Source organism: Lagopus muta, chromosome Z (assembly GCF_023343835.1).
Source record: "Lagopus muta isolate bLagMut1 chromosome Z, bLagMut1 primary, whole genome shotgun sequence".
In the NCBI taxonomy this organism is placed as follows: Eukaryota; Metazoa; Chordata; class Aves; order Galliformes; family Phasianidae; genus Lagopus; species Lagopus muta.
In genome coordinates, this window is record NC_064472.1 from 65,054,939 (window position 1) to 65,127,027 (window position 72,089).

Genomic DNA, 72,089 nt, shown 5'->3' on the forward strand with positions numbered 1-72,089 from the left:
CTTCCAGAGAAGGGCAGAGAAACTGGTGAAGGGACTAGAAAATATAATTTATTAGGAGTGGCTGAGGGAACTGAGGCTGTTTAAAGATGAGGAGGCTCAGGAGAGATCCCATTGCTTTCTACAACTACCTAAAAGTAGTTCACGTAGGACAGTGTTGGTCTTCTTCCTCAGGTGACAAGTGGTAGAGCATGAGGAACTGGCCTCAAGTTGTACCAGGACAGGTTTAGCTTGGCTGTGAGGAATAGTTTCTTCATGGAGAAGGTGGTCGAACTCTGGAAGGGGCTGCACAGGGCGTTCCCCATTGAAGAGTAAAAGATGGTTCACAGAAACAAAGGATAAAAGATAGTTTGCAGAAGAAAACATGCAGAGGCTGCTAAAAGAATGGGGATGGCAACAAACTGGGATTAGGATAGTGTGTGAGGGGTGAAGGACATACAGATAAGAGTTTTGAGAACAGCTCGAGGACATTTAGTGAGTAAGTGATAAGATGTCCACAAGGCAAGTTAGAACTGGTGCGGGGGCTGCCCCTCCTGCAGGGTCAAGAGTTAACAGCAAGGAAGACTACGCGCCTTTGCGAGGAAGATGATGAGCCTTCATCCCACGACCACCAGGAGGAGACCCCCACTGCTCATGACGCATGCATGAGGGGAAGGGACCGTATGCTAGGGCTTCTCAGCAATATAATGAGTGTGTATGTGAATTCTGGGAAAATCACTGATTATGTTTAAGTTCGGCATATATCCGTACCAAGCTTTTGCTCTACCGTGCGCAAGTTAGGTGGATCTCTCTCCGTTGCATGCAGTGTTTTCATTCTTATTTACCTTTTCTCTTGCTGGATCTTCTGTGTTCAGTTAAAAAATTAAAAAGGATCTTGTATCCAAATACTCTGTGCGTGATATCTTAGCAGTACGTATAGAATTCAGTCTTTAATCTCTGACTTTTTGGTTTTTTTTTAGACTTTGATGAATTTTCTTGTACATTCAAGGCAGTGGTAGTTTCATGAAGAGGCCCATCTTGGTACGCAGAAGCCAGGAGGTAGCTGTCTTCCTGCAGGTGGTCTCAGATCCGTTCCTCCCTCAACCATAACCACAAAGGGACCATCATATGGCATTAAAAAAAGCACTGCCAGCCCCACAGCCAGCAGCACATGCCTCACCACATTCTTACTTCCCCAGAAGAAGGAGGATGGACCCTCTGGACACACAGGATCAATAGTAGTGCCTTGCTTTCTTCTCCTTTTTCCTCTCTCTCCTTTTCTTCTCTTTTCTTTATCCTCCCTTGCTCACCTGTCTTTTAATAAATAAAGGCACACTCTTGCTTGATCAGAACCTTGATTCCATTCCAAGCCTTAATTTGGAAAGACTGGGATCCAAATAATGAATTGCAAGACATATTTGCTTTGCTTATTTAATATCAAAGATATTATTTAAAACAAACAAACAAAAAAAAGAGTATGTAAATAAATTGACTTCAATATCAATTCTGTGAACATTTTATATTAATTATATTTAAGGTGATGAAAATGTTAACAGTGATAAACTAAAAATTAAATATCCTGTAGGACACTAGGTACTTTTCTGTATAGTTGTTATGTATTACCGCAGTGCAAAGAGAACCACAAAATGAGATGCATAAATGGAATTCCTAGAATTAGCTTAAAGAGATTATTTATTTTAAATATTAAGAAAAAACTCATGACATGCTGGATCTGCTTCTTACAAAAAGGTTGCTGTTAATTCATGAAATAGAAGTGAATACAAAAAGCAAACTGACTAAGAAATGAGGGGGATGATAACTTCTCCTTGGTGTTGCTGCCGAGAGGTTAATTTCACTACTAAAGCCATGGAGGAAAGCTAACGAAATGTGCCAGCATTTCATTAGAAGAAAAGTAGAGGTAGAGGAGGGAATAATCAACTGAGTTTTCAATAGCTGGCTCTGAACAGTCTAGTTTCTTTACTTCTAACCCAAATACAACAGCCTTAGTTTCATTAATTAGACTTCAAGCCCCAAACTGGTTTCATGGATGGAGATACTGTGATGGCCAAAGAGAGATTACAGAAGCAGAAATGCGCCAGAGGACACTGAAGAGAAGCCTGGGAGATGCATTTTCCACTGTCAAGAATTTGAAGTTTTTTAGATGAGCAAATCGCAATTATCACTGACCTGAAAGAGTGTCTGTCCATCTCCAAGCCAGCTGACATCGATTTTTTTTTCTTGCATGTTAGTTGTATCACTTAGAATTATTTTATGGGAAAGCAAATAAGGACTTATCTTCATGCTAGTATCCATAAACCAATATCACAAAGCAATTATTATTCACATGATTAATCTGTGAGAGAGGGTTCATGGTTCACTATGTACATACAGGCTGATTTTTTTCTCACCTTGCTTCTTCACCAGCATGCAGCCACGTGTGTGCATTGCCACACTAGCAAGCTGAAAGCCCTAGGAAGATTCAGAGCTATGTATTGCTCTGCATGGCATGTCCAGCATGTAGGGGAATAACTGAGTTACTTATTAGATTTTCTTCTTGGAAGGACTTCTTCCTTATTTGTGTGAAGATAGTGTGAAGAGTTGGGTTTTAATTTTGTACTTGAGAGCACATATAAGTGATTTTCCTTTAATCTCTTGCTCATTACTGCTAAAATGCCTGCTCAGTGGAAAATTACCTTCACAATATCATTAAGTAAGCAATTAACAGAGGCCTTTCTTGTATGGCGCTGAAAACTAAGAAATCCATGTTATTAAGCTCAATATATCACTCTTTCAGAACAGGATGCTCCTTGTATATCACCATGCATGAGCTTGTTTGTTAAATAATCATGGAAAAATATACCTTTCAACTGTAAGAACATAATATACTTCTAAGCACCAGCCAAATAAAGTCAGTACAGAAACTGGCATGGCAAGCATGTTACACACATAATAAAAGTACACTGGCACATACTCTGTGCTCAAAGGATAAAAGGAAAAAATGTGGGGGGGAAAAAACATGTCTACACTGTGTTCAGAGGCTGGCAGCCAGCAAGCATAACGAACATGATATGTATTTGGAGGGCAATGATTTCTAAGGCATTCTTCAAGGAGGTAATTCTTTCCAACTATATTTTAACTGCAGTGCCTATTCAGTAAGCAGCCAGCCAACCTCTGGTTACTCCTTTGGGAACAGTTACCCTGTTGCAAAAGTTTTTGGCTTCCCTTCCAGGAGAGGGAAGTTTTTTGGCACAAAAATCTGCACATTGTGGCACAAAATTTGAACTGATTTTTGCAAAGCAAATGTCCCCTTAACAGTGGATATCTGAAATGTTATTCTATGATTTGTATCAGACAATTTAGTTTAGGGAAGGCTTTGCTAACATACAGGTGCCTTGAATTCCATCAATCTTAAGGGTCTTTCCAACCTAAACAATTGCACGATTCCATGCTTCTAAATAGAAACTTGAGGGTCAATAGAAGCAGAAAGTCAAAATAGCAACCAAGTACATATCCCTGAAAGTCTATATCTTGGGTGGGAATAGTTACGATAGGCATATTAGCATCATAATACTTTGTGAAGCTTGGGGATTAAAAGCCTGTTAGGTGCTACTGAGTTAGGGCACATACTGTACATTGCTTTATTTTATGCATTTGATTTTTAGTCAAAATCCAACAATGCCACTGATTAATAGAATAATCTAAGAGACATCTAAATGAAATTTACTGGCACATGCCTTGTTGTGGTTGTTCACTTAGCCATAGGCTACTGTGAAACGTCATAATTATAAAAGGGGATCATATCAAATTTATAATTTCAGACAGCAAAACAAACAATCATAAATTGAGATTTGCCAAAAAAGATTAGTCCATTTTTCTCCTTGAGCAAATCTGCATGTCAGGCTCCGACAGCCTCACCAGGCAAACTGAAAAATCCTGCCAAAATCTTCTCAAACAATGTTATTCCTCTACTGCTCACAAAAATCACACACACAGCATGAAAGAAACTATTTGCTCAGTGTTCTGCATGAATAACCAGCTTTTTCATTATATTTACTGCACATCACACCTGCTCTGTAAAGGAAAAACCTCACGTATCCTTGGGCATAGCACCTCACAGGCAGCTGCAGGTGAATCAGCTGAGCCATCACCTTAAAAGGTCTGTAAAGCATCAACCCAGAGGTGTATTTAATGTTGATTAGCTGACTGTCAGCACAAAGTCAGGAAATGACAGAGCAGGTGTAAAAGAAAGCTGGGAGCAATACTATCTAACTGCATAAACAGTCAGGTGAAATCAGTGATGGTATGAACAACAAACACACAGACACACAAAACCATCTGTACTCTTTGCAAATGTTAGTCAAGCTGCTACTGTTGGTGTTCCGCTGAGAAGGGCAACATTTGTTTTCCTTGGAGAGCAAACTTCACATGAGCAGTAGCATACATGTGATATCCCTCAGTCCTAGCAGTTCAGGCAAGTAACGTGGCAGAAAATGAATTCTACAACCCCTCAACCACCCAGCCTCTCCAAACACACACTACTTCACTTTCCCATTCCTATTCCTTTCTGTGAAAATGAACAATAGCTGGGAGTATGGCAGAGGGAATAAAGGAAAGGAAAGACTCTTCCTCTTGGCAGCAGTCTGCAGTTAGATGAATTCAGAAATACCAAAAGACCATGTTGATAACATATTCCATTCCTCAGTTATTTGGTCCAAGTCCATACCCGTAAAGTGGAGAAAACCATGCTGCAAGGGCTTTTATTTGCTGGATATTGCCAGAATGAACCGTGGAAAAGTCAGGTCTTGTCTAGCTCTCCCACCCACAATCACCGAAGTGCTTTGGCGCTTTCTTCAAACACCATTTCTGAGAAAGAAAGCAATGTTTTTTTCCCCCCTTACAGTAAGAACTCACAAGAACTGAAGCAGGTTGGGCTGGGACTAGTATGGAAAAATAATTGGCTCAGCAACTACAAGTAGGAAATACATTACTAATGCACCCTTGTTGCTTTCCACACATCTCCAGTTTCCTAGCAGCTTGACAGAGCCCAGCACTACCTATAACTACACGCCTCACAGCTACTGGGACTTAGTCCTCATTTTTTTCTGCCTCTAAGTTGTGAATTATTTCATAATTCAAATAACAAGAAAAAGGAAAGTAGGAAGGAAGATAAAAAGGATGATTTTTTAAAATCAACCTATTTATTATCGCCATTAACAATCCGTGCTGAATATTTATTGATTTCTGACTTTCCCCAGCGAGCTCATTTCCTGCTTATTTCTGCACAACCAGTACATCCTATTTGCAGACCAGCATGAAATCCTTGAGGCATCCTCATCCTACCTCTGGAAAAATAAGGAGTGAGGTTACAAACCGAAGAGCTGAGGGAAGGCTACCACGTATAAAGACCTGGTGAGCTGAAGTGACCACAGTCAAAAACTAACTGCTGCTTCTTCCCCTATGAGAAACTGCTGCACACCTTTGTCCAGACTCACCTCCCCTGGCATGCAGCCATACAGGCTAAAGGACACCCTCTACCCTTGATTACTCTTTCACCTCTACAGTTATTCCGTTTGCTTATGGCTGGTGATAAGCCTGCCTACAGGTTTAGCCTGTCTGCTTTATGTAATACTCTCTCTTGTTTTTATATAGCAAAGCATATCTTTGCTGATCTAAAGGCGTAATAAACTAATTCAGACCAGCTGATGGATATAATTAAACTACCCAGATGCTCCTTTGACAAAAGTGACTTGTGACCTCAATTTTAAAGCATCACAAATAGAACTACAGCCTTTATACTGAAACAGACAGAAAAGGTAAGTAAATAGAAAAGTGAAAATGTGAGGAAAGAGCACAAAACTGCATAAACAGTGGAACTGTGGAAGAAGAGGAAAGTAGGGAAAAGGAAGGATGGAAGGATAGAAAAAATAGCTTTTTCAACAGTTTTCTTGCAAAAACAGGTTTTCCAATAATCCTGTGCTGGCTGAGAAAGGAAAGATAGGGATTGTAATAGGGAGACAGTCGATCTCACAGATTTCTAACCAAACACACTTAGATGAAAACTTGTGCTAACTTACAAAGCATGAATGTATCTCTCAGCTGCCTCAACATCCCTTATCCCTCAAGGAGGAAACATCTGAGAAAAGATGGCCGAATGGAGGCCAAAAAGATGAAATTTGATCGCATTGTTTTGCCTTTCTCCTCTGAGTATTAATGAGCAAGTGGAAACACACAGGCAGGATGCAGTTCCTTTGCACTGTGTAGAATAAGCCTATTCAAGATCATGAGTATCATGTTTGATTAAAATCGATGGATGGGAGCAGGATGATCCAAATCATAGAATCACAGAATCATGGGATCATAGAATGGCCTGGGTTGAAAAGAACCACAATGATCACCCAGTTTCAACCTCCCTGCTATGTGCAGGGTCACCAACCAGCAGACCAGGCTGCCCAAAGCCACATCCAGCCTGGCCTTGAATGCCTCCAGAGATGGGGCACCCACAGCCTCCTTGGGCAACCTGTTCCAGTGTGTCACCACCCTCCGAGTGAAAAACTTCCTCATAAATCATAGTACTGAGTTGCTTGTTTCAAAAAAGTTTATTTAAACAAAGTAAGGTGCATTTCACAGAAATGGTTATAAAATGCAGAGCATATATAAACAGTAATATTGCATACACAAGTTGTCATTATCCTAAACATTGCTTTTTCAGATGAACCAGTCTGCTCTGTGAATCAGAAAGCTAAAAAAAATCCAAAACAGTTATCCTACTAGGTAAGGTGAAAAAATATTGTGATATAACAAAGCAGATGTCCACCTCTTCTTTCAGTTAAGAACGTGGCAATAAAAATAATTTCAGTAATTTGTCAGTTTCTATTATTTGGAAATATCTGTTCCATATCAGGACTAGACTTATATAAATTGGAATATGAAATGTACTTGCTTGGCTAACCAAGGCTCTATGCAGCTCTAAGGAAAGCTAGCTGAGATCTTCACACTGATGAATTAACTTAAAGGACAGAGACAGAGCAGATAGAAAAAACAGTTGGTTTTCCAGACAGACATGTCATACCCATAATGCTATTCACAAGCAATTTAATGGTGAGTTGGCAAGTTCACACATATTTCAAGCTCGACTTTGACGTAAAATGAATCCCCAGTAGAAATGGACTTCATGCTCAGCAGTGATCCAGTGCCACAGAACATGGAATCGAGACTTTTTACAGCACCTGAGAGCTTAAGCACACATTAAACATTCAGTACTCCACAGAATCAAACACAGAGGTGTTTGGTTTTAATCTTTGGGATGATAGGACAGAAAGTAAAAAGCACAGCCCTGATCCATAGCCACAGCTGTGAGACACACACCAGCTCATTCACACAACATGTCAGCATATGAATCGTGTCTGAAATGCTTACTTACAAGTACATGAAGAGAGGCAGAAAAGGAAGGCTGAGGTAAAAGGAGTTGCTTCAGGTTTGCACTGGTGTAAGGAAAGCTAAAATCAAACAAACTGTAAAATCCATTAATTACTTCACACACCATAAAGAAGGAAAAAAAAAACCCTTATTTTCAAAACATGCAGACAAACACAGTTAAACAATAACATGACTTTCTGAGTTGTGACATGAGCATCACCAGTTTAACCTTGGCTTGGACTGAAAATAAGGAAGCTTGAACTCCGTCCAGCAGAGCTCCTTTGAATCTGTTTGTCAAGCAAGATGAATGAAGTCTGAAGCAGTCCAAGAACATAAACATTTCATTCACCATCTTCAAGCAGTTTCTGTAAGTTATTCTGTATCTTAGAAAAAGAGATAAAAATGATTGGGAAACAGAAAGTGTTGTACTACATTTTTAAGAAAATCAAGACATTCTTCAATATATTCTCTGTGTGCTTCTTAATTCTGTCACAGCTATTTATACCAGTGGTATTCGTACTAAGTGAGAGTATTCATATTAAATGACAAGAGTCAAAGAAGCATCCAGATATGATCAGTCAGCAGAATGCTTAGCTGAGCAACTGAAACCAAGCCGATATCGCTTACAGGTGTCTCCTGCAACCTCCCATGGGTTCTTTTCTTCATCAGATAGGAGACAGGAGAACGAAACTAGAGCTAGAAATAAATTTTCAATAAATCCAAAATTTGTAACTCAATCAAAACAAAATACAAGCTCTGGACGTAAAAGTCACAGCTCCTAGGTTTCAGTAATTCAAATAGTTTTAGAACAGCTTCAACTACAGAGGCTTCTGATGTATGCAGCAAAATAAGCTCATCTAACCAGCAGATATGTGTCCCTATGCCCATGTATTGATTATACTACTGTATACTGTAATTCCTGCTCAGGGACATCACCTCTCAAACCCTCCTCACTGAACTGCTGTCCCAGATGTCTTTCAAGAACAGTGAAAAACAGTTTTGTAAGACCCTTACACATGTGTTTCCATTTAACAAGCTATGTTAGAATAAAGAAATGAGTAAAATCAGGCCACAATTTTTTTCAGCCACTTGTAACACTTTGTCTTAATACACGGTGCGTTCTGATGGCATGTTAAAAATATTTAAAAGCCAAAGCACAATTCTGCTAGGTCATGGGAATTTCTGGACTCTAAGTATGAAGTAGGTCACTTGAAAAATCATGGCAGAATACTTCTGCGCTAAACATTTACTAACTGAAGAGTAATTTTCCATTTTTAACCTAGACAGTTTCTGTGAAGCAGTTTATAGTGCTGCAGCCTCACAAGAAGGGGGGAAGAGATGACAGTTTGCACTGAAACTTCTGCATTAGTTTTGCTGTTGAAGCCAGCTGAAGTCAATTACTAGCACTTTTCACTAAGACATATAAAGCAGTTAAACAACTGCAGTAACTTGAGCGTATAACTCATAGATTTCTGCCAATTTTGCAGCAGTCAAACAACGTTCTAACTACTGGTTGTGGCAGCTACATGCAGTTCTCATTTAACTTGAGAAGCAGCTGACAGAGTTGTGACTGTTTTGCAATGACAAGTGTTCAATTCTGTAGACGCTAAATGAGAGAAGTACATGACTTAAGACTCTAATTCAGAACCAAGGGTCACTTCTTGGGAACAGCTCCAACATCCAGCTGCCTTTTACTGTATTTCTTGGCAGAGACAATGAAAGAGACTGTGCCTGCCTAGTCCTGTTGTTTTGCAGGTTTCCCACTGAAACAAAGCGAGGTCTTCGAATCTGGCCATTTGAAGACTTGTCCCAGACAGCTGGAAGGTAATAACTTCTTAGATGGACTAATTTGGCTAAAGATTGTAACTTAGTAATCATCTGGTAAGATTTCTTCTCTGGTGTTCATATGTTATCATCAAGAGCATGCAGAAGCAAGTATGGAGGGAAATATTTTTGGAAGAGACTCTCTTGATCCGGTGTCACATGGGTTACAGTAATATTACATAACCTTCATGCCAATTGAGAAACCTACTTTGAGGGGAAAAAAAAAAAGTCACTGAATAACCTTGGCAAAAAAGCCAGTTTTAGAAACAGGCAAAAAACCCCATCTGATTTAATCACACAGGAATGTCAGTAACTTCTGTTTTCACTCCACTAATTTATTTATTTATTTGTTTATTTTCCCCATGCTTAGCCAGTTGATTCTGACATCTCCCCAGCACACCCGTTCCATTTGCTTAGTAGCAGGTAGAGGTGTCAAAGATTTGGTGGTGGGGTGGGCTGTGAGCTGATGCTGGGGCTGCCCAGTGCCAAGCACAGCTTGTTCCAGCAGGCTTCAATGGATCCACCTCATACACAGCAGAGCCCAGCAGCCATGGCAGTGGCACATCTGGGAAGGTGCACTGAATACAAAGCAAAAACATCAGATGGAGAGAGAAGAACAGAAACTGCATAGGGAACATCAAGGCCGAGGAGGAGACAGGAGAAGAGGAGGGGTGAAGGTGTCCCATGGAGGCTACGGAGAGGCCATGCATGCCAGAACAGGTGGAAGTTTCCTAAGTACTTCTGCCTTTGCAGGAGCCCACATCAGTGCAGGATAAAATGCAACTGGAGCAGAAGAGAAATGAAAGGAAACAGTGGCAGATTGAAAACTGATATTTAGTGACAATAATCCTTACACTGAACCCCAAGAGAATAGTTTGGTGCCAGGAAAGGAAAAGTCAGGAGAGAAGATGAGCCTGGGAGAAAGGCAAGGAAAGGTGTTGTTCTAACATTTGTCTTTGTTTCTCATCACCAAATGAAAATATACTGATTTTTCCCAAGCTGAGTCTGTTTTGCTTCTAATAGTAACTGATAAGCAATTTCTTTGCATTTATCTTGATCCACAGTCCTTTTCATCCTATTTTCTTCCCCTGTTCTGCTGAGGAGTGAGAGAGCTGCTGAGCTGGTAGGTCTGACTGTAGGTCAAGGCAAACTCACCACAGTTCATAAAGTGGAAATCAGTTCTCCCCATCCGCTCACGTTCTGCACAGATTTCCTATTCCAGCAAGTGCATTTAGGCTTGCAATTATTGGATAGTGAAGAGCAAAGATATAGGCAAAGCTCAGGTACAGTGACTTAGACAGCTGGTGCAGCAGCAGCATTTGTGTTACAGAAGAGAGATGGATTCCAGCCATTCTGTATGAAGAGGATGACTCCATATGAACGCCAGCACAGCTTTTCTTAACCAGAAAACCAAAACCCAAACAAAGGCCCCAGACAAGGAATTCCTGCTAAGGAAATTTCCTGTTAACTTTAGAATCCTTAACTCTGATGGACAGAATTTAAAAAAAAATCAAGATAATTAAATATAATTATCACCCCTGGCCTGATTGGTCTAGTAATATTTTTGGTGTTGAGCCTCAGCTCAAGGCAAAGCAGCTACACAGACCAATGCTTATACACTGTCTAACTTACAGCCCCAGAAAACAGTGCATCCTCTAGTAAAACATGCTAGTTTGTAGCATGAAATCTGTGAGTGTCTTGGTACCTTCAAAAAAACAGACCAAAGAAATTCAAGAAGAACCTAATGAGCATTACTGGCATGTGCATCATATCATACAAAGTTACCTTTTCCAATTTCATAAGATTAGTGGTTAACTCATCGCAGAAGGCATCAGCATTAACTTGCAAGTGAGATTCCAAACGTTGGCGCACTGGATGTCTGTCAAACAGAATGAAGAAATTCGTGTGATGGGAATGAGAAAATGGAAAGCAGAGCTGAAAGCCACATTCAGATATGAATTATTTGAATGGCAGCATTGTGAACTGTACTTGTTTACAGAAACAAAGCCCTAAGTCACTTCTGTACTTCTGACTACATTCCTTACGTTATTTCACTCTCCAGATGTAGAGTAGAAATAGCTGTGAAGTTTTCCATCTAGAAATAAGCTGGAGAGCTGCATAAGTTCTGTGTCTTGTGACTTGGAGAAAACCAAAAAGCACAGCCCCTTGGCACAGTACAAGTGCACATTAGGCCATCCTGTACCCCTGCTTTAGTATCAGAACAACAGAAAATAGGACCTTTCTGTGTAAGAGTGCTTCAGATGATCCTGTTAGTCAAAATATGCAAAAAGTGGGAAAATGGCTTTCCATATTGCCTACTACTATGTAAGTTTACGCTTCTTCCCATACTACTGATAAAACATAAATGCAAGCCTGTTTAAGATAAATGACCATTTCCTTCCTCTTAAGAACCTAGCTTTGTCATATACGCAACTCAGCTTTCAGCTGTGTTCTGTGGATCCTAAGCAGCACAGCCATTGTTCAGAATGACAATATGACTAAGTCTGAAACACTTTGCAGAAAGCTCCATTCCACCTGGGTACAGCTGTCTGGAATTTTGTTTTCTCCTGTTTTTCACGTGGTGCTTCTTTAGCTGCCAGGATTGCTAACTGCACCATGTCACAGCAGACTTTGCAGTGAGGTTTAGAAATGACTGAGTCACGTTTTTCAGAGAAGCTCAGAAAAATTAAGTCGTGAGAGGGAGAGAAGAGTTAATGCAAAATTTGATACTAAATAAAGTCATCGTATTTTCAGTATCCAGCTGAACTCCCTTCTGTCCTAAGTTCACTGAGGATGCCCATATGACATACTGCTGCATCTCCCTTTGAATTTGCAGATTTTCTGTTCATGCAACAGAGGGACTGAAAAAAAGGAGGGGAAGATCATATCCATGACTTAACCTCTTCCACAGTTATAGAATGAAACTACTAAATAATTGCTAGGAGACTTAAAAGATCTGCAGTCCTACACTTCTTCTTCACTGGACTTGACACAAACTAATGGCATGTTTTCTAATTTTATATAGTTTGAATACTCCATAAGTGCAACCAGGAAATATGACTCCATAACTGTATATAACTCCATACTGAGAGCAGTCATAGACACCTTTTCTTATGATGCATTTTTTGCCAGTTCTCTTCAAAGACATGAAGAACTAGTTGTAGTTTCTATTTTGTTGTTGTTGTTATTATTTATTTTTGCAAGACATGATGTCAGTCTCTAAAGATGAGTTGGGCAGCTCAAGGCTCTTAAAAACATCCTTAAAGTAAGTCAGGTGTATTAGCCTAAAGATTACAAAATACTTTCTGTCATGGCAGGTTAATCAAATGACACTAAGACGGAAGGCATGACTTTTTTCACAGAATCATTATCTGGAAAGAAGCTCATTTCAGCAGTTTACACTACCATTATTTACAGTTATCTGAAACATCCTGAAAGCAATACTACATCATGTCATTTGCTTGCATTAAAAGTCTTGAAAGGGAAACCATGAGATGAGGCTTGTGCAGACACAAGAACTACATTAAGTTTCATGAGGGCACAACAGTAACACAGGAGTTTCTGAAAAAACTGGATTAGCATGAGATACTGGAGAAGTATTTTTTATTTTTAATTGAAATAGTTATAGAGTTCATCTTACTCCTTAAAATGTGAATCAAAAGATGCAATGGAGATAAGACGTTCTTCCAGGACATTGATTTTGTATCTCATGTAGAAGGTAGAAAATATTAAAACACAGACACTGTAAGAGAAAAAAGTAAGATATATCAGTTATGTTTATATGGACATGGGAATGTCAGAGACATCTCACAAATGCAACATTAAAAGACACTTAAATCAGTATTTGTACATGCTGTACAGGTACTGGTAGCATTCAGATAGTTTTGAAAGTCTGAACCTTGAGTATGGCTCTGCTAAGTGCAAATAGGTAAACTCTCCAACAATTCCTGAGCCAAAAAATCCTTGGCTTTTAGAAGTAAAAGGCCTGTTAAATAGGTCTATCCTGGCATTTCTAGTTCTGAAAAGATATAAAGGCCAAAGTTTTCATCGATTTCCTCTTTTTCAAGCAAAGCTGAGATAATATTAATCTACATTAAAAAGAACAGAGTTGCTCAACAATCTTGATATCAATTGTTTACTTACAGAACTGCATAAAATATAAGTATGTGGTTCAGAGATAAGAGCTTCTGTAACTTATCCTTGTGAAAGAATCTGAAAGGTTCAGAATGACCTGCTAGGGAAAGAACACGTTTTGATCAGGAAACACCAAAGACACAATGGTGTTTTAAAGCATGCAACAGATAATACAAACAGAGAGATGAACAGGAAGAAATCTTCCATATTACATGAACTGACGTAACTACATGAGTTGGACTCAACTAACTTCAGCTGAGGATCTGCCCTTAATTTCCTACCATTTCGAAGGCAGTTCCTGGCTTTTCCTTCAGGTGCCCATTTACTGCGTGCATCAGAACGGACAGACTTTGTTTCAGTCTTTGAAACTTTCAAGTGAGTCTGTGTCTCAACAACGCGATAATCTGTCAAAAGCAAGATTTTTAATAGAGCTGAAATACGAGGTCAAAGGAAACCATTTGTAGCTTAAGTTAGCCAAGGAATATGGTAACAGAAGGGTTTTAAGAGACGTACTTTGAACATAGATAGAAAGCAGCTGTTATTTTACAGGACTTAAAATAATCCATGTAATAACTGCACATAATGACAAAGGAGAAGAAAAGCATGTGGAATGAAAGGGATTGTGTATGGTACGTTTATACTTCCAGGTTATTCAAGAGAAGGCAACCCATTCAAGTTCCACAGATTATCACTGAATTTCCAGACTGAAGATTAAACAGACAAAAAAGCAATCTCTCAAAAGGACTGAATATGCTACAGAGATGATGGGGCCCTGGGCAGCCTGGTCTAGTACTAAATGGGGAGGCTGGTGGCCCTGCTCACCTCCCTGCTGGTGGCAGGGAGGTTGGAGATTCATGATCCTCGACATCCCTTCCAACCCAGGCCATTCTGTGATTCTGTGACACCTACACACATTCTTGCTAACAAGGTGAAAAACTTGAAGTAAGAATGAACAACGGATGATATCTTTGGGAGCTTCGATGACCACAAAGAACAGAATTAAGGTTCATAAAACAGAAACATAAAATCATACGAAATAGTTTTGATTACTAAAATCTACCACAGTACATAATATTTATTTAGAATCCCACTGATTAGAAGACAGTTTTTTATAACTTGAGCTATTTTATAATAGTTTTTTTAAATTAAAAATGAAAAAGAAAGGGGAAAGTGTCAAGGAAAGAGAAAGAGAAAAATAGAGAGAAAGAGGAAGAGAAAGGAAGCATGAATGTTTGCTAAGCTATATCTGTGACAGTATAATTGATAAGGGGCATTTGAAACAGATGGTGAATGCAATTGGAGTCAGTAGTGATAAATCAAGCCTGATGGTGATGAAGTCATTATTTAATTCTGGATTACAAAGCACAACATAACAGGGGAAATTCAGCTCTCGCAACCTGGAGGAAGACTGTACCTAACTACTCTGCAGGACTGTGGAGAACACAGATCCACTTCTACATCGGAAGGAATTACAGAAGCAAAACCTAGGACTAATCTGTTCCCATCTTCTTGGAGCTCCATGATCCTACTCACCTTGGAAGCGTTCCAGCTCCGGGGTCTGTGAGCCTGTGCTGCTGGACTCCTCCATCTCTTGTCTCTGCTCCTGTACTATTCCATCCAGATCAGAATAGTCTTCATTGAAATCCTGGTGGGGAAACAGTCATAGCAAGTCTAATTAACCTTATTTCCTCTGACTTCCATGTAGAAACTGAACTAACAATTACATATTTAAAACTGCCTGAACAGAAGTAATTTTTGATAACACAAGATGTTGAAATCTGGTTAGCAAAATAAGCAGACCACTTATAACCACCAGAATTTAAGCATCATTCCCTGCCTTAGGTCAACTGAGAAGATTAAGTATGCCTACAAAAGAAAGATTGCTAGATGAACAAGTCCAGAGCAGGCATTTCTAGAGTCAGAATCTGGTCTTCACATGTGGAGACACAGCTCTTTCAGCTTTCTGAACTGGCTCACAATGGAATGACTGTAAAAGAAATACTCTGAAAATAGCCAATGTCAGAGGAAGCAGTGACTGTTAAGTAAGTCCACAGAGAAGTGATATCTGACAGCAAGAGAAATATGTAGGGCATACACACCCTGTAATATTTCTAAGACATACACAATATATATCTAATTAATCAAGCTATACTTATGCTATCACTGCTTCTTAATGTTAAAAAGTTCACGGAATTTTTACAAACAGATGTCATAATTTTCTTTGCTCTCCTTCCTTCAGACATTACAAGGATTTGCAATGAACAGAACAGCGCGACTAAAGAACAAACATCGAAGCCATTTACCAGGGACAGAGTTGTAGGACGATCAGCCCTGAAGCTATTTTCAACAGAAGATGGACTGGGACTGTTGCCCATACTCGTATCCTGAAAAAAAAGGCAGCAGCTTTAACAAGAAACACTCCTAGCAATTGCCCAGCAGTTAAAAGTGGTAAAGCAGTAATAACAAACATAGATCTGCATTTCTTCATTCCCTTTAGTACTTACCTCAAGATGTCTACATATAGATTTTAATAGCTTGTAGGTTGTATCTCTGGACAGTAAGGAGACAAACATATACTGAAAAACAAAAATTCCAAAATCATTTGAGAAAAGACACACAGCACAAGCTTCCTTTCACCTTACTTAAACTGACAGCTATCTAATCAGCAAAACCACTTATTTTCAAGAACCTTCATGTAGCAAGGAAAACCTCCACTCCTTCTGAGATTAAGAACTGAGGTTAATCGCAGGGAACAAAGAACAGGCACATAAAATTTGCCATGTTCTACTGCAGAGAACAGCATAGTCCAGATCTATAATTTTAATTTCTTGGTTTGTTTGTCTTAAAAACTTTGCATGCTATGTTTTCATAGAATCCTAGAATGGTCTGGGTTGAAAAGGACCACAATGATCATCTGTTTTCAGCCCCCCTGCCATGTGCAGGGTCACCAATCATAAGACCAGGCTGCCCAGAGCCACATCCAGCCTGGCCTTGAATGCCTCCAGGAATGGCGTATCTACAACCTCCTTGGACAACCTGTTCCAGTGCCTCACCACCCTCTTGAGTGGAAAAAAATAATAATTTCCTACTCTTAAAAAAAAATGCCAAAGTTCAAAAACATTTCTGCAGAGAAAATGGTTTTGTTTTTGTTTTTTTCTTAGGATAATCACATTTTCTACTAATTGATGCAATTACTACTGAGATTGTAGGGAGAAACTGCATTTTGCTGCATCTAAGGTATCGCTGATCGGATGAGAGACCCAAAAAAATGCCTGAACATTGTGAAGAGCTGCCAGCAAGGCAGAGAACACTCCCTGCACACACTTCCTGGGGTGTCACTACACAGAAGTCTTGGAGAACGAGGAATGATAGCTTACAGGCAACAGCTGACAACAAGAGGTTGCATTTCTTATTTTCTCATCAAGTTCTACATAGCCCTTGTCTGACACTTGAGGAGGCAGAAGTAGCTCAAATTATCTGGTAAGAAACCAGACCCAGTGGGATTCTAAATCTAAATGACTACACGTGACCAATTTCTCTACCTGCTTAAATGACCAGCTGGCACCTTCAAGAATCTCTCATGATATGAGTGCCAGTAAGTAGAGAGGACAAAAGATGTTGAAAAATGAAAAGGAGAACAGGCAGGGTACAATAGCATTGTCCTCTATGTACTTACTCTGTCTGTGACTGTTGCTATGATCAGAGCATTTGGCACAAGAAGGGCAGTCTTGGTTTTCTTCAGAAGTGTCACTGAGAGCACAGGTATGCTGATCTACAACAAGACCATTGCAGTATTAGTCTCAGTACATGCATACAAACCTGCATGCTGTTCCACAAGTGGCCAGCCTACCAACTGTGATAAGCCAGACTTTCAATGCTCTCCACGTAAGGATTTCTCCTCTATGTCCTTGATTACTAACAATTCATATGGAACAGGTGTGGTTTCAGATTAATATTATTTCTTAACTATTTTTAGTTCTATTTTCATCAGATGCTCTTAAAAGACTGGAAGCTTTGTTCACTGTAGATCTCCAGAAGCAAGTAGTCTTAAAGCTAGGCGTTTTGCTGAGGAACAAAACAAATCAGACAACAGGGTATTGAAGAATAAAAAATAGCTCTTTTCACCACTTACAGATCCTTTCATTTGCACTTAACAGCTGAGTAAACAGCTTGTCCATGAGTATCACTGAAAGATCCAGTAACCACACGCCCTCTGACTTATTTATACCCATTCCTGTGCGCCACCCAAACTGGCTACATTTACACTGAAAAGTTCCCAAATTTCCCTCCTGCTTCTTGTTTTTATCCAACCCCTTCAGTAATATGCGTGGTGCTATATTTCAGAGTATTTCAGTTAAAATGTTATGCGTGGGTTCTTTCTGTAAACCTTGTATTACAAAGGACTGAACAGCTGGTTTGACTTGCAGTTGAAAAGCCTTGGGCTTAGAAAGTTAGGCAAATAAAATAATCCAAGATATACATGGATAGGCTACAGCTACTGTTGAGAACACCTGCCTCAATAGTTTGAGAAATTTCAAACTAAGATTAAAAGTGTCCAGAGATTGAGCACTGAGCAATCAGAGCACAGAATTAAAAACACATTAATGCAGGAGAACAAGGTTTCTCTGTGCAATTTCATAAATCTTCATTAACTTTTGTTCAGAGCAATAAGTGCAAAGCAACACCAAGCCATTAAAAATATATATATTTTTTGGAACTAACAAGAAGTGTGCTTCACCTGGATGCAAGATAACCAGCCACTGCTTAAGCATGGCTAGCTATTCCTCTGTCATCTGCAGGCTAGAAAGTCATTTGTTCATTCATTCATTCAGTACTCAGTTTTATTAAAAAATATGTGAAAGAAGTAAAAAAAAAAAAAAGGAAAGAAAAAGAAGAAAGAAAAAAGAAAAGAGAAAAAAGCACAACCACAACAACAGCCAATGCCTGTAACTATATATTATTGTTAGGCCTATGCCTGAGTCTAAGAATCTCTAAGTCTGAACACAATTTTTAATCTGGACAGTGATTATTCTATCTAATTCTATTTTACATCAATTATTTTTCTTATCTAAACACTCCAATTCTATTTGTTGGCTTCAGACGCCAAGTCTTTTGCAAACAGGCTAATTAAATAGATTCTCCATTATACTTTTCCTGAACTGAATGTTTTCTTGATCCGAAAAGATTCTGCAACACTTCTGTTCAAAAAAGGCTGTTTCTTGAGTGGAAAGAAGGGAGTAGATATGATGCTTGTTTGACAGGAAGACAGAACAGAATTGTCATGTAGTCAGAATACAGTTTGTGTTGCTGAAAAAACCAAAAACCATAACAACCACCACTGAGAAAATAAATGAAACCTACCACTCCCAAAGATTTATCAGCAGAAAATCTGCAAATGGCAGTGATAAAAAAAACGCAGCTTAGAAGTTCTCTAGTTGGTTCAGTCCACCTCAAGGCACTTTAAGTAAGAGATGTTAATGGCATTCTGCTGCATGCAATTTTGATGGATAACATTACTGTAATCAAGACTAAAGAATACTTAAGTGGGATTAAGTACTTGCTTATTGCATTCTTACTTAAGCATTAGATTAAAATCACTGCTAGTATTTTATTTCTATCTGGAGTAATAATTATTTCAGGAAACAAGTTTACATGCAGGCATCTTGAAAAGCAACTAGGATGATACTTAACTCCAGAGAAGACTGGAGGTCAATACATACAGCCAAAATAGAAGAACCTGGAAAGACAGCAAAGTCTTTCAAAGCCTGTTAAATCCTGCAGAAGGATTCTTTTATTTCTGAACACATAAAGTGTTTACATTGCAGGTTCAAATCTCCTTATTTTCATGACTATTTCACCCACCAAAGATTTTAAAAGAAGAAAATCTGTAGGTAGAAGAACTTGTCCTGATAAATGTAATAGAACATGTAGACCTGCTACTTCTCTCAGCAGATGGGTTACGGCTAAGTTTAAACTGTTTCAAGCAATAGAGGTTTTGCATCTTGGCAACTCTGTCAATATATGTGGCATCTATGAAAACGGTTCTTCCTGTCAAGCCTGATTTCCTCCTCCCTTACTACACGATTCTTCATTATATGGCCAATTTCCCTGTTGTTTTGTTGATGATATGTCTAAAAATCTATGCCTGCTATATGTGACTGAATCAAGTGTGTGTGTTGTGGAGGCAGGGAAGACAACTGGAACTACATGACCAGGCCTCTCTCTTTTTTCATTCTCATTTTTGTTTTTCTCCCCTCTCAATGTTTTCTAAAACAGGGACCCAGGACTGATTGCTTGGAATATCACTACAGACACATTCTGAAAACTTATCTACTTTATCTCCTGTTTCCCTTTGCATCATTTATATGAATATATACATACACTCACACTGCTGACATTTTAATCATTTGCCAGTTCTAAATGATTATCATTTAGCAGATTTTATTCCACGTCTTTCTCTTCAACTTGGCAGGTTTTTATTAGATTTTAATCATGTATTAATCGTGTAAAATTTAAGCTAAGCTTGAATTTTAGAAAGCTGCCCCACAGTTTGGAGTAGGTCAAGGCACATTCATTTGTGCTGTGCAGGACACAGACAGCAACTTCAATTTTAATGAAACTACCTGACAAGATAGATGCTATGAACTTAAATGATGGCATCCAATCCTTCATTAATTTTGATTTCTTTGTCTGGCTTTCAGTGACATGCACACCAACATCGTACATATTAACACATTACTTACACTTAATTAATATAATGCATCAACTAGGAAACAATAGTCCAGTTTCTTGGCCCAAGCAATAATTAAGTTATAGAGCCAGTCTCAGTAATGTGTCATTAATAATTTTAATCATTTTTAAGAAACATATTCTACCTTCTTAAAGTCCCTGTCAAAGACGTACTGTGTTCCAGCACAACAGCTGACAGAACAGAAATAATATATTGTGAACTCCCTAAACTGGTGTCAGCAACACTGAGAAAGGGTCTTGATGTAAAAAGCAAGTAATTCAATGAAGCACTTGTGAAAGAAAGAAGCCAAAAAAATCCTTACTGCAAATCATGCTTCTTCCCAATAAAAGATCAAACACAGAGAAGAGTTTGTTTTGACAAAGACCCCAAAACTTCCAAATCAACAAAACAGAACATGTATGTTTTTGGGTGCAGTGTAATTTTAACTATATGCATAATGTTCAGCAAAGGTGGATAAAATGTTATGCAGGTCATATCTGTACTGAGAAAAGAGTAATTAAGATCGTCCCAGCTGTTCAAGTCTGTTCTGTTCTTTAGACTAGGCTCACAAGTGAAAGTGAAGTGCCTACTAGACTTTCTCTGTTCATGTAGAACAGAAGGAACAGGTAGAAGAATCCCCTCAGGCCTTTGCAATTTCACTCTGGAGCCAGTTTTAGTGCTTTTTTTAAAATTTATTTAACTGTTAATGAGTTTGCTTGATCTTTCCCACCATTTCCCCAACTAGCCCTTATACTTTGCACCCTGCCTCCTCCTTCTCTTTTCCATAGTTAACCCAAGAGAGCCAGTTTCGTACAATTACAGCTGTGTGAGTTTGGCAGCCTTTGTAATTCCATGTCAAGTTATTTTCTTACGTATTTTTTCAGACAGGAAAACCTTAAAGCGATGACTGGTTCTTTAATAGTAATAGTACTCCTGTTTTAGAGAGACTTTTGGGCATAGTCATTCTTTTCAGTAACACGTGAAGGTACTAGAAGTCTTCTAGCCTTGCAAAATAAAGCAAATTTCAAGTGATGACAAGATTTCTAAGGACCTGTACTACGATTTAGTACTAACCTTAGTGTCTTTACCAAAAACCTTGGAATGGAAGCAAATCCAGTTTTCAGAAAGGAACAGCTTTCCTTGATAAAGAATTTCTTTCTGGAGAGCACAGGTAAAACCTAAAGTATAAAGATATTCTGTAACTTTTAGTGTACACACAACACACACTGGCATTTTTTTTTTGCTCTTTTTTAATTTATTTATTTCTCTTACCCATTACCTGTTTGGGTTTATATCTTTTAACAAACAATTTCAAACCATCCCTGATCATTGCAGGGGATTTGAACTAGGCAATCTTTGAAGGCCTCTCCCAACTCAAACGATTCTGTCACTCTAAACCTTGATACACTGAAAAAGTTTTACAAGTATAGAAAAGCTCAGAAGATTTCACAAGCTTTACTTTAATTCAAAATAGATGAAGAATAAAGATTGAAATGTGTAATATGCAACAGGGTCTCAGATGCCAAGACACTTTTTTTGACAGAGTACCACCTGGATTCCTACAAAGCTTTAGACCAGTTTTCAAAACATTGCTCAAGGTTACTCTGTTAAGAATTACAAAGTGAGCTACAACACCAAAAGATGCTAAACACACAAAGAACAAAGAAATATACATTTTACAAGACTGTAACAGAAACACCCCTGCATGCAAATGAAGCCTTGCAGCTCCAGGCAGCTGGAGTTAAAAGTTTTTTAAAACTGGGGTAGTGCTTTTTTTTATGCCACCAGAGTTGGCAGATATTAACAGTATTTTGATCCACAGCCAGCAATATAAGGGTCTTAATACTCACTTTGTTTTAGTGGCTCATCAATGGAAACATCCAGAAACAGCTTATGAAAGTGTGCATTTGCCTTCAGCTAAAAAACAAAAAGGCCCACCACGAAAGACACATGCCTTATTAGATATTCTTACATTTAAGTGACTCATACAACTTCCTATACTCCCATTTTCTTCTCCTTCTGCCTATTTGTTTTACAGCAAATCATCATTTTTGCTATATGCCTATTAACTTGTTCTGATCTAAGATAAAAAAAGGGACCTACATCCTTACACAATCAGGAAATAGAATACTAGTAAACAAGGGTGCTCTTCCAGTTCTGTATTTGCTCTTACCAGTCATCAACAAAAAAAGTCCATCTTCTCCCTACCTGATTTGAAATATGTTTTTTCCTTTCAATTTTGGAATCATTCTTGCTTTCCACTGTCAGGAGCGGACTTTCTGTACTGCTCTTTGTCCTGAAAATAATAATTAAAAAAAAAGCATGCCATGTAAGATTATTGACCTCATTTAATTTGCCTTTTAAGTTATCAACAGGGCATTTTTTTTTCTGTGAGACATGTTAATCTTTCAACTGCTACAACCTGATTTTTGAAGTAGTACATAGCAATGTATAGGAGTCTGTCTTAATCTTGAATTAGGCCAGTCCTCCAAGAGGTCTATTTTTAACTTAGAAGGAATATTTTAGACCACTAGTTGTAAGGAAAAAAAACGTTCAAAGCATTTTTATAGGTTTAATGGATCATCATTGTGCCTTGCTCCATGTTTGTTTCCAAGCAACATAAGAAACATTAAGCAATTCACTTGGTAATGTAATAAAAGTCAAACCTTAGTAGCAGAGAGTTCAAGCTAGTGCAGTCGAAGCTATGAACTTATACTAGAAGAAGGGAGGTTGTTTGGAAAGTGCAACAGAGAAAACAAGGATGTACATTCAGAGAATGGCTACAAACACCAGTGTATGGAAATCAATGAGACAACCAGCAATTCTGGAAGTGAAGTTTCCAATAAATCAAAAAGGACTATGAATGCTCTTTTTATAGGAAGCTGTTGTACCTGTACACCCTTAGCAATTCATACTGAAAGAAAAAAGCAACAACAACATAAAAAAGCCAAACAGCTCAGAAGTAGAAAGAGCACAGAGGAAAATCTCTGAGGATGATAGGAAAATAAATTCTGCTTATTTCAGGGCTAAGAGTGAGAGGAACCTTAAATTAGGGTTATAAATAAATTTAGGAAAGAGATTATACAGCTGGGGGACTGGCTGTGTTTCTCAGGTGGTCCCTCACAGAAGAAGCCTCCAATATACATCTGTAGGCATATTCACGTTTCTGTGCAATGTACCAGTCAAACTGAATAGCTAGCTTTGCCTTATGCCAATCCTTCCATATAGCATAGAGTCAAACTGTATGAGAGGGTTAAACTGGAAAGAAGTTTTACATAAAAAGTTAGCACATATTTCTCTCAAAGATGCTTCAAAAATTTAAGTGCTGCTTTGTAACTACCTGCCCTGTGACCACAACCACTCTGTCAGGTTGACCACTGACTTCTGCATTAGCTGCCCAGTTGAAAGTGAAAGGAATGCAAAATTTGCCCTTCAGAAGTTGTGTTTTTTTTTTTTTTTAATTATTACTTCAGTTTCTTTAAGAGAGACTGCAGTCATCTGATACAATATAAAGTGCAGAGTCCAAAAATATTTTTTTGTTATAGCTTTACAGTGGATAAGCACACTAGCAAGAAAGTATTCTACGAATAACCCAGGACTCAAACTGCAGCTCAGTTAGACTGTGTCAACCTGGCTGTGAACAGGACGTAACCAGCAGTGGTTACAGTGCAGTGCATTCTTCCCTACAAGAGTAAAGCTAATCCAACCCAAGAGTTCATACTACCACTCTTCTGACTGCTGCTGCCATGGCAGCCTCAGAATGTAGGCTCCCTGCTTACCTGCTTAGGGTGCAAGCTAACCCACAAATGGGGTATCTGATAAATCTCATTTCTCAGCTCAGCTTCCCATTCTGATTTTTTAATTAATTGACAATATTCCTGACCATTACCTAGCAAAATCAACTTTCTTTCCATCATCAAAATGTTCCACTTCACTGGTAGGAGTTTGCAGCAAAACAGGAGGTGATTTTCCTGGCTTTCTTCTTTCACTCGTTCCATTTTCTACATCAGAACTGCAGGGGGGAAAAAAAAAAGCAATGTGTATTGCAGGATTCACACCAATGCCAAATGCCACTCTGCCATATTGTCATTATTGAACAAAATGAAAAACAAAATTATGACATCCTTTACACTGATGTCCTGAGAAGTCTGCATCTATTAACTTGTCAGTATTACGTCAGGACTTTATATTCATTAGAAAGATGTTGAAGTGTTCAGAAGCACAAGTAGTGTTCTCCTGGTTCTTCTTGACTGGAGACTGGGACCCAGGCAGAAAAAGAGCAACAGACCAGTAGAAGAAACTGGATATACGGATGATGTAGCACTCAGGAAGAGCGAGGAAAAGTAACTGTTCCCCTCCACTCTGCCATTTTAAGGCCCCATCTGGAGTAGTGCATCCAGGCTGAGGCCCCAGCACAAGAAAGATATGGAGCTGTTGGAGCATGTACAGAGAAGAGCCATGAAGACCACAGAACTGGAGCACCTCTCTTATGACAATTGAGGGAGCTGTGCTTGTTTAGCCTGAAGAAGAGGTTTCAGTGAGACCTAATTGTGGCATTCCAGTCCTTGAAGGGAGCTTACAAGCAGGAGGGGAACAGACTTTTTACGTGATCTGATAGTGACAGGACAAGGGACAATGGCTTTAAACTAAAAGAGAGGAGATTTAGCTTAGATCATAGGAATAAATGTTTTACTCAGAGGATGGTCAAGCCCTGGAATAGGCTGCCCAGAGAAGTTGTGGACGCCCCATCCCTGGAAGCATTCAAAGCCAGGTTGGACAAATGCTCCAGGCAGCACATCTAGTTGGATGATAACACTACTCATGGCAAGGGGGTTGAAATAGGTGGTTTTAAGGTCCCTTCCAACCTAAGCCATTCTATGATTTTATGATTATACATCTCAACAGTTAAGAGTGCTGGAATTTCAGTAATGAGGAGAGGTAAACTGCAATCTTGCCACAGATGTTACAGTGCTCATGACATTTGCAGCTCTGGTTTCCTTTCCAAATGTACAGTCTCATTTTGGAAAAATGCATTTCACTTTTAGCACTTAGATATGATGACTAACGGAAGTTACTTTGATTGGCAGGTTGAGAGATAAACATTATGCATGGTAACACCTAACTCTTAACAGAGTATTTGTTGCTCACTGTTGCATGAGGACATTGGATTGTATTTTGCCTCACTTACCTTTTCCACAAGACTTGATCTGCACAAAACTAACAAATGAAGGGCCCACTCCATGTGTCGAAAGTGCTATTTCTTTCTACAGAACTGTCACAGTGCACTGTCCTTTCATAGCACATAGCACTGTTTCAGAAATGCACACTGAAGAATCAGCAATAAGCAATATGTTAAAGCCCTTCCCTCATCATTTTCTCACCTCAGAAAACTTAGAGGAAAATGCCATTACAAATAGCAAGGTCTGAAGAATGTTAATGCTTTAAAATAAGACATGACAAGTAGATACAACATATAAACACGCCCTTTTATGGAAGACTAAAGTTTCCACATGAAAGAAAAACAAATTATGCTGCCTGTAATCTAAATGCCTAAACACAGATGAGAGCATTGACAGAAATTTTTCTTTATGATGTTTAATTTCTACAACTCTATGATGACAACATAGCCACTGCCATGAAGTGAGACTGTTGTATCAATAGGAAGTTTATTTTTCCTACTAAGGTAACAGCTTTGCTGACAGAGATTCCCAGACTAATCCCACTTGCTTTTAGTAAGAGCATAATATTTTCAGCTTTGATTATGCTTTGGTAAATAAGATCAGAAGATACAGCTCACAATGTCTTACTGAAGTTACAATGAATTTAACAGTGTTCTAATTCACAGCTAAATTAGGGTTAAAGCCATGAAGTTTTGCCTTGCTGATTCTGAGATTTGTTCTCAAAAAGTCTTATGTTTCCATACGGCAATTATCCCCCTTTCTAATTCTTCCCCATCACTTAACAGTCTTCACCACAGGGGCACTGAGTTGACACTTGCTAAATCAGTTCACACTTTGCATGAAAGGGTCACAGCACTAAAGAAGTTTATAAGGAAAAAATAAATTGTTTCCGAGTTGTTTTGTTCTTGGACTGGCTCTGCCTGACCACAAGGCACTGGCTTTTACTTTCGGCCTACATACATTAGAATGAAATGATCTGATTTAGCTGGAGCTCAATCTTTTGAATGAAAAACCCGAATAAGCAATTTTATATTGTTAAACATTTTATGAGGACAGAACTGTCAAACTAAGGTGCTCCCCACAGTTACTGGAGCGCCTTTATTCTCAAAGCCTGCAAATCCTGCAAGTATGAGGCTGGACAGCCTGCTTATTCTGACAAGGCAATACTACTGGCAGATCAAAGCAGCCCGAGTCAACAACCACACTTACTACAAAAAGCTTGTTGTGAAAAAGAACATATGCCCTGGGGTTTAGCATTCCCTTATGCTCACAAGTACAGTAAGATGTTTTGTTACTCCTAAACACAGTATTACTTACCACTCATACTCCTTTTTCCCCACCCATAAATTATTCCCTGTTCCTTTCCCTGGTTGCCTCTCCAAAGAGGGGTCGGATGGGACTTCAGGGGATCAAGTACAAGCTACCCTTGCTAATGCATGCTCCCTACAGCAGGTTGCACAGGAAAGTATCCAGGCTGGTGCTGAATATCCACGATTGTCTCCTTCAGTTGAGAACAGAAGGGATGTGCCTAGGCAATAACTGGCTTCAAAACATCTCAAGAGAGAGGAAATGTCCTCATAAGCTTGTCCTACTGAAAGCAGTGATAGGGTATGCTCCTCCCAGCCACCATAGTCTTGCTTACTTACACCCCCTTCACATTGACCTTTCACATAATTAAACACTACACAAGAATTTGTCCTTGTACTTCTGATATTTGTAGCTCTGTATCGTGGCTAATTTCCTAATAATTATCTTCAAAATGTCAGAAGGAATCTTATTTTAGTTGACCTTCCAGAGAAGGAAAGATCATGGCATGACCTAAAAACAGCATTTATCAGGTCAAAAGTAAATTAAAGTGCTCCTTACATTTTCAAGTCTAAGGATTCATAAATACTTTGTAAAAAGATCACAAGACTCAGCAACCCATGCAAAACAAACAAAAGATCAAGAGCATCACAGAAACAATATTATCCTTACTACTGCTGTTAACAACAGTTGCATTTAAATGAATGATGCTTGCAAGCATTAGAGCAAAGAATGTAAACTTTGAAACAGCACCTTGTTGATTGGAAAATAAACATTTTTTACATTGAACATAGTGCACTTGGTACTATTACTAAGCTGATATAAAATAACTGCTAAGAGAAAAAAAAAGTCTCTAAAATCCATCAATAAATAAACCGTAGTTATAAGCAGTATAGGTAAAACTTCTTGTAAAAATGTTTGTTTTTAAAATATGCACAAATAACAAGATGTGAGTACTGTAAGATTAAATCACATAAAAGGAAAAATGAAAGGAATACATTAATAACAGCAAATAGACAAAGTTTCACTGTAATGAAGAATTCAGAGTTGTATTATCAGTATATCAAAAGTCAGAGGAACTTCATCTCCTCCGATTTGAATGGTTTCTGTGACATAAATGCTTTCTGACAGACACCTTTGTTGAGCTGCTTGTATGGCACAAAGCTTTTGGACTTTCAACAGTTTTCCTGTTCGAAGCTAATCTTCTGCAGCACCTGGAAAATGCAGACTGCCTGTGAGCCAGTGAACTCACTGTTCATAAGTTGTGTCCTATTAACTCAGCGGGATCCTTTCATAGAAAAAAGAATTCTAAAACGTATATTTTTTTCCCAGTTCCCTTCCAAACTTGTTTGAATGAGAAACGCTGAACAAAAGTAATATACCAGAGATGTGCTAACAGGCCACAGTTTGGAAAGCAAGCCTTGAAGAATGGCCAGCTTGTAATAGATAGAGTCTTGCAGACACAAACACGTCTCAGACAAGAACTTCAGAACCAGATAAGGTTTGCTGTCTCCCGACAGCACACACAGACTTTCCTACAAAGCTTCGTAAAGACATTCAAAGGAAACCCAGGCTACTTGTTCTGTGTCAATAATCAAAGGTGCTACTTGCAACTTCAGCTGTTTGCCAAGCACAGTGAAAATAAAATTTTCTTAGGGTTTAACAGGGGTCAGCATTGCTATAACATACCCTTTGTGGACAAAGGATTATTGTGTTATATTAGAAGTCCTGCAGCCCTTCTTCATCACTTCTATCCAACAAGGATTAATTTTGCAGCTGCAGTTAGAAAGATGCTTTATTGGAAAAGATCAACCAAAGTAGTGAGGAATATCACAAGAACAGGATGGCCTAGGTTGGAAAGCATCTTAAAGACCATCAAGTTTCAAGCCCCCTGCTGGGGACTGGTTGCCAACCACAAGGTCAGATTGCCTGGGCCCCATCCAACCTGGCCTTGAATGTCTTCAGCGATGGGGCACCTACAACTTCTCCAGGCAAGCTGTTCCAGTGCCTCACCACCCTGTGAGTAAAGAATTTCTTCTTAACATCTCACCTAAATCTCCCCTTTTATTTTAAAAGACATTCTCCCTTGTCCTATCACTATCAGACTGTGTAAAAAGTCACTTCCACTCCTACTGAAGTATTGGAATGCTGCAGTGAGGTTTTCCTGAAATCTCTCTTCTCCAGACTGAACAAGCCCAGTAATTTCTTTACTGTCCTCAAGTGGGCTCGGTACAACTTATACGGACGTATTTATCACAAATGTAATGACATCTTGTATCTTTCAGCTTATTTATTGCATTTACTTGACAGCTACAAGCAGACCAAAGGGATTTGTCAAAGAAACTGAATCTGTGCACAAGGCCAAAACATTAATAGATCGTGTTACTTAAGCTATTCTTACTTGCAGATGAGAATAAATTCAGATGAACTGTTTATTCTTTCAAAAGCTAAAAATGAAAGGGAGAGGCTCAAAACGTAGCAGAGACAGCCTTCAGGCAAAGATGACTGCAAGGCTGTATGATGAAATATGCTAATGTTTGAAAGGACACTGCAAAGTGTGCTGCAGTCAGAGGCTACTTCCTTAGCACAGATATCCCTTGACTTACCATTCCCCTATGGAACAATCTTCTCAGCATTCCTTTCACTCGGCCTAAACTTGCTTGAGTTGTAAATCTTCTTTCAGAAGGTATGTCCTGTCATTCCATTAAAACTCTTTTCTACCCCAAGCCAGCCTGAACAAACCTTTTTTGGTCATGTAACTGCACTCTGAAGTATTTCATCTCATAGGTTTGCATTCATACCTTATATAGTTGAATTATTTCTCCCAAGGACTGAATAAAATACTTTCTTTTCTTTGTAAACTATCCTACTGTCCTCTTCATAGCAAATTAAAGCAGTACTGGATAAATCATCAACAGTGCTCAAGGATTTTAGAGCTGTATGTTTCTACACAGATTGGTCACTTGAGGGCAAAATGCCCACAGACTCTAGTATCTGTACAGCCACAGTACAGTGCCATGTGGCACAAGCACTGCTAATGGGGGAAAGTGCATCCCCTAAAGAAATATGCCACTGAATACTGTTACAGAATCATAGAATCACTCTAGTTGGAAAAGACCTTAAAGATCATCAAGTCCAACCACTACCTAACTATACTACCCTAAATGTTATGTTCTTACCTATTTCTAAGACCACGTACTTCTACTGTGCAACTGGAAAGATAAGCATTGATTGTCTTTGAGACTCCTGAACTATCAAAAAAGACAGAAAATGAATGTGAGTCCCCCTAATCACAAAGCAGCAACGAATTCATTAACAGCTGCTATGTTAAGAACAGACATCATGTATCCCAGCAGAACGTATTCGATATTTGCGTGTTTTGACATACTCAGCAAGTACCCCACACTTAAAGCAGAAAAGTAAATGGGTAAAACCACGGGTGTCCAACCTTTCGGCTTGTCTGGGCTGTGTTGAGTCAATAGAAATTGTCTTGGGCTGCATATGTGTAGGGAGTTCCGAAAGAAATGCCTCCTATTTACTACCTGTTTATTACCATGGAAACCATAACCACAGAGACACATGACCAATTTTTCTTTGAGTTGAACACCTGACTGCAACTCAGTACATTCCATATCAGCAGGTAATTTATTTATGTTGGCTGAAAATAGAGTTGCAAATTGTCAAAAAAGATAATTTTTTTTTTGTTTGTTTATCTTGAAACTAGTTCTCAACTTCCTTTATCAGAAAATAAAGCAAGGATGCATGTTCTTCCCTATTCACAGGACTGTGTTTAGGCAACGTATGAATGCACGTGACTATCTGCCATAACTTTATTAAGCACTGCACCCTTCCTGTGTCCTAGTTTCAGGACAGACAGTGCAAACTGCACACTAATGTGTCCTTGTTGGTGTGCAATGGGTGCATGCACAGGGCTGGGCTGAGCTGCTCAGTGGGGAAGGGCTTCGCCATGATGGTGTGGGTAGGGGGTGGCCACAGCACAGATTCAGCTGGGCCAGGTGCAGCCTGCAGGCCATGGGTTGGACGTGCTTGGTGTAAACCCAGCTGAGTTCCAACTATTTCAAGTTGTTCAAGGAGCAGACTAATTTTATTCTTAATAAAGTATAGTCAAATATGGAATAACGGAGACAACATTATATAGTGGTATGCTAACTGAATATCATACAGACATTGATGGGTGCATAATAACATATATCACATGTTACTCCAGGCATATCTTTGATGTAATACATCTGTAGGCATAAGTGGGAACCTGATATCAGTTAAAACTGATTATTAGTAGTCGAAGACATTTTTATAGTGTTCTATATGTCAAGCTATTTCATTTCAGATTTATTTAATGTGCTGTATTTCACAGCTATCTCTAGGAACACAACTACATGTGTTTCAAGTGTCCGTATTTCCGTGTATTTATTAAAAGGATGAATGAAATTTGTGAGTTAGTCTTGAAAAGAAACCCCTCCAACTTTGTTAACAAAGAGCAGGAGGAGTCAGTTTTTTTCTCACCTGAACAGACATTTCACATAATAACCAGATCAACTTTCACACTTGGACATCAGAAAGATCACTGTGACACCGCAGACGTCATCAGCAAGCATGTAAATTCTCTGCTCCAAATACCATCTATTATTAACTGGCAGTATTCTCTGTCTAATCAAAACCAGACTGCTATCACGTTCCATGGGGAAAAAAAAAAAGAAAAAGAAACAACACAGAAGAATTCCCAGTGCTCTGAAACGTGAAACATTATAACAAGATATTTTATTAGGTTAACATTAGAACAGGAACATAAGCCATTTAGCTTTCTTGTCTTGTCAAGAGTTTCCATTTCAGATATGGACTTTAAAAAGAAAATGCCTTCTTGCACATGTGTTTGCTCAACTCCACAAGATTTTTGAGATGCAATTTTCAAAGAAGTCACAGCAGGGTGCCCAACAACTATTCATCTGAATACAGAGATGGCCAAGACCAACACATGACACAGATCTTACTGATAGGCATATTTATGAGGAAAAAAAAAAAAAAAAGAAAAATGCAGAAGCCCTTGAGGCAGGCATGCAACTTGCGGACAAGCACCGCAGATACAACGTGTCCAAATTAAACAAAAACAGGGTTCAATCACTACCAGTTCCAGGAGCTTCTTAAGTATGTGCCAGCATTTGAAGATTAAAAATGGCTCACAGATTTAGCATTTCTGGTGGATTTGGCTACTCTTTTTTGTGAATCAAACATGCAACTTCAAAGTGAAAGTCAACTTTGCTGTACCACACTTCAAACCACAACATTGTTTGAAGTAAAATTATGGAAAGCTTACAGTACAGCAAAAAATTTTATGCATTTTGACGTGCTGGCTAAACACAGACCTGCGTATTTAGTGAGAAATATGCAGCCCTGCTTTCCATTTTGATAAAGGAATTTGAGAATAACTTTGAAGATTGTAAAAAAAATTCATCAATTTTTTTTGGTATATTTGTGTCTCCATTTTCAGTTGACATAAATACATTATCATCAAAACTTCAAATTGAATGTAAAGAGTTGCAATCAGACATCCAACTGAAGGAAAAATTTGATCATGTCTCTTTAATGGACTTTCACATGACCTATCTTATGAGAAAAAAGTATTCCTTGTGTCACAATTACATTTTATTCATGTCATTGCTGTTTTCAAGGATGAAGCACAGGAAGAGTAAAATTTAATCAAAAACCTCTGATGAACACTTGAGAACTTAAAAGAAGCACAACCACTTCTACTAAACCAAACAGTGATGCACTAGTTTCACAAATATATGGCCTGGTTTTATCTTTTTGTTGCTATTTTTTGTTTTATTAAAAATATCTGTATTAGAAAAACATTTTGTTACTTATATATTTTAATTATATTGTATATTTTATATGCAGCCCAAGACAATTCCTCTTCACTCAGTGCTGCCCAGACAAGCAGTAAGGTTGGCCACTCATGCCTTAGGGAAAGATGTTCCTTTATATTTGGACTGGAGCATGCATTCTTTTCCTTCCCCACTTGGCTGGCAGCCTTAAGGTGGGAAGTTTTTTCTGATTACTAGCTCTGCCCTACCTAGCACAAGAGAGAATCCTAGAATCATAGTTTCTATTGAAGAAAAAGTATGCAGCCTTAGATTATGCCACATTGTTATCCTTAGCTTCCAGAGGTCATAGGAAGAAGGGATCAGAAAGTAGAATTTTTTTACCTATGATTTGTTCAGGATGTAGAAAACAGGATAAAGGCGCTTACATGTCTACCAGTTCAATCTGCTGTATAATTCAGGCAGAAACAGCATAAATTTCTCTCTAGAACAGCACGAACATCCTTATAAATGAGGCATGATCACCAGAGCAGAAGTGCAAAGGTTTGGCCTCACTCTCCGAAGCTACATCTTTGCCTTGGAGAAAAAGCACAAACATGCCTCTACACGATATGAGACTTGGCTGCCAGCATTAACCGTGTTTTTGGAAAAAGAAAATGTCTACAGTTATATCAGATTGCATCAGGATTTAAATAAACAAACAGTCAAGCAAACAAAACCCTAGGCATAAGCAACTATATTAGTGACTGCTATTAAGAAGGCAAAAGTGGAATGGATTGCAGAAGTTTGGAAGCAAACCTACGTATACCTTATTTCCTTCCCCTGTCCTCACAGGTATAAACTAAGGCTGCCAGGAATCACTTGATCACTTCTGGTTCTTCACTCTTTTTACATAATAACGCTATATGCTGCACACAAACTGCTTTAATAAATGCAAAGCCAAAAAAAAAAAAAAAAAAAAACCAACCAAAAATAATTGGTTCTTTGGCTTTTCAATCAGGATATTCACAAACAGAAGTATGACAGGGGTTTATCATGTAGCAGTTTCTCTGATTGCTGGTGTTGACAGCAGGTAATCTACAAGCATTAACGAGGTTTCTCTGCACAAAAGGCAACTAGTTGTGCACAAAAAACTTAAAGGAGTTACTTAAAGGAGTGTCCAACTACAACATCTGGTTTTGTAGGTTTTCCAACAAGAAATGTACACAACAAAGACTAATGCCCAATTGAAATGAAAATAATTATCTAATTGTGTCCATGTACCCTGTTTTATCATACTTTACATTAAGGATGGAAACTGATTAAAGTGAAGTAACTACTGGAGGCTCCCTGCTCTCCAAGGGTCTAACAACGTATATTTTCTCATAATTATCTCTGCAATCTATAATTCATGTATTCACAGAAAAGGACAATATAAATTTATCTAATACAAAAGTCACTGTTTCTTAGTAGGAAATACTGTTAACAATGGTTCTACCCAGCACTAATCACAGCAGCAACTTTGACTGTAACACAGCATATAAAGAATCATTTTTCTTTCACAGTCTTGAAAAATATATTATTAGAATCAAATGTAACAAACAGCGACCAGATCTCTGTTGTGCTAGGCTGTCTTTCTATTTTCTGCATCACAGGACACTGAGTCTGAATGCTCTGTAAATCTTCATTTTACTGAGCTTTTTCATGGTCTACATGCCATTCTGGAGGGCAATAATCAGTCCTTCCTATGCTGGGCTTAGCAAATTTACATGGACTCTAAGATTTCTGAAGATCTAAAGGACAAATATAAAATTTCATTACACTTTAGACTTTCGCACTATAACATTGCTTCTTGTCCAGAGGAAAGCCAAACAAAACTTTAACTAGTGCAGAATAAGTTGTAATTACAAAATTGTTCTCAAGAACTACAGGTTGTCTGTTTAATAGACAGGCTAAACTAAAAAAAAAATAACAAGAAGTAAGTCAAAAGAATGTATTAGTAAACTAGGAAGGAGAAAGGAAGCAGAAACTAGGCCTCTAAACAAGTCTAATGAGGCACGCATTAATGGCTTGCAAGATTTCCTTTCCAATTGCGTTAAAAATCACACTTTAAGGAAAAAGGGTGCAAAGGGTGCCAGAGCAGCTTTCCCAAGAAGAGACTATGCGGGTTTACCAATGTATAACTGTACCAATTTGTCTGCCAATATTTGCACCAGTTGTCTCAAACTTAGCATTTCTTCCATGCCAAGACTGCCAGACAGCTCAATCACTGAACTGCCCATAGGAATGGATGTCTACAGTATACCTAGGAAGGGCTGACTCTTGGGGGTTATCAGGAACTACTGTTTCACAGTGAAATATCCAGACATTTTCTACCTGAGGGGAGGAACGCTTTATTCTATCTGTACATCCTCTGTCCTGCTGAGTTTCCCTGCTGCCCACCTGTAACTTCCACATTATTTCCTGCTAGTTTTTCTGGAAGCTTACTGACTGTCCTCACCTTAGCATGTTATTTTTCAAGGACAGAGGCTGAAGAATGTCTGTTCCAGGTAAAATTTTATTTGAGGGCTGAAGGTTTTATCATCTGCTTCAAGACACAGTGAAAACACAGAACTAGCTCTAACACTGCAAGTTTACTTCTTTTATCCCAATCTAGTTGAGATGATGTGGGTATAAGTTTTCCAGTTAACCAGTGTAGTATACAGTTGTGGCAACTACCATGTACAGAACATGGAGACTATTGGTCCCAGCAGTGGTATCAGTAAGCATGGTATCACCTGTCAAACACCAGCAATCAATCCCAGTGCCTAATGCTTATCTGCAAAGAGTATTAAGTGGCCAAGAAGCAGTTCTCATAGACCACAAATAAAGAGTAAAGGGCAGCACATTTGGGAGCATTTCAGGCTGATCAGTGATGCACTTTGGTACAAAGAAAACATCAGTTCAGATTCATGAGATACTTAAACATGCACACAAGTTAAATGCACTTAAACATGGCACTTGTTTGTTGTTTGTTTTTTTAAAGAAAAGTTGCCTTGTAACTTTAGCATGTATATACGTGAACAAAATAATAATAGGAAAAAAAAAAGGACCAATTAAAAACAATTATGAACAAAAAAATATTGTCCAGACCAGAAAACTCTATTATGTCACACCTGAAATTGCAATATTTCACTTTACAGTCGTAACCTTATTTTCAGGTCACACAATGCAAATGATACTACAAAGAATAAGAAAGAACTATCAGGGAAGAATTAAAAAAATAAGATGCATTGTGCCATTTAGTGTAGAACATGTATGTAGGCACACACCTACAGTACCCTGCAGTCCTTGAAAAACAAACAATCAATAATAATAATAAAAAGACCACATGTAACAAACACATAGTAGGAGTTTAACTGCTGGAAAGGATCTGGATCAGAGCTTACAACTTCTAATGAGTACTGAACAATCATCACTTACCTCTGTCCTTTTTACACTTGAAGTAATGTAGTTAAAGACAAAGGTTAATGAGTTGTGTTTATGCACAGGTCAACCAATAAAAAACTTTTCACTTATCAGTTGGTAAGTAGTTTTGAGCTAACATCTGTTATTGCAGCACAATACAGAGAAAAGCACCATAAAAATCACATTCTCTTTTTTCCGAGAAGTACATAATTTGAGTATAAGCATTTTCCACTGCTTTCAGTAGTACATGTTCCTCAGGACCCTATTCTGTTCAAAGAAAAAAAAAACGAAAAGTTTCCAAATCCTTCAGTGTTGTGAGTCTCAGCTCCTCATTTGCTTAAGTTATACTCAGTAGCCGGATGCCACCTTGTGCCTGCAACATCGCTCCATTTCACGTTAGCAACACCTTACCATTCAGTAATTCAGTGCACTGCCTTAAGTGTAGACAGATTTAATGGTCTCAGGATAAATACTGCTAGTGGAATCCAAAAACTTCTGTCCTGACACAACATAAACAAATACATGTGAAAAAACAAAGATGCTGACACTGAATATGCTCCACATGTTAGTACATCGCTGCCATTTCTCCGTCATGCATGGCCCTGTTTCCTGTGACACAACTTCTGTTTCAACAGCAATCCATGCAGTGAGGCTTCCAGCCTCTTAGAGCAACATCACAAGTGTCCCAAAAGAATACACCCCACCTGCAAGTCAGAGAAACAAACCTCTATTCTATACAATGCAACAGTTAATTCCTTCCTGGTGCTGGACCACATACCAGCTATCCATGTTAGGATACAACAGGTACTGGTGACTGCTTGGAAGTGTTTTCTGCCCAGCAACTTACAGTTCACTTGCAAAGATTTCCACTTAACAACAAAGTTTTGGCACAACACTACTCTGTGTGTGAATAACAGCACACATCTTCTGTCCAGTGAAACCACTGGGGTATTTTATCCTGCAAGTGTCATGCAAGCTTTGTAGAGACTATGAGCCTATTTCTGGATATGCCAGAGAATCCCATTTCCTAAATCAGTTGAAACATGTTCAAATTTTCCTGTGCAAAGTTTCCTGAATCATGGAGCAGATTAATATAATCTCAGGTTAAATCTTTAAATCAATTAACTAAAATAAAAACTTCTACAGCTTCAATCCAACAGGAGTACCCGGGAAACCACTATGGCTGCAGAAGCATTTTGAGCTATAAAGTCCATCTCTAAACAGAACAATATTTCAGGCATACCTTCAGGAAGTACAGGAATCCATGCACATAAATCTCTCCCCCTTGTGCTTTGGAAAATGTTAAGATTCCGTGGTCCTCAGCCACTCCAATGGAATTTTTTTCAAGGAGAAGCCAGCACAAGCCCTGCTGGTAGCACACTGTTCCCTGGCTTTACATGAAGTGAAAGAACACTCCTCCATCCCAACATGCATGTGCTTATTTATGGTTTTTTTTGTTGTTGTTGTTTGTTTTTTTAAAGAAACAAATCTTCAGCAATTCAGTTTTCTGCTAGCTCACCTCTGAGAGAATCAAGACCAAGATTCTGTCTTTGTTCTTCAGCTAAACAATCGCCTCATAGTTGCACTTCAGTCAAACCAATGTTACTTTGCTTTTGACATTAACTCAGAGCCAAACTAACACAGCACTTCTTCGGGGATTCACTTATCAGTTAAAATAGGATTGGTAAATACATTCCAACTTTGATTCCAGTCACTACATACTAATACAATTTTCTAATTTAGTATTTCAACATTTTCTGCTACCTCAATACTTTCATTCTCCTGTTGCCCAGGCCAGCATTACTGAACATTCTGTAGCCTGCAGAACAAAAAACCAAGATGCTACTTTCTAGGTGTAGGTACAAAAACCGACGGCTAGGAATCACAGAATTTCAGGGGTTGGAAGGGACCTCAAGAGATCACTGAATCCAACCTCCTTGCTAAAGCAGGTTCCCTACAATAGGTTGCACAGGTGGGTGTTCAGAGAGCTCTTAAATATCTCCGTAGAAGGAGACTCCACAACCTCTCTGGGCAGCCCGTTCCAGTGCTCTGTCACCCTTACGGTAAAAATGCTCCTCTGCACGTTAGTATGGAAAACCCTATGTTCAAGTTTTAGGCCATTGTTCCTCGTCCTATTGCTGGGGACCACAGAGAAGAGCCTGACCTTATCCAATTGCCTCCGGCCTCCCTTTAGACATTTATAAACATCAATCAGATCCTCTCTGTCTTTTTTTTTTCCCCAGAACCATAACCAGGTTACTCGATCTTTCCTCATACCAGAGATGTTAAACAGGAGTTTTCAACATTTATCACGCTGGTTAAGACTTACCTCTAAAACTACACTAGATTTACCTCTCAAAGACGGGACAAAACAGAGCATCGTGTAGCAGCTCTGACATCACCTTTTTTTCTATGCTGTCTGGTGCACCTGACCCTAAGTACAGAATCAGACACAAATTTTGAATGCCTGAATAGCTTCATGAGGTTGCCATATTTCTGTGTGGGGATAAGGACACAAGATTGGAAGTCAAAAGGTTCTAGAGGCCATGGAGCTACACCTCCCATGTGAAGTCACTAATGTGGCCACACAGGACATTGGACACTTAGAATAAGCTTTGAATATTGCTGCTCTCTGACAGGCAAGTTATTTTTTGCAACTGCGATAGAAACTTTGGGAATACAACTACTCAAAGAGTGGGGATACAGCTGCCAACAAAAAAAAACACAGAACTTTGCAGACTTTCCCTCTAGAAAGGGAACTTGTTGCTAGTAATTTGTTCTCCTTTTTCTTTCTTTTTTTTCTTTTTTCTTTATTTTTTTTCCAGGAGATTACTACTGTTTGAAGAAAAACACTTAGGGGGGAAGAATATTAGGAGCAAGTAATGATTTCTTCCCTCATTCTCTCACTCCTCCTCTTGAAAAAGCTTCCTCTTTTACGAAAAAGCTGCGGCCCCTGGACTCCCCGCCTCGCGCTTCTCGGTGCCCTTTGACAGCCAGCCCGTTCTCCCTCCCCCCGGAGCACTTTTGCTGGGTTCAAGCCCGGCCCCGCTCGCCACGAGCACTTTTTGGCCGAGTTGAAGGCTTCCGGAGGAGCGGAGCACAACTCCGCGACCTGCCGGAAACCGCCGCGGATAGCGGCCGCGTTTCGGCGCGACGCTCTTCACCACTTTCCCCTCAACTTCGCACCACAGCCAACGCGCACGGACCCCCAGCCCCCTGGCCGCCCCTCCGGGTCCGCGCGCCTGGCCCTACTCACAGATGCAGAGCGCTCCTGTGCTCCCGCCGGCCGGCCGGCCGCCCAGCCTTCCACTCCTCCGCATCGCAGCGCTGCTCCGGCATGAGCACCATCGGCACCGCACTGCGCGACCCTCCGCCGCCGCGGCGGGACGGGACGGACCGCGCCGCTGCTGCTCCCGCCCCGGGGCGGGCCCCGCCGCCGTGGAGCCGGAGCGCGGAGCCGGGGGCGGAGCGCGAAGGAAGCTTTGCTTAAAACGGTTCCCCCTACGCCTAGTGGTGAAGCTGGTCGCGGAGCCTCTGTGGCCTCGGTTGTGCGGCGGGACGCTGCAGCGCGAGGTGCTGCTTGGGCAAAAGAGCGCCTTTATGCGAGGGCAGCAGAGAAGCGTCTTTGCACGCAGCGGAGGTTGGAAGCTCTCGTACGTGGGCTCTGTCATCCACTTGCCATCCCCGCCACCCCAATGGGGGCTTCGCTGGCCGTGAGCCCCGTCCACCTTTCCGGGGCTTTGGAGGATTTTCTGCACCACCCCGGGCTGATTGGTCATCAGTGGGAAAGTGGGCTACAATAGAAGAAATCTAACGTGTTCCTGCACTCGGTGCTTGTCAGGTTGTAAGGGAACCTTTGCACAGACACAGCTGCCAACTGGCAGCGTTTTGATGCAAAATACTTTGCATGACGAGCACAAAACATGAGTGTACATATAAGGGAAATGCTCTCATTACGTGATGAACGGTTGGGTGGCTGTTCAATGTGGGGGGATGCTAGTCTCATGAAACATCATCACGCAGAAAGAGCCTGTGGTTTTAGGAAAGTGACCTCAGAAAGGCCAAAGTAGCATCTCTAAGCTAGGGTCAGTATTCGTGACTTAACATCTTAGAATATATCCTTGAGTTAATAATCACTACGAAATTTTCTTTGTAGCTACCAGACTTCACTGGAATTTATGGGCAAAATATATATGTGGCAGTGTTCTCTGTGGATATTAGGATGGGATATAGATGCAAATACGTGTTTCAGTGGCACTACTAAGATTCGTGCATTGCTTGATGCTTGCACAGCATAAAAGAGGAGGAGCTCAGTATTAAGAAATGTTGCACTATATTTGGGAACTCACTAGGAGGAAACAACAGTTAAAGGTTAAAAGGCTCAGGAGTGCTGCAATTGATTGGGTGCACAGAGCCTGCAGAAAATGGGATTGAACAGTCTTAGCTAGATTGGATGTGTTTTATCTCCAGTCTAATCAGCTGTAAAGAATACGTGACAAGTGTGCAGAAAGGAAGGAACTTAAAATAGGTTATTTTCTGGGATAAATCATTAACTAATATTTTTGCATTATGCAGTGTAAAAATCAAGGCCTATGTGGAAAACAATGACCTGTATGTTGTAAAAAACATCATCCACACCTGTTATGTCCTGTACCTGTGAAACTGCCTCATGCTGTCCTACTCAGTACCTGAGCAAACTTAGCACTGCCTGCAGAGCTTTGCAGAGCTGAGTCCCATTCATGGAAAGGATGACAGAATAGGTCTCACTTCAGCCATTTGGGCAACAAATAGAGCAGGAACTTACTTATAAATAGGGTTGTCTTCCCACATCTGCTAGAACCCAAGATCCTTTGCTTGGGTTCAGCAGCCTGCATGAGGCCTTGAGTTCCCTAGAAATAGTCCTCACTAAGTGTGTGCTACCATGGTGTACACGGTATGTCTGGAATCAGTAGGAAAAGTGACTGCCTGCCCTCTGTCTTGTTTTTGAAGGCTTTTCATTACTGGGATGCTCTAAAAATGCATCAGTTGCTATTTTAGTCCTCTTGTGTTGTTCTGCTCCCTCCAGCAGTATAATGCTGATTTACATTGTTGTGAGAATCTGACATCCAAATATTTGAATAAAAAGAAATCAGTCACCTTCTGAGTGCTTTGATTTTCAATCTCTGACAGATTTAGCTGCGTGAGAGAAATGCTACTGCTGCCTGTTTTGCTCATTCCAGAGACTAATTCCTCAACATGGTGATATAAGAAAAGGAAGAAATCTCTTGTCTCCTGGAGCTTTGTCTCTGCTCTAGTTTTGACCGGCTCTGTTACTGAGGTATGCAAAGCATTCTGTATTGAACAGCCAAGGTGTTTGCTGTGAAAAGAAAGTTACATTGAAATAAATGGATGCGTGCTGCCTAGGCATTAGAAATGAATAATACTTGGTGGCACATAATGATATCTTTACTCTTGTCAGAGCCTTGGTTCTGGCATAGTTTCAATTCTTTAGTGTCTCTTTCCTATTACCTTCTGTTAATGTCAGTGGAAGTAATAAGGGCTGCTCTAGCTTGTTCTTTTTTGAGGGTTTGAAAAAGAAAAAGTGGCCAAGCTTCATCAAAATGTGCATGGTGCAGCAACTCCAGAACAAAATAATGCATTCCAGTGTAACAAGATTCTGAATGTGTTATATTAAACAATATTGAATAGTGTGCAGCTCTTTATGTGGGTGGAATATGATCAAGAACGTTGTTTTTATTTAGTAAGGCACAGTGAATCTTACATATGCAAAAAAAAAAAAACAAAAAACCTGTGAAGGATCTTTTACTGTTCCTGCCCTGAAAAGTCTATATTAAAGGGTGAAATAATGAAGATGAAAAGGGCGAAACAATAAAGGACGAAAAAGTAGAGTTGAGGTAGTATGAAAAGCTGTTACTGCACAAAAATAACTTAAGTTACATACGAAATCACAGAGAAACAAAATTGCTGGATCACCATTCACTCTCCCAATTGCAATGTTTTGACCACCTGACCACTCTGTTCCCTACCTGGATTAGTATTTTAGCAATTTATTCATTTTTAGAAGTGGGAGATTGCTTTATAGAGACCTAAACCAGATGATAGGTTTCACCTTATCTTTTTGCTAGAATTCCGTCTACTTATCAGTTTCTGTTGTTGTTGAAAGGAGCCTGGCTTACTGCAGAGGTTGTATTACCCTTTCGACATAGAGGTGGATGTATAAGGCGTGTAAAGTAGACTGGATTCATAGATGGAGAATTTCTCATCACAAACTGTGTGAGGAGTGCTGAGGCTGTTGTGACTGAATTCTGAGGCAAATGAATGCAACAGACTACACTGCGATTATACACTGTAGCATCCAGAAAGAAAAGGAGAGAGATTCTCTCACAAAATTTATGGAGTGTTAATGATGTGGTGCCAGCCTCCCTCATAGTGAATATGTGACACATTTTACATGTACTCCATCAACACATTTACTTCCGTTGTGATTCCCATGCCCTTCACACAACAGACTGTGAAGAGCTGCAGGATATACACTGCATACTTACACAATGCAAGAAAGGAAAGTGCATTAAGTGTATTAATGCACCATCATGGAGGTGACTCTTCCCCACTTAGCAGCCTGGCCTGACCCCAGGCATGCACCCACTGCTCAGAAACTGTCAAATCAGTGTGTGATTGGTATGGCCTGAAATCAGGACATGGGGATGGTGCAATGCAACAATAAATTTATGGCAACTGTGCATTCTGATAATTGCCTAAATACAGTCCTGTAAACAGGGGAGAGTATTCGGTCTTGCTTTCTGTTTAGACAAAGGAGTTTGAAAATAAGCTTTAAGACTGCTGTATATATGTATGTAGTATACTTGTCAACATAAATAGTCAACATTTTTAGTCAACATAAATATCTTACCTGTGAATTTTCAAATGGAATGCAAAGAATTGGTATCAGATATTCAACTCAAGAATTGATCACGTGTCTTCACCAAATCTTTGTAAGACCTCTCTTAGAGAAGAGTAATATACCTCACTTCACAATCACAACTTATTCATGCCATTGCTTTTTGGCAGTATGTACACTTGTGAACAATAGTTCTCAAGGATGAAGTACCGGAAGAGTAAAATTTCATCAAAAATCTTTACTTGTGCCTTGAGAACCTACTCAGAATTGCAATAATTGATGTTAAATGAGACATTGATGCATTATTTCAAAAGAATCAAGCTCATATATCACACTGTTGAAAAATAATGTTTTGTAGGCAAGAATTTGTTCTATCAAGTAGCATTATTGTGCTCTTTGTATCTGTCGTAGTTTCCATGCACTTTAAATGGGAGGCATTACTGCCTCCTGAATGTCATCCAAGTGGCTCTGGGCATAGATCACGTGGACAACATTTTCAAACAAAGTGCACCAAACAGTTTTCAATCTGAGGCACCAATTTATGCGTCCAATGAATAATCTGATTACATGTATATAACTGAATCAGCGTGTTGTAAAGATATATACACTGGTACCTCTTTGAAGGGATATAGATGCGTTTACACATTCATCATTTATGATGTATACATTTTATGTTGCAAGCTGTTAAACATTTTTTTTCTTATTCTGCAATAGGCAAGTTATTAATGCCCAATCACAGCCAGCAAACACAAGGACAGTGTTTAATTGATTTAATAAGACAACCTACCAGCAGCAATGTTGAGGACATTTTTGACATCCATTTCCATCACTGTGCCCTTAGAAATCTTAGCTTCTCCATGCAATACTTTTTTTTCTTATTTTTCAACGTTGCTGCTCACTAATGCTCACAGAACTTTTTGTCTGTAGTTCTGATAAAACTGATTCTGATTTCCTCATGTTTGATGTGTTTTTTTCAGGGTCATTCTGAAGATTGGTCAGCACCACAAGACTTAAAGTTTTTAAAAAAATTTAGAAGATCTGATGCAGGATAGTGGCTTGCACTATAGACATGGGTTGCAGTGGTTGAGATTTCTTTTTTCTTTCCTTTTTTTGTTCAGTGTTTTGTCCTAGAATACTGGGAAGTTTTTTGTTCAGATGTCAGAACAACTCAGTACGTTCATAGTGATAAAATGCTTCATATGTGTGTCCAAATCTCTAAACAATTATGCGTGGGTGACACCTCAGCTACAGCTCCGGAGTCTTAATTTGTTTCTGAAATCAGTTCCTCTCAGTGTCAGAAATAACATGCTACCATGGTGATAAGCTGTGAGCTTCCCTGTCTGAAATGTTAATAACTTCCTGAATTCAGGCAAATTCATGTTCATCTGCATGGTGCCAATTACAGTGAAGTGAAAAGAGAAGTGTATAAAACCTAGGTATATAGTCAGTTTGGGGCCTCAGGCATGAATAATTAGGATGAAAAGGAGCAATCATTAATACAGAAAATAGTCTCTGTGGATACATCTTAGTTTTGGGAAATATCTCCTCAGTGAGTAGGATTGTATTGAAAATATCAACTGAAAACCCAAATTTCTTTTTCTGAAGAGTAGTTTCCCTGATTTTTCATGCGCCCTGTCTTGGATAAGCAAATTGTGACTGTGACAAGCACATGAAATGCAAGTTCAGTGAGAACAGTAGAGCTGTTGAACTCACAGTGTACAATCATGCATGTTTCTTATTAGACAGACTTGTATTTACATCCTGTTATTCTGTATTTGCTACTGTTGGAGGTATTGTTTCACACCAGATCCCAACGATTCCTTCTTACTGGAGCAGCGATTGAATAAACTGGATATCTAGGTCTTAATCCTGCCACTTTCTACTTGGAAGACAGCTTGATTACTGAGAAACAGAAGTAAAAGGACTCTGCTCTTTTTATGGATTCATCACATTGTTATCAGAGTACTTATAGCTTTGTATGTTATCTAATGATAAATAAAAAGTGGGTAAGTGTCTGCTTGGCGTTCCATGGTGGAGAGAGGAAAGAGTATAAAATTCTTATTGCTTGAATTGCAAACAGTTTAATAGCACCAACTTGTGTTGATCTCTCCCTCCAGCACTACATGTACTTATGTTTGATGCCGAATTGCAAGATGAATCTGGAGAGGCATACGAAGAGCCATGTGGATGTTGTTTCAAAAAGCAGGCTTTAAGTAATTACTTCTGGGTAAGAGCTCTCAAGACATCCAATTAACTGAATTTCTGGTTACTTATTCTTTGTTCAGACTGATGGGCAGTTAGGTTGGAAAGAAAGACATACAGATACAGTCTTAAAAAGCTGCCAAAACATTTCACACGATGAAAAAATGAGGCCAACAGACTTATTTTTACTTGTTAGCTAATTAGTAATATGATCCGTGACCCTGCTACAAAGAAATATGATTTAATCACACAGACAGTATCCAGAGGTGATCCCTGCAAATCACATAGGTATGTGCTAGTAATGCTTTGAAACTACATTTCCTCACTTATCCATGCTGTCAAAAAATATGCATGATTTGTCCAGAAATCTTCCAAGAAATCTTCCTGCCTTACCAAGGGCAGCTGTAAGTCCACAATCAAGCAACTCCACACTTCAAAGAAAAGAGATTTCATCTTGAAACTTTTTTTTTTTTGTGATTTTTCTATCATAAAACCCTGTAGCTATCTCACCTTGTGTGAGCTATAGGCCAAAACACACATGAAAACATTTTCTCAATTTGTGTTCTAGTCTAGACTCTGCAGAGGTCATTTTAAGACTTGCGTGTATTAGTGTACTGTACACATTCAAAGCCCTAAATGAGTGTAATAGTTACACAAAGAGAAAACAACACTGTTCTGTCTTTTCTTACAAATCTCCCATTTACACTCACTATTACTCTCATTTTTCAGCAATGCCAAGTTGTATGATCATCTCTGCATGCATTGCCTTCAAAAATTAACAAGCATTTTAGCCATTGTGTTTGTCTCTTTGTGCCAGTGCCCTGCTGTGCTGCTGCACTCTCCATCCCAGCATCTAGTATGCATAGAGCAGTCAAAAATCTCTGAATTTACCTTAGAAATACTGATCCAGAACTCTCCGTAGGGCTGGCTGGAGGGCTGCTGCTTGACTTTCCGAAGCTGCTCTGCATTTCAAAAATGGAATCATCTGGAGAATTCCCTTTTCTCATCATTTTAATGGAGCTAACTGCAGAGTCAGGCAATTTCTGGTTGGTATGTAGTGATCCTTCAAATGCACAGCCTTTCACTGCAGTGGGAAATGCACTTCTGGTCTGATTACAGCTCTGTCTGGAGTTTAAAATCAGTTAATAAGTGACAAATTCATGTGACATGAGAAGCTAGTTTTCTCTTTTATCTGGAGCACTTCATAAGTTTATTTTGTAATAAATCTCATCTAGTCTGGGTGTAGCATGTCAGGATTAATAGCAATAAATTGTTTTGATGAGTTAATAAAAAGAATATAAAACAATTTCTGATTCAGATGATGGCTCATTGACAGACTTTTACCAAAAGTGTTAACATCGTCTCAGGAATTCTGCTCTGTCCCTTATTATCCAAGTTTAAGCAATATAACAGTATATATTTAAAAGTGACTATACCCACCTGTTCTGACATGACAAAATTATTAGATTGCACTCCTGCAGTAATTTATTTTTGCAAATGCCTGCATGTAGCTGCCATAAAATAAAGCCAATGCCGTTAATCTGAAATACAGATAAGCTTTTAAACTTCAATGCATGAAACACCTACTGGACAAAACCAGATTGCTCAATATTTTTTTAATTGGCAAATATTAATTGCAAATTTGCATGGATTGCTGTTTGTTGAAGATGATGTTAAGGTTAATAAGTGATAAGGTTAGTTGAAGAAACAATAAGCACAATATAATATTGAGTTAACATTGCAAGGACTCCAGAACTTCTGCTAATCTTCATTTCAGCTCTGCATGGTAATAAGCATCTGCAGTGAGACTGAACAAACACATGGAATGTAGCTCTGTTCTCAGCCCTCTCTTTCTTTTCTCAGCAGAAGCTGTGACACTGAGTCACCTCCACTGGAGCGGATTTTTACATGTAGCGTTCAGGATCTTGCTCTGGCAAAAATATACAGCTAATGGTGATGACTGTGTTGGAAAATAGTGTTTTGTAACTAAGAATTTGATCTATCAAGTAGTATTATTGTACTCTTTGTATCTGCTGTAATTTCCATGCTAAGACTCATTACTTACAACCCACATATATAGGCATGTGGCAGAGACAGTGCTTTGTTGAGCTCTTTCAGATCTCTTAGCAGTAGTTAATGGACACAAATTTTGTCAGTGTATCTTTCCTTGTTCTGCAGCAATGGATTAGGTGTAGTGAGAAGTTTATACTCCTGATGGTGTAGCTATCTGCTGTGCATTCATTTCTTCCCAGAGAATTGTTTTCCATGTTCTCAAGAGATTGGTAGCTCAGTGGTGTGTAAGCTTGAATACATTGGTTTTTTTTTTCTTCAAGGCCTGTGTCACAAAAACTGTTTTTCTCTCTTTATTGTTTTTCTTCTTCTAATCTACTTTTTCAACACTTTACTTTGCCAAGCAGCTGTATATTTTCCTCACTCACTGAACAGCGTCCTTTAATTCTGACCTTTGCCACTCGGTACTGCTCTCCTATTAGACTGTATATTGTGGAGTCTAGTGCTGTTGCAATTGCTTCTGATAGGTAGGCAGGAAAAAAATAAGTCACTTGTGTCTTTGAACCTCATACAGTTTTATTCCATCTGTGCAGACACTACTGAAAGGTTACTATTTCTCCTGAAAATTTTACTACTCTCTTTTATTTTCTATCCTCTTATGGTGGGAATTTTTTTCAGAGAAAGTTAATCCAGTAATAGAAATGGTGGTTTACTTTTGTTTTCTCAGTTCCACAAGTATTTACTCTGTGCAAAGACATACCATGAAATACATGAGCAACTGTAATTGTGTTACATTTATTCTAAGTCACTGTGTGATGATGAAATAATCTCATGTTATCAGATAGGAGGAAAAAAAAGTGGTGAAATCTGGGTATTCTGAGTGAGAACTTTGTTTATGCTGAGAAGGAAATAACTGATAAACTGCCTAAAAAGTACAGGTTAAAGTGAAGGTAAAAGAAGATTTCATTAGACAAACAAAGAAAAGGAGATGTCTGAAATTCCATTCTGAAGAAAAGACTCAATTTTACCACTATCCCAGAATAAATTTGAACAAGAAACCAGCTGCTGTATTCGTGGCAAGATGTCATACTAGTCATTTGACATGGTAGCAAATGCTTTTATGTACAACTTTAAGATAGTTTGTGTCTTGGTTGGAGTGTAGCAACAAAACTTTATAGATTTTACAAAAAAGAGCAGAAGAATTGATAAGGGGGTGTCTTATCAGCGTGCCCTAGATCATACTTTGTGGGCCCTAAATGTGTGGGCCCTAAAATGAATATCCTTGTGCATAATTAATCTGTTTTGATCCCTAGAATCATGGGGGTCAGCAGAAAGGTGCACAGAGCTACAGTTACCTAATGGCAATTAGCTTTGGCTGAAGCTGTGCAAAGCTAGCCATTTTTCTTTGATTTTTACATTAAAAAGTGCACCTTTCTTTTTATTCTTTGTATGGTGACTGTGAGGATTATAGCCTGCAGTAAAATGCTGCTGAGAATTGAGAAGAGGCTTTATCTCACTGGGCTGGCAACTGCTGAGGTGAATGACATAGGTTCAATGAAATGCTGAAAATTTCATCCTACCCATAGGGTTGTAATCATATCTAAGGTATAAGCATAGCTTATGCTGGCTATCATCCATTTAGACTCTCCTTTATGGAACACTGCTATTTATAAATGAGGTACTGGTCTGCACGGTGTGCAGTGCTGTCACTGGCTGTGCACTGGCACCCTCTTTTGAGGGCTATATGACTCAACATAGTGAATAAAACATTAAAATTCCAGCAGTGTTTATCCAGTGTGGCAGCACCAGGAGTGCATGAGCCAATAACATATGAGACACATAATGAGATAACAGCTGTTAATATAGCTTTCAGAAAAACAGCTTAGATTAGAACAGGAATAAAACTCTAGCAAGGCCAGCCCTAGAATGTCAGTAAAGCAAATTGCTAAAATAAGATGAGATTTTGAGGCATTTCATAGAATTCCACTGAGGTAAACAAAAACTTTACATGTTTCATCAGTCAGACCATTGTCAGATAATCCTCTGATGCAACAGTAAGCCTAATAGGAGGAATGGAAAAAACTCAACTGATAGGCAATTTCCCACAGTTTGAATGAATCATAGATTTGATTGCTTTGACTTTCTCAGAAAATGATTAGACTGGTCCACGAGAAAAATAAATATACGGGAAATTTAGACCTGTCTTTCTGCTCTATCAGATGGCAGCTTACTACTCTGATGGCTGGCTGTCCTGTCATCATATGAGCCCCACTGTTAGATTTCCATACAACCTCTACTGTGTGTTTTTATTATGCCTAACACAAAAAAGAATTAGGGAGACTGACTTAATCTTATATGATTATACAGCAGACTGTCTCCTAAATGTGAAATAAAGTTACATTTGAAAAACAATTAAAAACATTTTCCTTTGAGCATCTTTTCAGAAATAAATTTCAGCCCCTGCGTATGTGAAGATCTGCTTTAATCTGCTATCTTTCCTTGTGCAATTCTGTTAAAGGCAACATATTTTTTCTTTTTCTAAACTGTGATTAGAAGATAACTTACTGGAGCAGAAGAGGAAGCAAGATGGAGGTATGGCTCTTTTCCCTTGAAGATTTTATTATATTTAGCTATGTACAGGATTTAAATTACTTAAGCCCATTCTTGGGAGCAAAGATACTTTAGCATCCTTCTTGAGAGCAAGGATAACCTTAGAAAGTGTACTGTCCTGAAGAGAACTATTTCAGAAGCAAACATTTTATTGGATACAGGATTTTTGTTTTGTTTTGTTTTGTTTTGAGTAGACTGCATATTCAGATCTCTGGGGCCACTTCCATTCCGTTATGTGGGGAAGGCAGCACTGTATCTGTGGAGGGTTCTGCTGGAAGGAGTGGGTTGAGGGGCTGGAGCCCATCACACTGTTGGCAGAGCCCCCTGGCCAGCAGCTCAGGCTGCGTGGTGAGGCTGTACTCTGCAGCACTCTGCTGCTGGTGAGTGAGATGTTTACCAGCTCTGTTTAGATTTTTCTTTTTCTTCTTTTTTTTTTTTTTTTTTTTTCTTTTTTCTTTCTTTCTTTCTTTTTTTTTTTTTTTTTTCCAGCATAATGGCAAGAATTTCTATGACACCCACTTTTTATCATTTAGAAGAATTTGACCCATTTCGGCTACATGTAATGCAGATGGATTTGTGCAGTGATAGGTAATAGCAATAGTCCCTCATTAGTCAAAAATACCTCTGTGGATGTTCTAATGAGAAGCTTAAAACATTGTACAAACACAAGGTAATGAAGTTAACACCACGTTTGAGAATTGAATAACAGTACCCTGTTGTTACAATTACACTAAGTGAAATTTGAAGATGTGAAGGTATTTGCCAAAGGCTAAGAGAACTCAGCTGATTTTATCTAGTCTCTGTTACCAATTAATGCTGAGTGTTTGAGAAGCCTGTTCAAACTGCATATGTCTCTCACTTAAGCAAGGTGGAGGAGGTCTTAGAATTTCTTCTCTTCAGTTTGTCCAATAGTGCACACTGTTACTCTGTATTTGGAAAAATGCCCACTATAGCGCATGAAACGCTAGCTATTTAGAAAGCTAACAGCATAAGAAATGCTATGAGAAGCCTACACTCCCCTGATCAAGGGGAGACTGTTGATGAGGCTTTCTTGCTTCAGATGCAGGAGGCATCATGCTCACAGGCTCTTGTGAGCCTATCACAGTGCTGGTGGGGGCGGACTTCAACCATCTGGATATCTGTTGCAAAGACCTCACAGCGAGCTGCAAGAGATCCAGGAGGCTCCTGGAATCCACTGATGATAACTTTCTGGTTCAGGTATTGGACAGACTGACCAAGGTGAAGTGCTGCTGGACCTGCTGCTCACCAATGCGGAGGAGATCATTAAAGGTGTTAAGGTTGGAGGCAGCCTGGGCTGCAATGACCATGCCCTGGTCGAGTTCGTGATCTTGAGGAATGTGCTCCTGGCAAAGAGTGGGGTCAGAACCTCAAACTGCAGAAGAGCAAATTTTAAGCTGTTCAATGGATTCTTGGCCAAGATCCCCTGGGATGATGTCCTTAAAGACAAAGACATTGAGGAGAGCTGGCTACTCTTCAAGGACGCCTTCCTGAGAGCACAAGAGCTCTCCAACCCTCACAGGAGGTAGGAAGCCAGCACAGCTTGGCAAGGACCTGCTGGGCAACACTGAGAGCAAAGAAAGGTGCATATAAGCTCTGGAAACAAGGGCATGTCACCTGGGAAGAATACAGGGATACCATCTGGACTTGCAGACATGGGATCAGGAAAGCCAAGGCACAGGCAGAACTGAACTTGGCGAGGGATGTGAAAAACAATATGAAGACATTCTATGGGTACGTTGGCTGGAAGAGACAGGCCAAAACAAGTGTACCTCCTTTGGTAAATGTAAAAGGAGAACTGGCTTCAATGGACAAAGAGAAGGCTGAGGTACTGAATGAGCTCTTTGCCTCGGTCTTCACTGGCAGCCAGGATTCCAGTATTTCTCATGTCCCTGAGCCCTGCATCCCTAAACCTCTAGGTGGGGACTAGGGCAGTAAATCCCCCCCACTGTAAGGGCAGAGCAAGTCCGAGACCGCCTCATGAGACTGAATGTGTACAGGTCTATGGGGCTAGATGGTGTGCATGGCAGGGCTCTGAAGGATCTGGTTGAGGGGGTTGCCGAGCTGCTCTCCACTATATTTGAACAGTCAAGGCGGTCAGGTGAGGTCCCAGATGACTGGAGGAAGGGTCACATCACTCCCATTTATAAGAAGGGGAGCAAGGAGGACCCAGGGAACTACAGGCTGGTGAGTCTCACCTCTGTGCCTGGGAAGATCATGGAACGGATCCTCCTGGATGTCATGCTTGATCGCATGAGGAATGAGTGTTGTGATCCGAGACAGCCAGCACGGCTTCACCAGGAGAAGCTCATGCTTGACCTATCTGGTGGCTTCTATGATGGAGTGACGGCACTGGTGGACAAGGGAAAGTGACCAATGTCATTTACCTGGACTTGAGCAAGGCCTTTGACACGGTCCCCCACCACATCGTTATCTCCAAATTGGAGGAATGTGGATGTGATGGGCGGACGACTTGATGGATAAATAATTGGTTGAAAGGCCACAGACAAAGGCTGGTGATTAATGGTTCTGTGTCAGGTGGAGGCTGGTAAATGAGCAGCGTCCCGCAGGGGTCTGTCTTGGGACCAGTGCTCTGTAACATCTTTATCAGTGACAACGATGGTGGAATTGAGTGCACCCTCAGCAAGTTTGCTTATGACATCAAGCTGAGTGGTGTGGTTGACACAGTTGAATGAAGGGATGCCATTCAGAGGGGCCTCAGCAGACTAGAAAAGTTGGTCTGGAAGAATCTAATGAGGTTCAACACAGCAAAGTGTGAGGTTTTTCACTTGGGCTGGAGGAATCCCAGGCATCCATACAGACTGGAAGGCACAGTCCTTGAGAGCAGCCCTGCAGAGAAAGATCTGGGGGTCCTGACAGATGAAAAACTTACCATGAGCCAGCAGTGTGCTCCTGCAGCTCAGAAAGTAAATGGTATCCTGTGCTCCATCAGCGGAGGGGTGGCCAGCAGGGACAGGGAGGTGATTGTCCCCCTCTACTCTGCTCTTGGGAGGCCCTATTTTGAGTACTGTGTCCAGGTGTGGAGCTCCCAGTACAAGAAAGAGAGAGAGCTGTTGGAGAGGGTCCAGAGGAGAGCCACAGAAATGATCAGAGGGCTGCAGCACCTCCCCTACCAAAACAAGCTGAGGGAGCTGGGCTTGTTCAGCCTGGAGAAAAGAAGGCTGCAGGGTGACCTCATTGCAGTACCTAAAGGGAGCCTACAAACTGGAGGGATTCAACTCTTTGAAATGGTAGATAACAGCAGGACAAGGGGAAATGGTTTTAAGTTGATGGAGGGAAGATTTAGGTTGGATGTCAGGGAGAGTTTCTTTACAGAGAGAGTGGTGAGGTGCTGGAACAGCTGCCCAGAGAGGCTGTGGATGTCCCATCCATAGAGATGTTCAAGGCCAGACTGAATGGGGCCCTGGGCAACCTGGTCTAGTATAAAAGGTGGAGTTTGGTAGCCCTGCATGTGGCAGGGGGGTTGGAGCTTCATGATCCTTGAGGTCCCTTCCAACCCGGGCCATTCTTGATATTGTGACTGTGAAGCATATCCTATTCTTAAAAGTATGGTTTATGTTTTCTATTATATACAAGCATTTTAAATTGTGATTGTAACTTTACACGTGTAAGCTTCCTTCAGCAGATTGTTTTCTGATTTCAGAAAAGCACTAGAACTGTTCTTCACTTAATATTGTCCTAGTTTCAGCTGGTACAGAGTTGTTTTTGTTCATCGTGTCCAGTATGATGCTATGTCTCAGCTTTAGGAAAAAAAAACAACAACAACACAGTGCTGATGAAATACCTATGTTTTAGTTGTTGCTGAACAGTGCTGTACAGAGCCAAGGACATTTCAGTTTTCTCAGCTTCCCGTTCTGTCCTGCCAGAGATAGACCTGGGGTACACAAGGAGCTGGGAGGAGGCAGACCCAGGACAGCTGACCTGAACTGGCCAAAGGGATGTTTCATAATATATTACACCACATCACATCAAAAACTATTAAACTATGGGGAATTGGCTGGGTTGGAGACACCTGCTGCTTGGGGACTGGCTGGGCATTGGTTGGCTGGTGGTGAAAAGCTGCTCTGTGCATTACTTATTTAGTTAATATATATATATTATTATCATTACTGTTATTTCTGTTTTCTGACTCAGTAAATAGTTATCTAAGCCTACAGATTCTGCTTTTATTTTTCTGATTCTCTCCCCCATCCCACCAGCCTAGATGGGAGGGACCCTCTAGCTTTGTGGTGTTTAGCTGCTTAGGATTTATCTTTGTTTCTGAGCTTTCTGTTAGAATAAGTCTAATGGGGCCCAATGGGATTCATTCTAGGGCACCTGAGGAGCTGGCTGATATCATCACAGCACCTCTCTATGGTTTTCAACAATCTTGGGAATCTGGAGAGGTCCCAGTTGACTGGCAGCTGTTTAACTAATTTAATCTCCTTTTATGACAGGGTTATCCATCCAGTTAGTAAGGGCCAGTCGATGCAATCCTCTTAGATTTTGAAAAACTTTCAATACTGTTTCTGACAGTATCCTTCTGGACAAAATGTCCAGCCTACAGCTAAACAAGAACACGATGTAATGGGTGAACAGTTGGCTAACTGTTCAGACTGAAAGGGTTATATCAGGCAACCAGCCTGATATAATGGAATACTGCAAGGCTCCATTCTATGGACAGTTCTCTATAATGCTTTCAACAATGACTTTGACACTAGACTTGAAGGTTTACTGAATAACTTCATGGGCATCATGAAATTAAGCTGGTCAGAGAGGCCTTGCAGAGAGATCTTGAAAAATTGGAGAGCTGGGCAGTCATCATCAACATGAAGTTTAACGAGAGCAGGTGCCAGGCTAGGGTAGCTATAGATACATGTACAGACTAGGGGATGAGAGGCTGGAGAGCAGCTCCACAGGAAGGGATCTGGAGGTTCTGTTTGATTGCATGCTGAAGCTGAGTCAGCAGTGTGCCCTGGCAGCCTTTTGTACCCTGGCGTGCACAGACCCAGTACTGCCAGTGAGAGAGGGACTGTCCCTGTACTGCTGCGGCCTCACCTCAGGCACTGTGTGTGGCTTTGGGCACCATGATATAAGGATGCAAAGCTATTGGGGAATGCCAAGGGAGGGCTACAAAGATGGGGAAGGATCTGGAGAGGAAGATGTATGAGGAGAAGCTGAGGTCCCTTGGTTTGTTCAGCCCAGAGAGGAGACTGAGGGGAGGCCTCATGGCAACCTGCAGCTTCTTCACAGGGAGTGAAGGGGCAGTGCTGGGCTCTGCTCTCCATGACAGCAACTGGACACTTTTCTCCTCATTACCCTTCAGAAAACTTACCCACTATACCTCATAGTCCCATATGTGTTCAACTTTTTCTTATGTACAAAACTACTAACTAGCATTTACACCATTTTTTTTTCTGAAAATACTATAATTTATTATATTTTTTTTTATTCTTCTGTTTTCTCCATCTGGCCAAGACATCATCTTCCCTTTCTGATTAGCAACTCTTTTCCCTTCTAGTTCCCTCGAGATTTATGGACAACATAGACTATTGATTTGAAGTACAGACAAAATACAGTAGGATGTCTTAAAAAAAAAAAAAAAAAAAAAAAAGTCTTTCTAGTGAAGCTGTGGCATTTATCAATGTATAAATCGACAGAAATGCAGGAAACAAAAAGTCACTTTCTGATACCTGAGAGACTGAATATGAGCCAGCAGTGCGCTCTGGCAGCTCAAAAGGCAAATGGGATCCTGGGCTCCATCAGGAGAGGGGTGGCCAGCAGGGACAGGGAGGTGATTGTCCCTCTCTACACGGCTCTTGTGAGGCCCCACCTGGAGTACTGTGTCCAGGTGTGGAGCCCTCAGTACAAGAAAGACATAGAGATTTTGGAAAGGGTCCAGAGGAGGGCGACTAAGATGATCAAGGGGCTGGAGCACCTCCCCTATGAGGATAGGCTGAGGGAGTTGGGCTTGTTCAGCCTGGAGAAGAGAAGGCTGCGGGGTGACCTCATTGCAGCCTATCAATACCTGAAGGGAACCTACACCCAGGAGGGGAGTAAACTCTTCAAAAGGGCTGACAACAGCAGGACTAGGGGAAATGGTTTTAAGTTGAAGGAGGGAAGATTTAGGTTAGATGTTAGGGGGAAGTTCTTTACTAGGAGAGTGGTTAGGCCCTGGAACGGGCTGCCCAGGGAGGTTGTGGATGCCCCGTCCTTGGACGTGTTTAAGGCCAGGTTGGACGGGGTCCTGGGCAACCTGATCTGAATATGTATGTTGGTGGCCCTGCTAGGCAGGGGGGTTGGAACTACATGATCCTTGGGGTCCCTTCCAACCCGGGTGATTCTGTGATTCTGTGATTCTGTGATTCTGTGATACCAACTGTATAGTTTGTTTGTTTGTTTTTACTTACAAGAAAGTTATTATTTTCCATGTAAACTGTTTTCAAATGTTTCTTTGAGTTAATAAAAGTAAGCATACTTCCTAATGGGATAACATAAGATTCGATTGGATATTAGAAATTATCACTAGAGTAATTTAAGGCATTAATTATTTTAGAGAAGAACCTTTAAAAATGAACTTAAAAAACCTTAATTTCCTAAATAGTAGGATTCTTACCCCATTTTCTCAAGCAAAGATGTGATACAGCCACAGTCACAGAGGTTATCAGGTGGCTGCTGATACAACTTCCCTCTGCAGCTTTATCCTCTTTTCTTGACAGTGAAAATTAAAATAACAAAAACAAAAACTTCCTCAAACCCTTAGCAAATGTTTTTCCAGTTCGTCGGTTTTTGTTGTTGTTTTTTCCCTCTCACCCCCAGCAGAAGCCCAAATTCCTGGATTTCTGATAGAACAGCACCACCTGGCGGACCTTGGCACTCTTGGGACTGGAGGCGGCCGTTCCCTTACTATAGACTGTAGCTAATAACGATGACTGACTGTAGGTTCCGAGTCAGGTTGGCATAGCAGTGATTATTACTATTTTTTGTTACTGCTTAGGGAGAATTTAGCGCACTTACTATTCCATTTATTGTTGTAGAACTATAACGTTGACATTTCAATTAAAAAGCATCCTTTACAAATGTTGTCCATATGTCAACATGGTGACGATCTAGGAGGAACCCTTTGGTTACTGCTACAGTGCACTTAGCAAAAGCTAGTCTGGCTCCTCAGCAGTAATCTAAGTCATTTATTTTCCAGCATGATTAGTCCTTCTGATTTTCACAAAAATGAAATTTAACTACAGTTTGTTTTTGCAAGAAGAAAAATTAAAGGTTTTTTTTTAAGAGATTGAGCTGAGAATGCTGGAACGCATGAGGAAGTTGTGATCTGAAAGTACACAGCAAATCCTTACTGTGACATATTTGCTGTTTTTAATGGAAAATGACAGAACAAAAGGCACTTACCAATTGAAGTCAGATACATTTTCTCTATGTAAGAACATGTGTTGCTTTTAATTCAGCACTGTCTGCACTCTGACCCAGTATTGCATTTTTACACCTAAGATTACTGAATAATAGATTTGGACTTGTCCATGTTATATAAGTACTAGTGAGGTCCTACTGCCTCAGCCATGGCTCATCTGTGATGTGGATGTATGGGTTACTTTGGGAATTAACTTGATGTGAAGAACTGTGCTAGGGATATAAGTAATCTGTTCTGTTTGTCATGCACTTCAGGCCTTTAAAGGCCTATCTGGAATTTCTGGATTGCACACTGTCTAAGCTTTAATAAAAAATTCATTTTCTGTCTGGGATTTTCTAAATTTAATTGGAAAAAAAGAAAAAGGATATATACCAAAATCATGCACAAAACTTACTTTGACAGTGTGTTACAAGTCCCTGAGGAAAAAGAAATATTTAGATGTCATATCAAAAAAGCTTGAACAGCTTTCATTATTGTAAGTGTTTAGGTATTTTGTTTGTTTGTTTCTTTGTTTTGTTTTGGCTTTCTTTTTTTCTTCAATTTTTATTTTTTGTCTGAGCTAGACCCAATGGACATTCTGTTGCAGTTTAGGAGAATAATATCTAGTGCCTTTTAATTCTTCTCTTGAGGAAAGCAGTTCTTCAGATATTTCTAGTTGCGAATCAAATCTCATTCCCTGCATCTTTTTTTGCTGTTGACAACTGGATGAGCTGGTACATGATAAGATAGACTCAAGGTGTTTGGTTTCATAGTGTTCTTGATTTTATTATGCAAAGTCACTGTGCACAGGAAAGAAGAAGAGTGTCACTACACTTCCTCAACAACAAACACCATTAGCAAGAAAGTACATTAGATTTGGTAATGCCTCCCGTATCACATATTGAATGAACTTTATTCTAATAAATTTATTGAATGCACTTTAATAAATACAAAACTCTTCCCTCAGCTAGCTGTTCAACAAAATGCAGGCATTTGCTTCCTATTAGAAAACTGGTCTTTCTTCTCATCCCAACCCAAAGAAAGTAATCCAAAGCATGCAGGTGGTGATATGTCATTTCTAAGGCCTGTCATAAATTCAGATAAAGGTACCTGAGCATATCTGTGTTTATTTCTTCTCAAAGGAGCTTCAGTTGGCTGTTAAATTCTCAGTGCTTTGTTTTCCTTCCAGGGTTCAGGGTGCCCAGTGCATAAAAGTGAAAGAGGTTGTTGATGAAATGTGTAAAGATTGCAGCCACTGAAGGAAATATTATTCTGACCTGCAGTACTTTTACTGAAGGTACACAGTGAAGGTTGTGTTGGGTCCTGTGTGCTGCTTCTGGGGGCTGTAGCACTGAAATGCATGCTTTCCACGTGTGCCTTCAGCTTTTGTTGCTAACAACTGGTTCAGATACACAATCTCTTTAGGCTCCTTTGATGAAAAAGTTGTGTTCTTGCTGCATTTCTCAGATTAATCATCTTTGCCTCAAATGACATTCAATCAGCTTCAAATGACATTCTAAAGATAAAAAACTAAGCAAGCAGTGATGGATTGAGAACTATTTGGAGCTTCTTTCACACAAGAATGCAAAGTGTCAAACAAAATAAAACGGAAGTCTGACATATGAACAGACAACAATTTTATTAGAACCTTTAAAATCGTCTGCGCATTTTATAGGCAATGATATCAGCTCAGTCTCTGGGTGCAGTGCCAGGGTCTCTTTGCATCATACAAGTTTCTGTTATGCTCAGCTGTTAAGCCTATGAGGACACAGAATAAGGCTGAGCATGTTATTTGGGTAATTGAGTGCAGCTAATATTTATTGAGATGAAAACAGAGTAATGCCCACATGAAGCAATTTCTGGACACTGCTAAGGAATTGGTTTACCTGTCTCATTCAGTCTGAAAACAGTGAGAACTCTTTGTCACAATATAATGTGGTCCATGGCAAAAGACAGAGGCAGAATGAATTAGTACATGTGGGCCATTTTTTTTTCCATCTGGGGTTATTTGTCTCTGTCTACCTTTCCTGCATCTTGACCCATTGTGAAGAGTCCTTGGAACTGTCACAGGCTGAGGAGTTAGTTGTTGATAATGATAACACAAGTACTTTACTATTCATGAAAATGATTATTCAGTGCTGGCATTTAATACATTGATCCCTTCAGAAGTATTATCTGCTGTTTACTTCCATGGAAACTACAACAGATATTAAGAGCACAGTAACACTACTTGATAGTTGGAGCAACGAGTGTCCATGTGGAAAAATAGTATTTCATAGCTGAGAATTTTCTCCATCAAGTAGTGTAGTTGTGCTCTTTGTATCTGCTGTAGTTTCCATTGAAATAAATAAGAGGAATTACTTTTGAAGCAGCCTATGTTTTTCTCACAATTGAATTGCCTGCAACAACACTGTTAGGATTAGGTTAATAAGGATATTTTAGAGTTTGGCAGTGAGGAAAATTTGGCACAGAAAAAGATGAGTCTGCTCCCAGTGCTGAAAGCAACGTCTGGAGCAGGTAGCCTATGTGCTAGACACATGAATGGAAAAGTGAGAAATCCTTCCAGGAAAATATGCTTTAGTACAACTGGCATAAAGTGGTATGGTGAAATAGCAGATGCAGTATAAAAAGCCTCCTGGTTTCTGGGTGCGATTTGGCCTCTGTACTGCAGTACAAGTAATGGGATGAGAGGAATTTAAATTCTTCCTGTTTCCTGCTACAACAGGGTCTGAAAGTGGCAAAGCTGCATGTGAAGATGTACAGGCTCTTCAGATTTGAACAGTTGATTTAGCATGCTGCTTGGTAGCTGTGGACATCCTATGTACAGATGTCAGCATGTCCCGAGGAGCAGCTGCCAAGGGACTGTCTTTCTTGGTAGAAACCATTCTGCATGTGGGTTGAACGTATAGGTTGTTTCAGGTGCTTTTCCTTTAAATCTGACTTTAGTGCCAATGCAGCTGGTGCTCAGTTTGTTTAGACCAGGTCTTTGTTTGCACTCAAAGCAGATGGGGAATCTGAAGAAGGGTTAGCTGCCATCATTTCAAGAAGAAAAAAGACACGGTAATGTGATAACAAAGAATTTGAATCACACACAACAAACAGGAGTGTTAGAGAAGATTCCCAGGATCCTTTTAAACCTGAAGTTTAGTTTACAATGTAGGGTTACTCTGTAAAACCCGTGCTTGTGGTTCCAAGCTGTTGTCTTACGTAAGTGTCTGCTACCTTACAATCAGTATGAGAGACACATCTTTACCTATAGGGTAGAAAAATCAGCATGCTCATTTGCAAACCTCCGTAGAATTTTCCTAGCCCGAAGAAGTGTCATGGACTGCAGTGTAACTGTCATGAGGTCTTTTCGTAAGTGTAGCAGACCATTCCTGAAAAATGTGCAGTGTTGTACAATGCATCTGAACCTAGAGTGAATGGTATGATGTGATGCTTTTGGTTTGGTTGCTTTAATCAGCTGTAAATCGTTTAGTGCTCTGAAAGAAGAGAACAATACTGAGGGATGCCATTATTATTCTGATGAAGAAGAGAAGTTTACTTGATTCAGAAAACAATTTTGTAGCTTGTGAGGTAAGCTACAAGATTAAAACCTAGAGCAAAAGTATATGTGCTTTTGCTGAGCACTTGACACACTGTGATTCTTTGCTACTGATCTGTTATACAAGATTCACACCTCTTGTCAATAAAACTCATGCTCTTTTTCAGTTATCTTTGCTATGACACATAGTATTATTGTCTGTACAATACTAGCTCTGTGGAAGTGTGAGGGCTTTTTATTAAGATGGCAGAGTGCAATGTCAGGGTTATTTCACTGGTAGCATTTAACATCATGAGTTTCTGGAGAAGTTACTCTATTTCTCAAAAACATGATATCAAACAATCATCATGGGATTTCTGTACTTCAATATTTGCAGTGAAGTTAATCATTTTAAAACATCAGAACTTGCTGAAGCTCTTACTCCTACTTGTAGCTCTTATTCCTACTATATAAAAATATGACCAAGTGTGCATTTTCTCTGAAATATGTGTACAAATCATACTAGAAATTTGGGTCTTCAGTGAATATCTGCAGAATTTTTTCCCACTGTGCTGACTTTTTATTAAATTGTAAAATGATCCGTGCAATTGCAAATGAAAGTCTTTCCATTAGAATAATAATTAAAATCCGAAATCAGTATTCTCATCAGAGCTGGACAATTTCTTCTCTTAAAGTCTAATAAAGATCATCTGCTCTCGTTGGCACAGAGCCTTGAGTCCCATTCAGAAAGGATAACATTTACTACCTGTACATGTATACATGAATGTGTATTTGTCTGTTCTGCTATCACCTGAGCATATTACAGCATTTATATGGGTCTGTAATTTAGGTTAGATTTTGATCCTGAGCACAATCATGCTTATGTGCAGTATGATACCCATCTGTAGTTGAACTAAACAAGTTTACTTGTCTGTGACAAACTGGGTACATGTGTCAATACTTGGAGTATTAGTGCCTTAATGTTCTGTGCAACACTGTTCTAGTTCAGTAGAACTCACCTGTGTGTAACAGAGTTTGCACTTGAAATAAGTCTGAACTGAATGAGTTTGGAGTAATTTGCTGATGCTCTGGAAGTAACAGAAGTTTCTGGACAAACCCTTGGTGGGAAAAAGGTATTTTCTTCTAGAAATGCCTATTTTGGTGTCTCTTTTTGAAAACAAAAACTTTTATGACATTTTCATCCAGGTTAGATTTAGTAGACTGCTTAGGAACCTCTTGATCTAGGGACGTTTTAATTGTGCATGCTAATACTTTAGGATCATACATATTCAGACTCTAATGGTAAGGGTACCTTAGTTATATTTAAGTTGGTGCTGATAAGACTGCAGTGGCCCCAGAGCAGTACTGGCTAAACTATTGCTTCCTCTTGTAAGAGTTTAATCTGTGTGCCCTCAGACTATTTCTAATCTCTGCACTTTACCTTAAGGAACTTCCCTGGGTTCTGATATGTCAGTGAACATTAGATGTATTTCTTTTGCTAAATAGTACTGTCAGTTTAGAGTTACATGTCATTTTTCTTTTTTTCTTTTTTTTTCCTCCTGTGAAGTTAAGAGACAATGCAGCAAATGAGCTTTTCCTTCTATACTTTTTATAGAACACAGAACAGAAGGACAGAAAAGGAATAGTGAGTAGCTGCAATAACAGGACGTTTCTGTTTCAGCTCATAAATCTTTTGCACTTACTGATTTTTGTGTTGCTTGCTACATGAAAAGCCTGGACAAACTGTAGCAAGCATTGATTATAATCACGTTTCTTCAGGAGTTTGCATGAAATGCTGCATATTTAATGCTCCTCCACGCTTCTCCCTTCCATGATTTCTTAATAAATCATTTTGCCTCTCTTCCTGGCCATTCTCCAATGAGATGCTAACATCCTCTTTGCTTTCCATGCACAAGAATAAAGAGAGCCCTCTAATAACTGCTGTAATGACTAGCTCAATCATAAACAGTTTGTTTTACCTAAGATGAGGAAGGATACTCTTACTCACTGTTGAGCAGTATTAAAGTTCTGATGTAAAACATAGAATCATAGAATCACATAATATCTTGAGAGAAAAGGTAATTAATACTGTGATACAGTATGCAGATGAGGTTATGTCATTATTTCTAATTTACACCTGTATCTTCAGCTGTATCTTCAGGTCCTTTGTGGCAAAACAACAACAACAACAACAAAACAAACAAAACAAAACAAAACAAAACCCTGGAACTTTCTAAGATTCTCTGTAAACTTTAAGAAAAGAAAGTTTGGGCAAGAGCAATGTTGTTTCCTTTATGCTTAGAGGCGTCAAAAACAAGGGTAAGAAGTGGTAAAAAGCATGCTTTCTCAGACATGTTTTTCTCACAGTTTCTGATGCCAGAAATGTGAGACATAGAAAAATATACTTTGACAGAGCAATAGTTCTTATTTAAGGAATGCCTTCACTGTTCCAAAGAAAATCACCTTTTCTTTGGCCTTGTTACAAACTATACTTCCCCATGGATGCCTCAGTAGTCTGGTTTGTCATAAAGACTTTAGCATCCAGCAGGACAAAGTAAAATGCTAGGAGCTGCTGGATACGTAGCTCTGAAATCTGACCACAGCTGAAAATGGATACCTAACAAATACAGCCTTTCAATTACACATGATGCCTACAGCTATGTTTGCAGAGCAAGTGCCTGACTCTTCTGAAAAGTCCACCAGCATCTCCAGTTTAAAATAAGAGATATGAATCTGTTGAAATAAGAGAACGTGAATGTTTTACGGTACACATTTTTATTATAGCCTTCGTATAACTCATTATTCTTATTTGATTTTTGTAGCTTCTCTAGTGTTTATTTTTTAATCAAAACTTTTTCTCTAAATATCACGGAGACAAGCAAATTAATGTCTTCCTACGACCATGTTGTAAATGAAGAACATTCATTTAATGTAATTCCTATCTACCTACTGGAAACCCTGTAGGTATCACAGAAGGAAATGATGTTATACTCTCTTAATGTATTTGTGATCTTGTGTTATTTCTGTTATTGATATCAAGGTATATCCTGAGAATGGTACTTGCATTTGGCCCTAAAAAGATTGTCATCATTGCAGCACAATACTAGCTTTGCACAGGACATAATTTTTTGTCACAGTAAAACACAACCCACTCTAACATAAAAGCCCAATGATGGCCTTTTTTTTTTTTTTAATTACCTTTACAAAAATCAACAAGAAAACTTCATTATGTTTCCAGCAATCATGATGCTTCTTTCTATGATTACGTTTAGTTAAAAGGCAGTCACTGGTAGATATACATTCATTTGAATGGATGCAGCGTTTCTATTGGGATGAAACATATATAAAATGACAAATGCAGGTCACTTGTGAATGTAGCAAGTATAGCATATTCCTGGGTGACTGGATGTCTTAGAATTGTTAGGAAGTGTTAATCATTATTTAGCAGTGAGGAATTTTAAACAGAACTTTCTTTTGCTGATTCTTTTTGTGGCATATATAACTCGGTCATGAAGAAGTACAACTGATGTTAAATTAAAGCTAAGGTATATATGAGATATCATCCATAGAGACCTAAACAGGCTTCAGCAGTGGGCCCAGAAGAACCTTGTGAGACTCAAGAAACTCAAGTGAAAGTACCTGGGTAATGACAACTCCCACTACCAGTACAAGATGGTGGCCGAAATGATTGAGCGCAGCTCTGGCAAAAAGAGCAGGGGGATACTGGTGGATGGCAAGCTGGGAATGACACAGCAACGTGCCCTGGTAGCTCAGAAAGCCAATCATATCCTGGGCTGCATCAAAATTGCCAGCAGGTCAAGGGAGGTGATCCTGCCCCTCTACTCTGCACTGGTGAGACCTCACCCAGAGTACTGAGTCCAGATGAGGAGACCTCAGTACAGAAGAGACATGGAGCTGCTGGAGCGCATCCGGAGGAGAGCCACAAAAATTATCCCAGGGATGGAACACCTCTCCTATGAGGACAGGCTGAAAGCTGGGGATATGCAGCATGGAGAAGAGAAGGCTCCAAGGTGACCTGAGAACAGCCTTTCAGTATCTAAAGAAGGGTTATAAAAAAGGAGGAGATGATAGAATTTTTAGCATAATCTGTTGTGATAACACAAGGGGAAAAGGTTTCAGCTGAGAACAGGGAAGATTTAGAATGGATATAAGGAAAATGTTTTTTACAATAAGGGTAGTGAGGCATTGGAACAGTTTGCTTCAGAGAGTTGGTGGATGGCATGTGTTTGGAGACACTCAAGGTCAAAGTGGATGTGGCTCTGAACACCTGAGTGAGCCTTAGGTATCCCTGCTCATTGCAGGGAAGTTGTACTAAATGAGCTTTAAGGGTCACTTTCAACTCAAGGGATTGTATGATTCTGTGATTCTGTGTTTGTTGTGTGTGCACCAAGGCTGGTTTGAAATCTTTTGGAGACCTGAATGATAGAAAAAAACCTGTCATGATTGTTGTTTTTTTTTTTTTTTTTGGCAGAGATTAGGCTATTTTCTGTCATGATTGTGTTTTTTCCAACTAGAAGAAATTACTTTGGCAATGAAATCCATTCACTGATGAAACAACAGGGAAATAAATAGTTGGTTGTGAAAATGAGTTAACAAAAGAGAATAAGCCACTCAACAAATTCACCTAAGGGGCAATTATACCAGCTCTGACTCTAGATCTTTTACACTAATGAATTAAATGGAATCAGTAGGGAAACATCTGTATTGCTCCTGCTTTAATAGCATAGTATTATATATATATATATATATATATATATATATATATATATATATATAAAATACTATAATATAATATTATATATATATATATAATACTATAGTCAGCATTGTATTCTTTGTTTTTAGCAGGAAGGTGCATTAAAAGAAAATAAGCTTTTAGAAAACGTGTCTGTATGACATTCATGACTCCAATATATTGCATTAAGGTCCTGCTATAATAGAAAATTCATTTCGGATGAGCTTGTTGCTTAATTTTGTTCCACAAAGTAACTTAGTTGTATATATTTTTTTGCTGTTTCATGGTTGCTGCTACTACCAAAGTAATTGTAAATAGAGTTAGTCAATAAAGGAAATGTTCTAACATTAGTACGCAGTTCAAATTCTTAAAGTGTGCTTGATGAATTGCTGAGCTGAGCCTAACTGGGAAAGAGTGGCAAAAGCACCCCATTGTGGTTGGCCTGGAGTTTCTGTGTGCCCTTGGTTAAGATTATCAGTAGAGGGTACTTCAAAGACCCAGAAGGGTACAAGTTGGCTTTTGGTATAGTGACCTTGGAGATGGAGGACATTAAGGAGTTGTCTACCTTGCCTGGTCACTCAGAGGACCTTCTACACAGGACTGCTAGGAGCAGAACAGTAGGTACTGACTGCTACTACAGTGGTGCACCAGCCAAAACATCACATCAACTCAGACTCTGAAATTCCCATCCATAAATGGACTTGTCAACTGTAAAGCCAAGTAGTAAAAAGCAAGACTCATTCACCCTTCAGCAGTCCCATATGGCCAGAGTGAAAGTTCAATAGAGAGTGGAGGCTAATGGTGGACTTCATGGACATAATGAAGTCACATCACTGCTACGTGCTGGTGTGTCAGACATGCTAGAACTGCAGTATGAACTAGAGTCAAAGGCAGACTGTGCCACAAGTAGCATAACTAGTGTGTTTCTCTAAATCCCTCTAGCAGAAAAGTGCACGCCACAGTTTGCTTTTACTTGGAGGGTGTCCTGGTTTTATCAGCATTTCATATCATGACATCATGTAGCAGGTTATTGTGTGTAGAGGCAAAGTGCACTGTGGAGCTATACTTCCTAGTCCTGTGTTCTCTAGCAGTTTAAAGTGAATTCCAACTCTCCAAGAAGAACTTCTATTCCCAAAAGTCTCCGATGTTCCATTTGTGATCTCTGATTCTGGGTGATGCAGTCAAGGTCTTCTGGGTTTTTGCAGCACAGTGAGCAGTACAGTTGTATCCACCCTGCCTCTCGCACTGAGAATGGACTGCAGGAGAAGCTCCTGAGAACCTGCAATATACTGATGCATAATTGCATGGGATAACACAGCAAAGGCTTTTGATTAAGGGAAGAAAATAATTCAAAGCCTCGTGAAAGTCGGTTTTGCCATAAAGAAAGGTAAGGTCAAGGGACCTGCATAGGATGTCCAGTTCTTAAGAATACAATGGCAAAAAAACATCATGGAAGTGATCCAGGAAATAACTGCTATGTTTCCACCAGTTAGCAAAAAGGAAATACAAGCTTTCTTATATGTTGTGGGTTTCTGGAGAACACGTATTCTGGATTATTGTTTGTAAACTATCAAGTGACTCAGAAGAAAAGTGACTTCACATGGGGCCCTGAGCAACAACAAACATCTGAACAAACTAAACAGGACACAGTTCACGCAGTAGGTCTTGGGCCAGTCTGGGCAGGACCAGATGTAAAATTCTTGTACTCCTCTGCAACTGGGGAGAATGGCCGCACCTGGAGCTTCTGCCAGAAATGCCCAGAGTAGTGTCGAAATCGAGCCCTAGGTTTTTGGAATGGAGGATACAGAGGATTTGAGGCACCTTATACTTTTAATGAAAGTGAGATATTGGCAGCATATGAACGGGTCTGAGCTGCTTCAGAAGTGGTTGGTACTGAAGCACAGCTTTTTTTTTGGCACCCTGACTACCTGTGCTGGGCTGGGTGTTCAGAGAGAGGGTCCCTTCCACATATCCTGCAACTGATGCTACGTGGAATAAGTGGATTGCACTGATCACCTAGCAGGCTCAAACAGGGAATAGCACTTGTCCAGGATCTTGGAAGTGAATAAAAACTGTTCTGAAGGCAAAGATTTTGGAATATTGCAAGAAGAGGACGTGGCTTGTGCTGGAGAGGCTTCACTGTACAACAAACTGCCAGAAAATGAGAATTATGTCTCATTCACTGGTGGGCCCTGTTGCATTGTGAGGTAGCATTGGAAATGGAAGCCTGCTGTATGGAGTCCTACATGACAAGCTGCAAAAGCTGCTGAAGGAAAGGGTGAACTGAACCAATTTGCAGAAGTTAAGGCCATCCTGCTGTCTTTAGGCATTGCTGGATGAAAGAAGACATCAGTACTCTACCTCCACCTGACTGCTGGATGGTGGAAGGAATCACAGGATGGCTGGAAACATATCCCTTGTCCCATTCCACCATCCAAAACACTATCCTGGGTCTTGAAAAACAAATCTTATGGTGATACGACACCCCAGAAAGAATTGTGTCAGACAATGGGTCTCAGTTTTGAAATAACCTCATAAACATCTAGGTGAAAGAACATGGTAGTGAGTAGGTGTGTCACATCCCTATCAGACACCAGCCTCCAAGAAAGTCTGATGATGCAATGTGGGATACTGTTAAAAACTGCACTGAGAGCAGTGAGCTGGAACATTCAAATATTGGGGCACACATTTAGCAAAAGCCACCTGGTCAGTCAACCAGTGCCAGATGCATACAAGTCTATGAGGCTGGATGGCATGCATCCAGGGTTCTGAAGGAGCTGGCTGTGGGTGCTGAGCTGCTCTCCACCATATTTGAAAAGTCAAGGCTGTCAGGTGAGGTCCTGGATGACTGGAGGAAGGGTCACATCCCTCCCATTTATAAGAAGGGGAGCAAGGAGGACCCAGGGAACTACAGGCCGGTGAGTCTCACCTCTGTGCCTGGGAAGATCATGGAACGGATCCTCCTGGATGTCATGCTTGATCGCATGATCCGAGACAGCCAGCACGGCTTCACCAGGGGAAGGTCATGCTTAACCTATCTTGTGGCTTCTATGATGGAGTGACGGCACTGGTGGACAAGGGAAAGTGACCAATGTCATTTACCTGGAATTGAGCAAGGCCTTTGACACGGTCCCCCACCACACCGTTATCTCCAAATTGGAGGAATGTAGATTTGATGGGTGGACAACTTGATGGATAAGAAATTGGTTGAAAGGCCACAGACAAAGGCTGGTGATTAATGGTTCTATGACAAGTGGAGGCTGGTAATGAGCAGCATCCCCCAGGGGTCTGTCTTGGGACCAATGCTCTGTAACATCTTCATCAGTGACATTAGTGGTAGAATTGCTTGCACCCTCAGCAAGTTTGCTGATGACACCAAGCTGAGTGGTGTGGTTGACACAGTTGAATGAAGGGATGCCATTCAGAGGGGCCTCAGCAGACTAGAAAAGCGGGCCCGGAAGAATCTAATGAGGTTCAACACGGCAAAGTGTGAGGTTTTGCACTTGGGCTGGAGGATTCCCATACAGACTAGGAGGAGTGGCCCTTGAGAGCAGCACTGCAGAGAAAGATCTGGGGGTCCTGATGGATGAAAAACTTACCATGAGCCAGCAGTGTGCTCTTGCAGCTCAGAAAATAAATCGCATCCTGAGCTCCATCAGCAGAGGGGTGGCCAGCAGGGACAGGGAGGTGATTGTCCCCTTCTACTCTGCTCTTGGGAGGCCCTATTTTGAGTACTGTGTCCAGGTGTGGAGCCCCCAGTACAAGAAAGACAGAGAGCTGTTGGAGAGGGTCCAGAGGAGAGCCACAGAAATGATCAGAAGGCTGCAGCACCTCCCCTACCAAGACAAGCTGAGGGAGCTGGACTTGTTCATCCTGGAGAAAAGAAGGCTGCAGGGTGACCTCACTGCAGCCTTTCAGTACCTAAAAGGAGCCTGCAAACAGGAGGGGAATCAACTCTTGGAAATGGTAGATAACTGCAGGGCAAGTTTTTAACTGCAGGGCAGGTTTTAAGTTGAGGGAGGGAAGATTTAGGTTGGATGTCAAGGGGAAGTTCTTTACTGTGAGGGTGGTGAGGTGCTGGAACAGGCTGCCCAGAGAGGCTGTGGATGTCCCATCCCTAGAGATGTTTATGGCCAGGTTGGATGGGGCCCTGGGCAGCCTGGTCTAATATTAAATGTGGAGTTGTGGAGTTTGGTGGCTCTGCATGTGGCAGGGGGGTTGGAGTGAACAAACGACTGTGAGGTGCTCAGGTACCTGTCGTGTTAAATCACAGCAGTATGAAAGATTTTTTCTTAGCTGAAAATTGAGATGAAACCTCACTCTTTTTGTTTTAATTGTATTATCATTCTGCTAAAGTGGAGTAATTGAATGGAAAAAAATTATGTCTGACATAGCTTCTTGGCAATGAAAGATGTTTGTGGAAAGGCAAGGAGCTGAACCTAGCTTTTCTGACTAATAATTTAGTGGCCTTGCTGATTGAAAGCGATGTGGTTTAATATAGCTTATTAATTCAGTTGAATGGATCAAGATGCTTCTGTTCTATTGGATGTACTAGTGCAGTGCTATCATCCTTTTAATTACGCCATGGTTTTTGAATCATTTGTTGTGCACTATGGACCAGTAGTCTGGCTGCATAGATGATACCTGAGGAGCAAGGTCAGCAGTAGCTTTGGTACATTCTGGGCTGCTGTTGTGAGTGTAAAATACAGTGAAATAAATCTAAATCTTAGTATTTTTTGTAGTGCTCCGATTTTTGGAGTGTTATGCTGACAAGAAAAATTCATTAAATCTTATATTTTCCTCTTCCCATGCAAACAATTCCAATGGCTCAAAGGGATTTGTAGTTGGGGTGCAACTAACCTCCCTGAGAAAGGAACACCACCAATGTGCAGTGGTTACATCTCAGACAAGCCAGCATCCTATCTCTCATTCTCACTTGATTGTATCTTACCGTTACTTCTCTTCTGAAGTATGATTAAAAATATCTCTGCTCTCAGATCAGAAAAACCATGCTATGGTGGAATATTAGATCTTTTCTTCTTCCTACTATGTATCAAAGATTATCTGAATGAACAGTTTAAACAAGCTGCACGAAGTTAAAAGAAAATGGTTTATCCTTGCTTCTTGTTCAATACAATGAAGTAGCAGGACCCTTTTTCTTGCAACAAAAAACAAAGTAGCAACAAGGAATGTCTACATTTAATAAATCTTGAAGAGATATCTTCAATTCTGACTGTGATACCTGGATTGCCTGTAAGTCGGGCTTTTCTGATTCATCTTTGCCTTACTGAAGGCATATTTAAGGTCAACAGCCACTAAATATGCTGTTACATATTGATTTAACAATTTGAATTAATGCAATTTTCACCTGTTCCTCCCTACTTAATGTACATCAGCACTTCAGTGACTCCATCAATGAAATCAATAGCACTTGTGAAGTTCAGGCTATGCCTACCACTGACTTGCTCTGCCCTTAACCTTGCACTGCTTACCCAGGGTCAGACAGGTTTCAGCTAATGCACAGTCTGTGTTCCTGCTAGCAGGCTGTGGGACTTCTGTAGCTAGAAGTACTCTGTGCATACCAATTATTTCTGAAGTAGACTGTTTTGTGCCTCATACTGGTTTGTTTTTTCATGATGTTGTTTCTCCTCTTACAAGAGGAGATATATAGCAATGAAGGCATCTTTTATGCTTTGTTTTAAACTTTCTGTAAGACCCTACAGAAAAGTTAAAGACTCTTTGTATAAGAAAAAGTGAACAGCTGGTAAAGTTGTAAATATCAAGTCCTTCTTGATAATGCTTGCAAACCAGTGTGTCAGTGTATGAATTGCAACAAGATCTTTGAAGACTTTGAAACACTAAGATTGACTTCTAGATGTTGTGCAGGCATGGGCGCATGGGGAGAAACCTTCTTTCACATCTTCAAACTGCAGAACTGAAATGCCAGTATGGAAGATATGTGTGTCTGTCCAAATTAGGCATGTGCCTTAAGTATTTGGTTAAATATACAGGCTTTGTGTACTAACAGTTTGGAGAACTGTGCCTTAATAGGACTGAAAACAGCCGGGGAACCTAACATTAATCACTGAGTCAAAATAACAATGAAAATACAATCAGCTTGAGTATTAGATAGATAAGTACATGTGGTTGCTCTTATATCATGAATGTACCATCTGTGTAAAGAAAGAAGTCATAACTGGCCTGGTGGTAAACAATAGAAAAGTGTAGATTTTTGTGTATATGCCTTCAGCTGATTTCCCTGTGAAAAGTCTTCAGTAGAGGAGAGAGCACCTACTTTCTTGACCTGTGTCTCTTCTAAACCAGAAGTACAGCTGTGCATAAGCAGATAGAAAGTCTGTCTGAAAAAAACTACAGATACTTAGAACTAAGGATTTTGACTAATTTTGAGAACCATAGAGATTACGTATTAAGCAAGATACTTTTTTGTATTTTCATTTAACAAGAGAATGAGAGCAAATCTTATAACTTTGACAAAATAATGATTGTCTTTAGTATGGTTTGGCAACCTCCCTCATATACACACTCTTCTGATTTTCTTATTTGGTTATATAGGTCCAAGTCATGATTACCTTGTGCTGTCACATGCCTTCCTTATGCTCCTTCTCCAGTGCAGTGTTGTTCTTTACCCACTCACATACACCTGTGAAAGAAGTGTCCTAGGATGTCCTGCACTCAAATCACCAGAGGTAAGGCATGATAATGGCAAAGTGACAAAGAGCAAGCAGGAATTAAGTGATGGCGGAAGCCCTGTGAGGAACAAGCAATGGATAAGGAGAATCAAGCTTTTTTTACACATATGAAAGTATGGAATCAATAAT

The 72,089-nt window shown here is 39.8% G+C and overlaps 1 protein-coding gene across 3 annotated transcripts; it reads right to left on the reverse strand.

The window, feature by feature from the left end:
* Positions 1-6,531: 6,531 nt before the first annotated feature.
* GRAMD2B (GRAM domain containing 2B) lies at positions 6,532-46,020 on the reverse strand. 3 transcript variants are annotated; one of them, XM_048932056.1, is made up of 14 exons: positions 45,823-46,020; positions 23,970-24,092; positions 22,289-22,376; positions 21,931-21,997; positions 21,155-21,258; positions 17,027-17,122; positions 15,855-15,926; positions 15,654-15,734; positions 14,884-14,995; positions 13,632-13,754; positions 13,360-13,447; positions 12,857-12,958; positions 11,002-11,095; positions 6,532-7,775 (listed from the first exon to the last, which is right to left on the reverse strand). In XM_048932056.1, the coding sequence occupies exons 1-14, from the start codon at positions 45,939-45,941 to the stop codon at positions 7,734-7,736; spliced, it is 1,311 nt and encodes a 436-aa protein (XP_048788013.1). In that variant the 5' UTR covers positions 45,942-46,020; the 3' UTR covers positions 6,532-7,733. The 3 variants fall into 3 exon arrangements, with proteins under 3 accessions (XP_048788013.1, XP_048788012.1, XP_048788011.1); XM_048932055.1 differs by having other exon boundaries at positions 13,360-13,450; XM_048932054.1 differs by lacking the exon at positions 6,532-7,775 and adding an exon at positions 10,372-10,569.
* Between the last annotated feature and the right edge of the window lie 26,069 nt (positions 46,021-72,089).

Bases quoted from the DNA above. Each gene is read 5' to 3' on its own strand.
- GRAMD2B (XM_048932054.1), bottom strand. From the start codon at position 45,941: ATGATGAGAAAAGGGAATTCTCCAGATGATTCCATTTTTGAAATGCAG. The intron at 17,123-21,154 runs GTTAGTACTAAA...GTCTTGTTGTAG, and splicing joins TTTTTGGTAAAGACACTAAG to ATCAGCATACCTGTGCTCTC. The intron at 11,096-12,856 runs GTAAGATGAACT...TCTGTTTGACAG, and splicing joins TTTGATTCACATTTTAAGGA to ACATCCAGTGCGCCAACGTT.